We start from the raw sequence: 72,089 nt of genomic DNA, 5'->3' as shown, positions 1-72,089 counted from the left end.
CTCAGATTGTATGTGACCATCATATCCACCTAATCAATCGGTGACAGTGATGGTCTTTTCTTTTGTCTTCAATAGAGCATTAGAGCTTAAGAACCTATATACTCCACGTAATATCATCTCATCCACATCCCTATAACCTTAAAAGTTAAACTAAATAAAGGGAAAGTTTTCTTTGCTCTGTTTTTATCATATACAAATTGAGTTTATGTGACAAAATGTCACTATCAGCCATATATGCTATAACATCATACAATTAATTATGCATCCCTGTTTGATTTTGTCCATACATCTGATTATGAGTTTTATATGTATGTATATATACTAGGCGTAAAATTTACATCGTCCACCAGTCAGAATCAGAATTCCTTATCAGTATGATTTTTATGTTATATCATGAATTAATAACTACATTCTATCTAAAAAATAAATAAAAAATCCCAATTGTGTAAAACATTTTATTCTCATAAATAGGACCAATGTGATATTTATATAAGATTTCTCTTTCTCATTTGGAAGCAAGTCTTTGAGAGACTTTAATTGATTCATAATGTATGTTTTTTCTTTTAGTACTAAAACACTGGTTAAGGAATTTTTAGAAAAATGTATAGATATGTTTTTACTTTTTATTATTTATTCATTAATTATTATGATGATGATGAAAGTGTTGTTAGCATTGATCTTGTGGGATGATGGACACAGGGTGTGAGCCTAGAGCTGTGTGCAAAGGACAGAGTGGGGTTGCTGTCTGAGGTGACAAGGATCCTACGAGAGAATGGCTTAACAGTGAGTAGGGCAGGTGTGTCAACCGTAGGGGAGAAAGGGCTGAATGTGTTCTACGTGAGGGATGATGCATCAGGGAACCCTGTGGACATGAAGATCATCGAAGCACTACGCAAGGAAATTGGACAGACAGTGATGGTCAATGTGAAGAGGGTACCAGGCAGTGCCAAAGCACCACCTCAAACCCGAGGGTGGGCCAAAACAAGCTTCTTCTTTGGCAACTTGTTTGAAAGGTTCTTGACTTGATCATCATCACACTTCAGAATTAATCATGCATCTTCTCGCATTCTAGTTGAAGGACACGTCAAAGTGTATAGATAAGAATAAGGTTGTTGCGTGTCAGACTTGTGTAGGGCTTGAACTTTGTCCCTTTCTTTCAAACCAATGCTTATATAAGTTGTAACTTATATTTTGTCTTCCCTTATCCTTTTTTTTTTAAAACTCATATTTTCTGGAACTTAGTTTTAATCTCGAGTTGTATGCGTGTGTTTGAACCAACGCTCATTCCTTCAAGTGAAACTAAGGGGGTGTATTGGTTTAGGATTTCATAGGATTTTAAAAGACTTTTTTTGAGTAAAAAAGTCCATTGGTATTCAATCAGGATTTTATGTCACTTAAAAACAATCCAGTGGTATTCAATCTGGATTTTCAAGATTTTTTAAAGAGTCCATTAAAATCCACTGGTATTCGTTTGAGATTTTTTACAACTTAAAAATAATCCATTGGTATTCAAAAATATAAGGATTTTAAAGGATTGTTGTGTGAGAGGGATTTTGAAGGACTTTCTAGTGTTATCTATAAATACCAGAATCATAAAACAATCCCATCCAAACCCAACGGATTTTGAAGGATTGTTTGAAGTGATTTTTCAAGTGTTTCAATAATTTTCAAGTGAGTTTTTCATCTTTTTTTTTCTATGCTCCTGTCTTCTCTATTTTTTCTCTACTAATAATATTATACTATTATTCATTGCTCATATATAATATTGCAGTACCGCTCTCATCCCATTCTCCTATTTTGTGAAACTCTGATATGTAAATGATAGTGTCATTGAGTTGCTCTATTTTTCTGTTTGTTCTCTTTAATTGACTTGCTTTATTTTATTTTATGAAGTTGAATTTGTTCCTTTATATAAAAAAAAAATGCTTGAAATTTTAACTTTTAAGTGGTAATTTTTTTATAACAGACATCAAGAAAAGAAAAAGGTGAAAGATGAAATTGATATCATAATCTATATATATATATATATATATATATATATATATATAAGATGAATTTGTTAGGGTTTCTGTGAGTAGAATGAGATGAAAATGGATCTTAGTTGGGGGAAGAACCCTCTCAGCATAAAAACTATGAACTCTCTCATTCCTTTGAATTTGTTACTCTTATCCCTCCTTTTATGACTCAACAATTATTTTATTTTTTTTACTATGATTTTTTTTTATTTTTATATTGTGAAATTAAGATTTTTTTATATTTTTAAAAAAGAAAATTAACATAAGACATTGTAGTATCTAATTTTTTAGGGTTTAGAATTTATGCCTTTATTAGCTTATTTTTAAAAAAATAAAATATTTTTAAAATATTTGTTAGAATAATTTACATTTATAAATATCATTAAAAATTATCATATAATATATAACTAATATATATATATATATATATATATATATTCTCTATATCTAAATATTTTCTCAGTATCGAATATACTAATTTTTTTTATATAAAAAATAACTTTTGTTTCTATATTTTCTTTTTTACATTTTTGTTATAATGATTGAGATATTTGATCCATTTGGATAGCCAAGATATATTCGATCTTGTATAATTGGTGTGCTTCTAAAAATAATAATATAATTTTATTGATTTTGTCTCTTATCTATAATTATTTATATAACTGGTTTTCAACATATATTATTTTACATGGAAATAATAAAGAAAAAGGAAAAGAGAAAGAAAACTATGAAGCTTGGACCAAGGAGGATTCCGATGAATTGTTACAATTGATAGTGGATACTATAAAAAGATGATAGAATATTATGGAGAATTATTATTATTATTTATCTAGACATTATTGTTTTTTTAATTATTTTTATCTTTGACTCTTTTTAAATTTGAATGTATGAATTTTTTTTTAAATTTTATCAAATGTCAAAACTCCACAAAATCCCACAGAATCCATTAAAATCCTGATTTAAAAGTCTTGTAGAATCCATTAAAATCCTAATTTTAAATCTTGTAGAATCCTGCAAAATCTTAAAAGTCGTGAAAATCCTGCAAAGTCTTTTAAAATCCGCAGGATTTTTTTTCACTAAAAAAGTCCTTTAAAATCCTAATCCAATATAGAACCGTTTTTAAGAGTTTTTTTTGCTAAAAGTAAAATATAATTTTATTAAAAAAATTTAATAAATACTTCTAAATTTGTACATAAACAAATTCTTAATCATTTTAAGTAAAGATACTCGTGAGTTTGAATTTTAAATGGAAGAGAAAGAGAGATGTCACTGGTCAACTAAATTTTTTGATTAAAGTTAAACATTTACATAATTAGTGAGTTCTTCATATAAATATAATATAATTAAAAAATGTTGTGCATTTGATGCATTAGTTAAGAGAGTTAATTTTGTATGAAAATTGCACACTTCCTGATCTCGTACATGATGTGACTAGATATACTTCTATACACACGTAAAGTTTTTAATCTTTAAATAGTAATAAATTATATGCGTAATTATTTGTATAAACAGGTGTGCATGGGATGAATTATTAACTTGTTGATTTCTTAATCATCATCTTAAAGATGTATTTATCTTTTCGATCGGTGTATTACTCCTAAAGATATATATAGGATAGGCTAGCTTGGCACGTTGTATTCTCTACTTTCGTGGTATTTCATAATATGTTCTAAGCAATGACGTGAAACCTGTCCATTCCTATTGCACAAATTTATAGGCGTGGGGACGAGGGTTACACACTTGCACAAGTCAATTTTTCAGTTGTATATTCCTTCAATGACTGCTTAATTGATTGCTGTACCCAGTCAACACACACACAGATAGGTATTAAACAATATGCATGATCAATTGCAATTATTTGATCAGATAAGATTACCGTTATCAGCTACAAGTTGGTGTTGAAAGTAAAATTGAATTCGATTTTCTTACCCGAGAGTTAATTTTCTATAGAATTAAAAGGAAGGAGAGGAATTAGCATAAGATTACAAAAAAATTGTAGAAGAGGATTTAAATGAATTTGAAGAGATAAATTTTTAGTTGTTAACTTTAAAATATTATATGAATTATGTTTATAAATAAAATAAAAATAAATTTTAGGTATTGTTGTGAGACTAAAAAATAATTAATTTCACTCTCAAATATAACTAGATTTGCATGAAATTATTTTACATGAAAGACATTGATTACAAAAATGATATACATCCATATTCAATTATGGATTTTCTATTTTGAAATCATCGTGGATTATGGTGTTCATAATTAATTAAGATTTCAAAACAAACAAAACTCTTAATCATATGGATGACACACATTTCTATGGTTTAAACTCTCTATCTTTCAATATATAAATAGATAGAAGAATATTAACATATTCTCACCTTTTTTTTCTTAGAATATGTTAGTAATCTACACCATAATTTTGGAATAAGAAACACTCTCATTTCTTTTAATTTAATTAATTTGTATAAAGAATATTATAGTAATTTTTTCTTTTAAAAGAAAAAAAAAATATTTTCTCTCTCCTATTAACTTCATTCTTTAACTCATTTCTCTCTTCTCTCATCTCTTACCTTTGACTATGTCCCCTCTCTTTGAACAAATAAATTACTTTCTCTTAATTAATTGTCGTCATAGGACTTGCTAAGGTGACAGGCAAAGTGTTGAGGATGGACATAGTGGAAAGGTGTTCATATATATATATATATAGAGAGAGAGAGAGGGATCCACTTATAAAATATATTTATGATTATTTATCAATTTAAATTAAATAAATGACATATCAAATAATTTTCAAAATTTTGAAAACTTGTAGACTTATTCTATACATTAAAAACTTTTAATTCAATAGTTGAATTGTTTTAAATTTGATGTATAACAAAAGTTATTGAACAAAGTAAATCTACCAAAATTTACTCTTAGAATAAGTGGATCCCTCGTCTCTCTCTCTCTCACACACACACACACATACGAGGAGGGATCAAATTGCATAATAACTCTTGATAAAGTTACTTTATTCAATAATTCATAGTGTATGTTGAATTTCAACAATTCAATCATTAGATTAAATTTTTTTAATGCATAAATCAAATTTACAAATTTTTAATAAATTTAAAAATTATTTGATACTTCGTTTCATTAATTCAAACTAACATATAATCATAAAAATATTTTATATGATGATTTAAATCTATATAATAAAGTATTATATAATTTTCAAATTTCTAAAAAAATGTGTAGATTTGAACTATACATTAACCCCTTTAATTTAATGGTTGCATTGTTGAAATTTAATATATACCATAAGTTATTTAATGAAATAACTTTATCAGAAGTTATTCTTGAAGTAAATTGATCCCTTCTTTCTTTCTCTCTCTCTCTCTATATATATATATATATATATATTTGATTATATATGTAGATTTCTTTATAAATAAATAAAATTTAATAATGTATTACTAAATAATAATATTATATATTAATCTAAATTTTAATATGTTTATATTGATTTATTATATATTATAAATAATAATTCTAATTTTTTTAAAATATTTCAGGTAACATAATGGATTATGTTAAAATCGGCCATGTAACCGATTGATATACTGAAAATGAAACGAAAACGTATATGTGAGTAAAGTTAATAAAAAAAATTAAAATTTAATTGTTTAAATAATTTATTCTTACTTAAATATTTAACTATATAAAATATAATTTAAAAATATCAAATTCTTATTTCTTACCTAATTTTATTTTATTAAATAATTACAAAAATTTATTTATTTCTTATCAAATTATTTTTCATTTATTCCCTTCAATTTTTTCGATTCTTTCTGCTCTTTTAAACAAAGCATTAAAAAAGATCATAGTTCGAATCTCGTAAAATAGTAGTTGGTTTTTCAGTGAAAAATTAGTCATCAAAAAGTTGAGTATTTTATACCGACATGATTATAGAAGATAAAAGAGTTAACGTGAAGGTAGTAGACACTTCAAAATGCTATCACCAACTAATAGCAGAGATCCTTTTTCATACGTATCAAATGCCCCGCATAAGAGAACAAATTAACTATCATATTTTATTCAAACGCCAATAATTTACCAGCTCTTCTTTCTTTTTTCAGATTTGGAAGATGGATGTTGATCTTACCGGAAATAGTTAGGTTGTTGAAATTGTCTAATAAGGTTTTCTTCACTTTTTGTAATTTTATATTGGATGATATCATCTTCGTTCTTTGTACTAAGTGGGAAGGTACGTATAAAAAGAACTCTGATGATCAAGTTAGTCTTGTGATATTTTTTTTATTATGTTATGCATACCTCTTTATTAACTATCATTGACTGTTTACATCAATTCTATGATGGTTATGTTCGATGTGTGTGAGTAAACTTCCTTTTTTAAGGATTATCTTGTGCCAAGTTGATATATCGACATAATTGTAGATATTCTCTAATAGGTAGACGAGGTTAGTATATCAAATTGATGAGATTTATACTCGAGTTCACATTGGCATATAAACTTGGTAATACATCTATAGTCGAGTTCATTTACTCATATTGATAAAGATATTCGAGATAATAAGCTAATTAATGAGGATGATCTTTCTGACAATACCAGTGAGGAGAGTTTCTGAATATAACTTGTATTTTTTCTTTTTTCTTCTTGATGTTTAATTTTACATTTTGTGAGAATAATGTATGAGATTTTATTTTCTTTAAATTTGAATGGAATTCGTATTTTAAAAGTTTATACTTAGTTCTAAGTTTTATCAATTTGTGATAACTAAATTTTTATTTCATCTTTTGAACTTGCACTTGGCCAGTTTTAGATGTTTGGCTTTGAACTCGGCCAAAAAGAAATTTCATGTTTGGCTTTGAACTCAATCACGTATAGATTATGTAGTTGGCTTGGAACTCGGCCATAGATAAATTTTTAATTTGGCTTGGAACTCGGCCATAAGTAGATTTCACATTTGGCTTCAAACTCGGCCAAATGTTTAATTTTAACTTTTGTAAGCAAAATGATAATCAATAAATCTAAAATCAAATATGTCATAAAGGGAACTCTAAATTATATGAAATTGTGAATTTATATACCTTTTTTCTACTCGAAGTGTGCCTCAATAAAACCTCTTCAGTCAAAACCCTAATTTTTCACAATGGGAAAATTTGAGGAAGAAAAAGAATACATCATCTGAATTTACAAGTTTAACTGTAGAAGCATACACACACTATATACAAAGGTAATAATTAAATGGAGAAAAACAAGTAAAAAAAAAAAACAAGGTAATAATCTTGTTGTGTACCTTTAATTAAACAAGAAAAAGAAAACTGAGTATGAAAAAAAAAATACATCACCTTTAGTTTTTCTCCATTTATAATTAAATGGAGAAAAAAAAGTCTAATATGTAAAATTTGGCCTAGGCCCACTAAAGGCTCAATTACTAACTTCACCTACACATTTGTTACTTGCTACCCCATTACCAAAACTAAAAATATGAAAATCTATGACCCTTAATACAATGTCAAATGAAATAAAAGTTTCCAAGTAACATATCATAAAATCCTAAGGGTATGACTTACAAAGAAAGATAAAGGTGCCTTACAAATACAAAAGTAAAAATAAGTTTATACAAGTATCTACTAGGGATGGCAAAATGGGCCGTGGCCCGCAGGCCGGGCCCATCATTTCAGCCCGCCAACCCGCCAAGCCCGCCAACCCGCCGGGCCAAATAGCGGGCTGGCCCATCCCAACCCGCCAAGGCCGCATAGGTAATATATTGATTTAGTGATTGGCCTAGTATAAATAATAGGCTTAATATAAAATAATAAAAAATCAGGCCCAATAGAGCCTATTTGCAGCCACCAAAGAGCCAAAACCTAAACCAATTTCAGCCAACAACCAAAACGTAAATGAATTCCATTCCAGCTGCAGCCACCGAAGAGCATACCATTCCTCCTGGTACTTATGCTTATGGTAACAAGCAATGGTTCCTTTTTTTATAATTTTTTTTCCATTTTTTTTATTTAAACATAAAATATATATTTTTTTCCATTTTTTTTAAAATATTTTTTGGGTATACGAGCTGGTGTTGAGATTTCCGTTGAAACACTTTTGTTAATATTTGTAAATTCGTTTAATTCTATCAACGGTCTCAAACACGGCAAGTATACCGGCCGTTCAAGTAGTAAAAATATCGTATCCACAGGGATTAGAAGGTAAAATAAGCATTTATTGACTATTCATGACTAAAGAATAATTCCAATTTGTAGTTTGTCATGTGAATGTGAATTAAAGATCATGACTACTGGAATGAAAGCTATAAAAATATTTGTTTGAGAGTGGAAAAGGTTAGAAATGATATTGTGGTATTGTGAGGTTGTGGGGGTCAGATTTCACCAAACGTAACACTAATGTATCCTTAATCTCTTGTTACATACATTGCTTAGTCAACCCATAAGTTTACTCAAACCTAATCCCTTAGAGAAAGAGCCTAGGTGCGGATATTGAATATCAATCCCTTGAGTACCCAATATTTACACCCGCATTACGGGCTAGGGTTTAAGACTACTAATGGGTCAAGCTTTATCCCTAGATACAATCACCACTAGGCATATATTTCAGAACTAGTTTCAATGGTATTTCCCAATACTCAATGGAACCTTAAATCATGCAAAGGGTGATCAATCCAAAACAAGCATTAAGAATAGAAACAAACACAACAATGAATGAACAACATATATATATATCATAGAAAACGTAAGGATTACAATAGAATTCGTTGGTTACATCTAACCCCACAAAAATGGGTAAAACCACTCAAGACAATGAGGGCAAAACAAAATAGAGATGGAAGAGGAAATGAAGAACCGAAGGAAAGATCCGCACACGAACGATCCCAAGCCCTGGGAATCCCTTCCGCAGCTCCTGGAGGCGCCCAATGTGAGAATGGAGGTTTCTCCCCCGAAAATGGCTTCAACTACGGGTCAGGGAGATCAGATTAGGTTTTCGCGCCCGGCGTGTAAGTCTTCGCGCCCGACGCGTACTCTTCTGTGCACTTTCTGCCTCATTGTAAGCCCGGCGCAATTTCCTTTTACGCCCGGCGCGATGTCTTCCAGAGAGTTTCAAGCACTCTCTGTCTCGACCACACCCGGCGCGTGTATTCTCTCGCCCAGCGTCATGGCTTCCAGGCTCTGTTCTTACCAAGCCCAGCGCGATTCATCTTGCGCCTGGCGCAATTTCTTCTCTGCTCCTTAGGCTCTTTAGTTTCCAATCCTATGGATCTTCAATCCTCAAGTCCCTAGCTCAATACCTGCACAAAAAATGAGATGTATTAAGGTATTGTTAGCTAAATTTGGGTTAGTTATATCTGCACAAAATGAACCAAAAAGAGAACAATTATATTGCAATGGTTCAGAGGATGAGTGGAATTCGTTCAATAAGTCTCATCCAAAAAGAGGTAAAATTGAGACTTAACAGCTGGCCCGCCGGCCCGCCAACCCATCCTTAGGCGGGGCGGGCCAACATTTTCAACCCGTTTTTCATTGGCGGGCCAGCCCGGCCCGACCCGTTTTTGGCAGGCCATTGCCGGGGCGGGCTGACCCGTTTTGCCACCCCTAGTATCTACTATATACAAGGTAAAAGAACTCAAACTATACAAAGTATGTACAATAGATTCTATAAGACCAAAAAACGGAATCATACTCAATGCTCATATAAAGCATTGGTCTAAAAGGCACCTCCTCTGTAGAAGTCTCCTCTAGCCTCCTAACCATGAACTTAGTTAAAGGCTCAATGGTCTTTATGTGTGAGCTCTCTGTGGATGGTCCTCCGTCAACAATCTTAGGAAGAGGATAAAAGAATTGGAAGTAAATTAAAGAGAGATTTAAGCTTTCGAAAAAGATAATTCCAGAGAAAAAAAAATAACTCTTCAAACTCCAATAATACTCAAAAGTTATACAAAATGGGTCAAAACTACAATATATAGAATTTAGTTGGCTTATGGTGTAACCTAGACTAACCATGATTAAGTGTAATCATGGTTAGCTATCTTGTACTTAATCTAACCAACTTTAGTTAAATTTCTAGAAGTTTAGGTTAGCTTAAGTTAACTGCAGCTATCTAGCCTAATCATTACAACTACTAAATTAATAATTACTTTTAACAAGTTGTTGAGATATCACTATTAAAGCCATGTGACTTAATTTGTAGTCTGGATGGCAAGCTTGGCTTGGTTTGGATGTTCAAACCACTTGCATAAGCAAGTGGACGTCCAAACCTATGGGCCATAAAAAGATTTGGGTCATCCAAGCTTAAATAAGTCTATCATGACTTTAGCTAGTTACATCTCCCCTAAACTATTAATTACACCCTTAAAGAAAAATTGTACAAGGAAAAAAATTCCTATACTACTTGACCCAAAATATAAGGTAAAAAATAACTTATACACAATATATACAATAAAAAACTAAGCAACTGGGAGAACACATACTCTATGCTCATGAAACATATCCTCTCTAGTAGCTCCTTTAGCCTTTTGACCATAAACCTTATTAAGGGTCCAATGATCTTTAAGGATAGTCCTCCATCAGTGGTGGCCTTAGGTTCCCAGATCTTTGAAAGACTATCCAAGATCTTGAGATTACTTTGAGTTTTAGAGAACTTAGTTCCTAGATATTTTAGCCCATTGATAATAGTTTGAAATCTTCCAAACATTTCATCAATGGTTTCTTTCTCCTTCATAGAGAATAACTCATAGTGTATGAAGAGTAGCAACTCATTTGAACCTAACGTCTTTAGTGCCCTCATGAGTTACATTGATGGTTTCCCATATTTCTTTAGAAGTTTTGTAGTTGTAGAACTTGTATTCCATTCTTGACAAAAAAGCAAACCAAGATGTATCTTGCTTTGATGTTGAGTTGTATAGTTTGTTGTAGTTACCCTACGTGTAGTCACTTTATGCCTTGGTTACTACAACATCACCTCTTATGATGATCTTCCAAAGATGATATTGGGTGGACTTGATGAATATCTCCATCCCGTCCTTTCAATATGGACAATCTTCTCCATTAGAGGTTGGTGGCCTTGTAAGAGAAACTTCTTTAGGTGGGTATTGACCTTCACTACTTCCCATCTTAGGATTTTGTTTCTTTTATTCTGGTTAGATGCTCAACCTCATCAAAGGATGTGCTTTCCTTTGATACCAAACTATGAAGAAAAGAAACTAGAAACAAGATTGAATAGTGTTAATAAGAAAACCCAATTTTTTTTTTGAAATAGTGAAGTAGTTACAAAGCCTTACAAGTGTAGACAAAGAGTTAAGAGAAAAAAAACATGTAGTGTTTTTTATAATGGTTTATCTCAACCACCAAAAGTAGGTCTAGTTCTTAATCAACCTAATCAAGTTCCACTATCTCTTACAACGATACAAATATTCTTTTACAAGTCACTTTTGGCTCAACCTAAGTGTTCTTTGACTTGTCTCTTTATGCAACTATCCAAGTATTCTTTGAATACAAAGTTTCTCCAAGTTTCAATAACCAAGTATTGTTTTACAATTAAGCTTAACTCCAACAACCAAATATTATTTTATAGTCAAGCCTTTTTAGGCTTAAAACAATAATATAAAGTTAAAGTTGGAAAATCATTTTTTTGTTTTGTCTTACTATTAAGATGTGATACAACCAATTAAGTATAAAGTTGTTACAAAAAGAATGCATATAAATTTTTACAATTGTTGTTCTTTGTTTGCCATATGTGTGTATATATTCTTTTTGAATCTTCAAGCCCCTTTATATATGTGCTTCATGAAGATAATTGTTACAAATCCTTGAGCGTCTCTCATAGGTTTGTTTCGTCTATCTTCAACTTTGTTCCTTGTGCATGGAAGTGCCTGTTTATACATTAAATGTGGGCAATAAATGCACTCCACCAAATTTTCATTTCCTATCTAATTAAGGAAACTACTTATTACCTTTTTGACACCAAAAGAGAGGAGCTATTACATGTGTCGGTCAGAAACAACTTGTTTTTTAGACTTTGCTTGCTTTAAGGGATTTGCTTGTCCTTTCTTTGATGCAAAGCATGTCTATGTTCCTTTTTTATAGTTCGAGTACCAAATTTTTTTTTATTCCTTTTGATCTATTATGGAATAATATAGATAACAATGATTTGATTATCAGACTTCATAAATGATATAATTAAATATTTTTGCCTGACAAACAAAGTAATTTGTTTAAGAGACTTAATAACAAAATAATCAATTGTCTATCACTATTCATCTTATAGCGAATTGTCTAAACTATTCGTCTTATAGATGATTTGAATTTTTTTTTCTATTAAAAAATGTTTAAGTTTTTTTTATCATTAAAACTTACGTCTTAAGGAATCTAAAATCATCTTTTAACCTAATAAATTGATAGAAGGATTGCAAGAATTTTTTGCATGAAGACCATTTCGTATAAAAAAGACTAGTGGGTGATTTCTCATTTAACCAAATAGGAAATAGAAAAATATAAAATAGATAAAGGAAGTTGAACAAAAGGTCAACAACCAAATGAATGAAAATTATCTTATTTTCTAGCCATTGACGGTTGTTTTCGTCAACTTTCTTTATATTTTTCTACTTTGAAGTGTTTTTTACAACCATTTACCACCTAATTTTAGTCATTTAGTGCATTTTGCTTATCATTTATGTCATTCACCGTTTTGATACCTTGATGAGTTACGACTACCGAAAACTTCTTTGTAGTAGACTATGAATCTAATCAAGGAACATAATCCCTCCTTCAAGTTTATCACCTAAGTGAAAATCGTTTTAATATTAACCAACATAACGATCCATAGAATTTCTCACCAACAATAACAAACAAAGACATGCCACATTGTTATAAATAAAAAGCTAAAAAAAGACAACTTATTTTTAAATATTAAAAACAAATATTTTTATGTGTGTAAAAACTCAAATCTTCGACAAAAATACATGTAAATAGAGACCGATGAGACACAAAGTGAGTACTAACAAAAAAAATTATCAGCTTAAACCCCTTAAGTTAGTTTTTTTCAACAATTTCTTATTCTTATTTTTTTTTATAAATTATAAGTTACTTATTTGTAAAAGCATGTTATACAAACGTATGCAGACTAAATTCTTACTTATAAATAAAAAATCAAGCAACAAATAAATCGGTTAAACAAACTCTTAATCTATTTTCTTTTTGTGATATTTATTACTTAAATTAGATTCTTATCTAAAAAAATAATTTTATTAGAAAATAAATGAAAAAAGACAAAAATGAAACCATTGAACGCAAGACACAAAGAATTGCGTCACAGCGAGGACTTCTCTTTCCCATTGGCTTATCCTGTGGCAAGACAAACCTAGCATCTTCTGCTTTTTCGCGCGGTTTCGGTTTTTGGCAAAACGAAACTTCTACACACACCAAAATCATCATAATAATTTCCATACTCCTCATTTTACGTAACAAAACAACTTATCATTTCTGTGATGCAAGTATTTTTATTAAATAATATACTACAAACAATATTTAATTTTTTTACACTCTGATTGGACGCCATTTTGTTATGTGATAAATTATTATTTTTATAATAATTATTTGAAAATTTATATTAACATTAAATTTTAATTAGTTAATAATGTAAAAAAAAAATTATACTCTAAAATAATGTAAATAACTTATATTAACAATACGTATTCATTTATAGATTTTTAATTACTTTATAAAATATTAAATGAAAAATAAATATATTTAATGTCGTCTAAATATAAAACGCATTCAATATTTTTTATCAAAAAAATAAAAGATTGCTGAAAAAATCATATAAAAAGATTTAGTGTTATTCGTTACTATTTTTATTCTGTTCCCTTTCCGGAATTAAATTTTTAATTTAATAATAAATAAGAATACGTTTACTTGTTTTAATTTGTCTTCTTATTTTTAATTACAAAAATTATTATCTTATTTTTAATTTTCTATTTTTAAGATTTATACATTAAATAGAGAAGATCAAAAAAATTATATTTAGTGCTTTTTAGACTAAATTATACTTATAAATTTTTATCTTATTTTTATTTATTTATTTTGGTTATTAATATTTTAATTTTTTGTCAATTAATTTTTTAAAATAATAATTATTTTTAATTTTATAATAGGATTTTGAATTTTTTAATTTATTTATGACATAAAATTTATTTTATTAGATTAACTTTTATAAGTATTGTTGAACTAATTGATGTTCGAATTAAAAAAAAAATCATATCCATCATAAAAATTGAATGAAAATAAATCAAACTTGCTATTAGAAAGTTAAAAATAAAGTCTATTATTATATTATTTTATTTTTGTTGTTGTTCATAAAATTTATTTTTAATATAATTTTTATTATGCTTATAATATTATTTTTGTTGAAATATCAATTGGATTCAATAATTTTTACATAAATGTATGTAATTTTTATATTTTGAATTAATTAAAGAATAATTTAAAATTATATCATAAAATTAAAAATAATTTTTATTTTTTAAAGAATGAAAGATGAAAGATTTTAAAAATAGAATCAAACAATAATAGTTTATGAAAACTCCTCTCTTCCATTCCTTTCTAATTTTGATTTACATTAAAGGGTATCTTGCATAGAAGATAATTCTATTCAAGTCAAATATGATTATTATGGACAACAATTTAATACAACTACTTATTCAAAAGTTAAAATTCGAAATAATTAATTAAGCTAGAATAATACCTAGTAAGTTGACTAATATATTCATTTACAATTAACACTATGTTAAAAGTAGATGTTTAAAATAAATATTTTTAAAAAATAAGATACTAAATAGATCTTAAAAGTAAAATGAATAAAAATATACTTTAACTTAATTTTTATATAAAATTTTAAAAATAAATGACACTTTTTTCTTTTTACTGCAAGTATACGAGAGTTATAATCTAAATAAAAATAAAATAAAATAAAAGAATTGAAAACGGAAATTAATGGAACCGAGTCATTTTGATTTTCTTTTTCCCGGTAATTGGTGCCAAATGCAGGATAATCTTTTTCTTATTCTGAATAAGAAAATAATCTTTTTGTATTGTAAGTTTTGTGTAGGGTCCACATGATTGTCCCATCAAACTTACACGTGGCATCATACGCGTCGCTATCATGCGCCGTGCCGTTCTCTTTCCCTCTTCCTGTTTCTTCTTTAATTTTAAGCCTTCCCCTCTCTTCCTTTTGCACCTTTCAGACAAGCCAAAACCATAGTTAACACTTAACAGAGCCTTAAAGAACCAAGCTTTCTGTTCTCTATAGCTAATTTACGTGCTGGTAATGCCCGTTTCTGCACCACTCAGATATTGTTTTTTCTTCGTTTCTTTTCACTTGTTGTGTTGATCTTACACACCTGCTAGCCCTGCTGATATTAAGGGAAAAAAAAGAAGCAAAATATAAAATTTTAGTTAGAATGGGTTGTGGGTTTTTTTTTTTTTTTTTTTTTTTCATTTTGAAAAGTGGGGTTGATGCTTTTGTAATGTCATGCTTTATATTATAAAAAGATTTAGTTCTTCTATTGATCAACTTTTTTTTTATTTTATATTTTTTTATATTTTTATGATTTGAACTTCTCGGGGTCCTTTTTATATGCATGTCAAATTTGATTCAGAAGGGTTTTTTTTTTCTTTTATTTTTTGAGGGAGGTACTCTTGATCCTCATTCTGTGATGATCAAGTTTGATGCTTGTTCATGTCATTGATAACCATGTGAAGGGTATTTCTGGAATGTTCAGAATTCTTCCGATCAGATTAAAATTATTACATAGTTCCGTCACAAAAATGTTCATGATTACTGTTAATTATTATTATTATTATTATTCTCTTACTCTGGTAATAACATATTGCTTTTAATTAATTAATTTATGGTTTGTGGTTGTTATTGTTTTGCTACACCTATTTGTATACTTAAACAAGAGCTACAGCAAGGTTCTAGAACTTGTTATGCCTTATCCATGTTACTTGTGTGACGTCGCTTCCACTTTGTTTGTTTGTGAAAACAAGGGCCAAGAATATCTATCTGGCTTTGGTGGGAATGATTGGCAAGGAGAGTTTGAGAGCTGAAGTCTTGAACTTGAGCTTTGAGAAGCTGATGATGGTTGGTGGTTGTGGAGATATTTGTGTGAAAGGAGTGAACTTGAAAGCTGGGGTGATCACAGAGTGGAAGGATATTCCAGTGGAGCTTTTGATGCAGATTTTGTCACTTGTGGATGACCAAACCGTGATCATAGCTTCTGAAGTTTGTCGTGGGTGGAGAGAGGCAATTTGCTTTGGCCTTACTCGGTTATCACTGTCATGGTACATCATCTTTTTCCACCTTCCCTTTTAATGCTGTTTACCTGTTGAGGTTATGCTTGGAAGGCAGTGAAAATTGAAAGGTTTTTTTTTTTTTTTTTTTTTTGGGGTTATCTCAATTATAAAATTGTTGTATTTTTTGGTTTTCTGATTTCAAACATTTGTGCTTCAAAGTTCAAACATTGTAAACGACAAAAGCATGTTTTTACCGTTTGGTTTACAAAGCTTTGTACACGACGTAGATGATATTCTTGAAATTATTTATAAAGTTAGGAATTGGAAACATGTTTTCTCAAACCTAATATGTCGTAAACATGATCTATTTATCAAAGTGTATGATTCTTTGTTTGAATGGTTTATTATATGAACACGAGTTGATTTTGCTTTACTGCAATCTTGATTCTGCCCATAAGTTTTAAGTGACCCATCTTTAACATGTGTTTCTGGATTACTCAAGTAGAGACTGTGGGGAGGTAGCAATCCATTTTAATTTCATGTTTGTTTTATATTTCATTCAGCAAGATGGATTAATTCCTATGTATAGAAGAAGGCAAGTATAATATGCATGTCATCGAAACTGGCATATTTTTCTTAGTTTAAGAGTGGACTGGGATTTTCTTAGAGAATGTAGTGTGTGCCTATGGGATATAAGCATTTAACTTTCTAAGTCAAGTAAGCAGGTGTTGTTGCATGGATTTTGTACTGTGCAGTGGTTTAAATCACAACTAGAAGTTGCTGGTATTTGTTTTAATTGGAACTGGGATTGCTTTGCTTGATGACTTTATATACTTGTTTCACTTTTTTTCCCTCTAATCTATGCACCCGTCTCAAAACTCTAGATGAAAACAGGGGCTTGATGGCTTTGCAAAGTCTTTATTGTGGTTCAGTGACACGAACTGGTTGTAGTTATGCAGTGTTAGTAAATTTGAACTAGTAGAAGAACTATTGTGTCTGTGCTTTTTTTCTTTTTAATTTTTGGAGGGGGGGGGGGGGGGGGTTATGTTAAAAACGAGCAATAACTTTTATTATGTAATACCTTTCAGGTGTAGCAAGAACATGAATAACCTGGTCCTATCCCTTGCTCCTAAATTCACAAAATTGCAGACTTTAATCCTTCGACAAGATAAGCCTCAACTAGAGGACAATGCTGTTGAGACTATTGCAAATTTCTGTCATGACCTGCAAATCCTGGACCTCAGCAAAAGTTTCAAGCTTACTGATCGTTCATTGTATGCTGTAGCCCTTGGCTGCCGTGATCTTACAAAACTGAACATCAGTGGTTGTTCAGCCTTTAGTGACAGTGCCCTGGCTTACCTTGCCAGCTTCTGCCGAAAGCTGAAAGTTTTGAATCTCTGTGGATGTGTTAAAGCTGCATCTGATACTGCTCTACAGGTATGATTGAGACTTGTTGGTTTCTCATCTTCATAGAAGAACTAAGATGGTTGAGTATTAATCCAATAAATAAATGAAATGCAGGCTATTGGACACTATTGCAATCAGTTACAGTTTTTGAACCTTGGATGGTGTGAAAATGTCAGTGATGTTGGAGTGATGAGTTTAGCATATGGCTGCCCTGATCTTAGAACACTTGACTTATGTGGTTGTGTCCTTATAACAGGTATCATTTAAAATCTAAGTAGTTTAATTTTAAATGCCAATTGGTCGCGGTATTCATATTTTTGTTGTTTTTCTACCTGACTTGTTTAATTTCATTACTCACAACTTTCATCCCCTAGTGTTCCATATTTGAGCTAATTCTGGGGCTTAGGTGGGTGCTAATGAGAGACATGCTGATATTAAACTAATTCAGTAGTTTAATGTTTAAGTGTTAATAAAAGGGAAGGAAGCAGCAGGTGGATGACTGTATATGTTCTAGACCACCATGCGTACATGTTTAAATGCACACCATCTCTTCTAAATAATCAACGTTATGAATGCACATATTTTTTATCACCAACAAATACCTGAGTTGTGTTTCCTTATAGTAAATTGATGAGGTTGCTTAACAAGTAGAGGCAACATAATGTATTTGTACATACGAAGGAGCCTGTTGCAATACACATTGGAAACTGATAGAAGACACAAGCTAATGAACAAAAAAAAAAAATTATAATTGAGCTAGTAGAAATTGAGGCTAGATATATGGAAGACAAATAGGATAATCTAGACCATGGTCACTTAAACTTTCCCTTAATCACTTCTTGGAGAAGGGTTAGTTTGGATTAACTTTTTTAGAATCATTTTTAGGAGAAGGGTGAGTTTGGATAAAATTTTTCCATAATCACTTCTAGGAGAAAAAAAATAGAAAGCAAAATTAAAATAAACTTCTCTATAAGTTAAAACTAGCTTATGCATGAGTTAAAAACATGATTTTGGAGAAGTTGATAAGAGAGATCTTTTACAAATTAGTTTAAGAAGCAGTTTATTTCATTATTCTTTTATAATTTTTCCTCTTAGAAGTGCTTTTGAGGAAGTTTTCCCTATCAGACTCATAGTTTAAATGCTTTTATGGTCTTTAGATTAACAATTTGGACTCTTGTTTTGTTATTTCAGATGACAGTGTAATTGCCTTGGCAAACAGGTGTCCTCATCTGAGGTCCCTTGGGCTGTACTACTGCCAAAACATCACAGACAGAGCAATGTATTCTTTGGCACAAAGCAAAGTGAAGAATAGGATGTGGGGGTCTGTGAATGGTGGAAATGATGAGGATGGACTAAGGACTTTGAACATTAGCCAATGTACAGCCCTCACCCCTTCTGCAGTGCAGGCTGTGTGTGACTCATCCCCTGCTCTCCACACCTGCTCTGGAAGACACTCACTCATCATGAGTGGTTGTCTGAATCTTACTTCTGTGCATTGTGCATGTGCTGTCCAAGCACACCGTGCTATTGGCACTCTCTCCAACATTGCTCATTGAGCTTGAAGGGTTGTGTATAAAGACACTTTGATTTTGACCAAGTGCTCTTGAAGGGAGAGGTTTAGGTCTTGTAGATAAGTTTCCTGTTGAATGCTGCATCATGTCATGTTGATTGTAGAACAGCTTGAACTTGGTGCTTGAGTTTCTTTTGGTCTCCGAATTTCATGTGAAAGCTTAGAATGTTTTGGGTGTATAAATGGGGCTTATGCCTAGCTTGGCTGTGAATTTATGGTGAGACATGGACTTCTATAATGGTATGGTTTTATGCAAAGATGTGTTTTATTCTTCAATTAAACATTAGAATTTGTTATAAGGGTATTGGGATTCCTTGGGACACCGTCATTCATGAATCTGGATGATTCAATTGCTGTTAGGAAACATGATTAAGAGGAGAGGAAGAAAGGAAAAAAAAAAAAAAAAAAACCTAGAAGGTGGTTTTGCTCGATATGAGGAAAAATTGGGTTACATGAGTATAAATATGGCTTGTAAATTTTAATAATACTAAAATCTTAGATATCCAGCAGTTCTATGCAAAGCTTTGGGATAAGTAATATAAATAGTAAAACAAAATGAAATACAACGAAAGATGTCGGAAATGTGTCGGTTAAAAGGAATATAAAGACAAACAATTAAGACAAAAAAACACAAGTTTAACCAACAAGCAGATATTACAGCGTAATGCTTAATTACTCAGAAAAAATTGGCCTCCAAGTTTGTATGTTTCTCATTTTCAAATAAAATTGTGCGGGTAACGAAAATGAAGCAAAATACAATGAATTAGAGTTTGAATATTCAGGTGAAGATGTGATCTTATCACCAAAAAAGGAAGCAGGTTCAGATTATTCTAGAAAAAAAAATGGAGTATACAGAAAAGGTTTTGAATGAATGAAATTCAACTTGAAATATAGATGAAACACACATATATATAAATATATATAGAGAGAGAGTGAGTGAGTGAGTGAGAGTGAGGAAAAAGAATTGAAAGTATCTTTGGTGAAGATTTTCAACTCAATTTTGTCCAATAATATTTGGGACAGGTCATAAATCAACATAATTTTTTTTTTTTGGTGTGAATTCAACTCAGTTTAAGCTTGTTAGCACTTTGGTTTAGTTCATTAAATCAAATCACATGAATCAAGGTTCAATATTATTCTTGAATTTTATTGTTTCAAATTTTTAATTTAATAATAGATTTCAGAGAAAATAATTATTTATTTTTTTAAGACAAAAATATAAAGAAATATAATTTTAACTAAAGTTTGTATAAATTAAAACTACTTCACTTTCTATAAAATATAGAAAACTAAATTCATAATTATGAAATTTTAAAGTACTCATTTTTTTTATTATTATTATTAACTCATAATTAATTTTAAAAGTTTTTTAAAATTTAATAAGTTGAAATTCAATAAAAAAATTAATTATATAAATTATATATTTATATATCTAGTTGATTTATGAATTAAACGAGTTAAACTATACAAATTCAAGATTAACTACTTTATTTATTAAATTTAATCTTTAGTTTAAGTTTAACTCATTTAGTTATAAATAAGATTAATAAATTAATTATTGAATCAAATTTTAAATTATTTTCTAGTTGTTTCGATGCATTAATTCTCTTAAGTTACATGAATATAGATGTAACTTATACAGTTATTCATTATAATACTAAAATCTTATATTTAATACATAGAAAATAGTCAACCACGTCATTTTGTAATATTTGAATTAATCGTCATGAAACCATGAAATTCAAGTTGGAATTATGGTGAGCACAATTTTAAGGAGCTTTGAAAATGAGAGATATTTAATATCATAGCCTTCGAGGACTTTTGAAGGGGTGGAGTGATTCATCCAAGCGAATCAAGTTGTTCTTGTATAGTAAATTACTCCTTCCGTTATTTTTTATATGTCACATTTTTTTTTAAATTTTATTTTTATTTATTTATCAATTTTAAATTTTAAGACAACATTAATTATCATGTTATTAATTATACCATTATATTTCACATAATTTTTAATTAATTTACACATCACAAGTTGACAACTAATATGCATTTATTATGAAAAAAAATATGAAAGAAGATATAATAAGAAATATTAAAATCATTCTATCAAAAATAGAAAAATTTATTATGTTTCTTAATTTATGTAAAACAACCTTTAAAATGACTATTAAAAAGAAACAAAGTAGTACTATTTAGTGAGGGTTAAAAATTTTGTAAACTATCTTAATCTCATCTTAAAAAAGTCACTGTTATTTTATTATTTTAGTAAATATTTTGAGTATATAATTTCAATTTTAAAAACGGTGACTTGTGTTAATTTGATTTTTAAAATTTCATTTTATGCATCATTATTTTTTGTTTCATTTATGTCATCTATATGCAATTCAACTCCTAACTTTGTATTTTTATTCTTTTTTTGTGTAACCTAAATTTATTAACTTTAACGATGAACTTGACTTAATTCAGGAATTGAATAATTTGAATTTTGTTATAAAATTCACAGAATAAAATATTAAGTAGATTCACGTTCATTTTGACCACTGGATAGTCTTGAAATTGATCATTTTTTTTTTGTTCTTTTGAGAAAACTTAAACTTCAAGAATATTTTACAAGTTAACCAACTTTAACGAAGCAATCATCTTCTACGAAGATAATCAACCCAAAGTTAATAGCAATTGAAAATTATAGAGTACGTCATATATAAAATACCATTTCATCATAGATAAACAGTTAATCTAAATAAGTAATGTAACTCGAAGCGTGTGGTTCAGCGGTAGGAATTGATTCATACTTAAGTAAGGTTAGGAGTTTGAATTTTATCTTGTGTATGTAGTAGTGTTAAATCTTGGAGTCAGCTATCTCACCCTTTGAAGTGTCTTTAGGGACGAAGCTAAAAAAAAAAAAGAAAATCACTAAATAAGTAATAACTTTTACATTTTCTTTCTTTTGGATTATTCTATTTCATCTAAGGTAACAATGATTACTAGAATTAGTCTTAGAATTGTAGTAGGGTCCACTGTAGAGTCTTTGGTGGTCCATTTGAACAATAAATTATGATGGTTATGTTGGACACTAACCAAAAAGTGAAGAATGCTGAGGTGTTAGAAATAGATATTGATAGCAACCATGGATGGTGTATATCAATTTTGACGTGGCACCAATATTGGATTTCCATATAGCATCGTCTTTCTTGCTTTTCATTTTTCTAATTCAACATTTTTTTTATTATGTATATTTCTTAACTATCTTTTTTTTCAAACTGTAAAAATTATTAAAGTAAATTTTATTTCTTATGATATAATACACATAATATAAAATTGATTTCTTAAAAATATATTTTAAAATTAATTATTTACTTTTTCAATAAAACTTTAATGATTTTCCGGCGGAAGTATAATACTTGTCGGCAAACAGCAGTGGCGGATCCGGATCCACAAGTAGTGGCATTATGTATAATGAGTTCAAATATAAAAAAAAATAAAAGAGGCAAAATATGATTTAAAATATTTATTTATAATGAGTAAAAATTTAAAAGTATGAATTTAAATGCATAATATTAAGGAAGAAAAATATAAAAAATTCAAATATTTATAACTATCTTTTTTCTTTTTTTTTTTAAATTAGAGTGTCCTTATACACTCTCACCACTAGGAATGACAAAAGGACATGGTAGATACAAATTTCATTATCCTGTCCTCATCTCTATTCTTGTATCTTATATCTATTCTTGTACTCATATTTGATATGTATAAAATTTGTGTCAGTGTCCTTGTCCTCGTTGGATATCGAGTATATCCATATTCATCCTGTACCAGCCTATAAATTAATCATTTAACATAAATTTAAAATAATAAAATTACATTAGTGTGAAGTAAATTTTTTAAAAATAAAATAAATTTCAATAAATTTAAAGCAGGTACAACTACAGAGCATATAAGTATATAACCATCTTTGTTCTCATACTCAATTTAATAAATCAAGTATTACTCATACATGTAATTATACTTGGTCAAACCGAATATTTCCTATCAAAATCGCTATGTGTTTGTGTATTATTTATGCGTACAAATTTACTTATCATCCCTACTCACCACCACGTAGGTCTGTTATTCCCAATCATATAAGTCAATATTTTAGCATGTATATTTTACAGGTTAAATGTTTATTACATATATCTAAATTTTATACACAAATAAATATTATATTTAAATGTATAAATTAATTTAAAATTATATAAATAGATATTTTTAAACATAAATTATATTTTTGATTAATGATAAATAATTTATTGCAACAAACAATTATTTTTAATTATTAATAATTTATTTTAAAAATATTAATTTTTAATTTATAAATAAATATGATAAATAAAATATCAATTAGATAAAAAAAAAGTAAAAAGAATCCATTAGAAAAATGTTTTGATCGAATAATAACTCATTAGTTTACAAAAATGTTGTCATACCTTAATATATAATTGTTGATTAATTGATATGAGATATTGAATTGTAGTCCAATACATAGAATTATATTAAATATGTAGAGTTATTCAGACAAGATTATGTTATATATATATATATATCACCTAACGTAGAGGAGGTGACAGAATCCAAATGTAAAAATAAAATAAGGCAAAACTGATTGCAATTGCAATCATTTTAAAAATAAAAATTGAAAATGACTTGAGACTTTTATAATCATAAGAATAGTAATTAATTAATATTTTAATTTGGATATTATATAAATTATCTAATTAAATTTTTAATAAAAATATTTTAAATATATAAAATATATTATTTATTTATGTAAACTAAAACAATCATTTAATATATGTAAAATATTGTTTAATAAAAGTATTTTTAGGAATTTTCTTTATTGATAATATTTTAAAGAATTTCTATTAGTCTTATTTTTATATTTATATTTAAATTAAAATTTAATATTAAAATAAAACATCAATAGTTAAAATAAATTGTATCATAATATAAACTATTCATCTTAAATATAAAATATAATTTATGTGTTTAAAATATTTATTTTATAAATTTTAATTATAATATAATTTATGTATTAAAATTATTTATTTATTATAAATTTTATTATATAAAATGAATATTTATTATACCTTATAAGTATACCTTTTCATTTGAATTCCTGAATGCGGTTAATATGTCATCATATTTTACTTAATAAAAAATCAAAATTAACACACTATATATTACAAATTATTTTAGTACATACGTACTCGCATGGCTGAACCAATTAGTTTTAAACAAAAGTTTTCTTTTAAAATCAAATCTCCTAAGGGTATTAGTATTTACAGGAAATTGAAAAACAGAGTCTGAATTGTAGACCTGAATAAGATAAAATTACTGAATTATTCGTTATTTTAAAAAAAAATTGAACAGTTATTATCATAATAAATAAAGGATAATAATGTTTTAAAAATTGTGTTAAAAAAATGATGAATGAACATTATATATCGTTACAGATGAATCAACTAATAGTGGATCCAATTATATCTTACAATCCCTTTTTCTCTTTAAAAAAATCGTTTTGAAAAGAGAAAAAGATAGGCAATAATAGTGTAGATTACATAGTCTTTTAATCTAAATTAATTTTAGACTTAAATATGTTTTTACTCCCTCAAATTTAAGATAAATTTATTTTTATCTCTTAAATTTAAAATTATTATTTTTAGTCCCTGTAATTTTCAAAAAAATTGTTTTAGTTTCTTAGGTCATCGATAACATATTTGAAAGTAACTAATTAAGACAGTTATGCAATATCAACCAGATTTAATGTGATATTTTCACTAATAGGGACACCAATAAGTAGATTTTATGCAATAATGTTTGATAAATTTCTTAACAAAATTTGAATATAAATACTAAATTAAGATTTTTTGAAATTACAGGGACTAAAAATAACAATTTTAAATTTGAGAGACCAAAAATAAATTTACCCTAAATTCTTTCAAAAATATATAAGTTTTCTGAGTCATAAAACAGATTTAGTCCAAAGTATTTTTCTTAAACAAAGCATCCAAAACTTCATATGAAAATGGTTGAACGATAACTTTTTTTTTTTTTACTGAATTCTTTAGTGTTATTTATAAGAAGTGTCCAATCATCATTTTGAATGATATATTTTGCTTAAACCTTTTTATATACAAAATAATTTTAACTATCCTAAAAGAGAAGTTTTTTAAAATAAAATATGGAATGCTTTTAAGATATTAGTTAAGTATTTTTAGCGAGTTTTAAACATTTAAACAATGCTTTCATTAATTAAAATGCATAAAACTTTTGGCATAGTACTCTCGAGCATATACTCTTTGAAGCAAGTGAACCTTCTAGGTCTAATAAGTCCACACGTTGCACGATAAAGATGGAAAAACAAAGAAAACTTTCACTAGCTTAGAAAAGTACAATTAACTTTTTGGGATATCTCTTTGATCAATATTACTATCACCTTCTCTATCAACCAAGAATATTGAGTATTGTATGTGGAAATGTGAGGAATAGATACGTAACACCACTAGTTTTCATAAATAAAACAAAATAGGAGGTTTTAATTAATAAAAAAGCTTTAAAAGAAGTTGTATTTATTTATTTATTTATAAGAACATTTCATTTATAAATTTTATTATCACCTTATAAATTTTATGGACATTGTATCGCAAACTTCGGTTAAAACGCTTAATTTTCTCTTATGTTTTGAAGTTGTGAAGTGACATTCAACAAATATTAGCCAAGTTATCATCATGTAATTAATAAAAAAATTTATGCAAGCACATGTATAACGGAACAAAAAGAATCAACTGGTTCAAAAATATAATCATTTGAAAAACAAAAATGCTATGAATATGTATTTGGATATCAGTTCTTCAAGCATAAATTGTTTTTCTTCAATATTGTGAAGATTCCATGTATCTACACCGAAAGAGTTGATCTCTACTTTAAAAATCCTTGTGGAATTGTATATATCTCTCCTTATTGTAGACTTCCAATTTTGTACTCTTATATATATATATATATATATATATAATCAATTTTTCTTAATTCTACTCATTTATCATTCAATATTAATTTTCTTCTAAAAAATTTCTAAATCATAATAATACTTCCTTTCTCTTTTAGGGTTTCTTAAACTCAAGTAGAAAATAGTCTAGTCCAATATAATAAATTAGTGTTTGATAATAATAAATAATTTACCAATCAGATTTGAAATAATATATATATATATATATATATATATATATATATATAAGGAAAATTCAGAAAAAGACAAAGAAAGAAAAAAGAGAAGCTACCACCCTACTTTTTATCACCACTTTTTCTTCCCATAACTAATTTTATTTGAGCTCCTCTATCAGCCACCAACAAACCTCCTAAAATTCTACTTCTGCTAGATATGTAACCAAAATCTCAAGTTTGCCACCAACTACTACAAAAAAAAAAATTTAAGCTACCAAAAGCAATCAGTTCAAGACATAATTATATAAATATCATAACATTACATGAACAAATGGTTGGAAAAAAAAATTTCAAACAAAGAGAACCAAAATAATAGCTAATTATCAAGAGTGAGTAGAATTTGAGAAAAAAGTAGAAGAGACGAAACCAATGCACGATCAACTTTAGGTATCAATTACTCTCTAATTTTATTTTGTATGTTGTTATTTTGAAATAATATGCATTCAAATCAATTTTTGATCATACTCTGAAACAATTATCTCTTAGTGAAATTTTTTAACATTGAATTAGAACCTTCATTCCTAAACCTCAACTAGGAGTGGACAAAAAAAATTGAACTAATGTAAACTGAGCTGCACTATAAAAAACTGAACTATTTGTAAAAAAAAATTGAACTAAACTATTTTTAAAAAAAATTGAACTAAATTGTTTGAAAGCTAAATTGTACTAAACTAAAAAAATTAAACTAAATTATAAAAATTGAACTATTTTTTATAAACGGGTAAATATTAAATGTGTCTAACATGCTATCTCTTAATGGATTAGCTCGATAATCCAACGACCTAGATTTTGGAAAAAAAAAAAGTGATAAAAAAATCGTGTCAATTTTGTCAGACCTAATGGGTTAACCAAGTTATGTTGGGCAACTAATTTTTAGATTTAAGATCCCCTAAGTTTGTTTGACTCAATTTAATAATTTTTTTCCTTTGAAAAATTTAAATAAAATAGCAAATAAAATAAAGTTGGCAAATGTGTCCTATCTTGATAAACTAACAAGTCAAAATTGTTCAATTCAAAGTATTAAAACAGTTTAGTGCAATTTGAATTGCAATTCAGTTCAAGTATTTATAGTGCAGTTCAGCTTAGCTCAATGACACAAAAGAACAATTGATGAAAACTTTAGGAGAGACTAGATTGATGTAGTTCCTCCTTCAAGTTTCTTGGATGGATCTTTAACTTCTTGGACTCCTTCAAGCTCCTTCAATGGCTTCCTATGATTTTACAAGTCATGTCTAACACATATGGGAATGGTAGGATCTCCCTTGGTGACCCCACACTCTTGAAGAGTGATGAGTCCCTTCAAAATCTCACCACACTCAAGAGAGGATAAGAGAAAAGGAAGAAATTTCAAGGAGAGAAACAAGCTTTGAGTGAGAGAATTAGAGAAAAGTTCATCCAATTCAATAATATGCTCAAAACTATTTAGCCATTACAAGGAAAAAACCATATATAGGATTTGGTTGGCATATGGCGCAAGTTAGACTAACCATGGTCAAGTGTAACCATGGTTAACTATCTTGTACTTAAACTAGCCAACCCTAGTTAAGTATTTAGAAGCTTATGGAGTAAGTTAATTAATCCTAGTTTAGAAATAACCTAGGTTAGCTTAAGCTAACTCCAACTACCTAACCTAATCATTACAACTAACAAACTAATGATTACTTTTAACAAGTTTGTTAAGATATCACCATCAAAGCCATGTGACTTATTTAACAACTTGGATGACTAAATTGGCTAGGTTTGGACATCCAAACCACTTGCATAAGCAAGTGGATGCCCAAACTATGGACCATGAAAAAGTTTGGGTCATCCAAACCCAAATAAGTCTATGGCATTAGTCAGTTACACCTCCCCTAAAGTATTAATTACACCCTTAAAGAAAAATTATACAAGGACAAAAATTTTCATACTACTTGACCTAAAATACAAGGTCAAAAAATAAACTATACAATATATACAATAGAAGACTAAGCAATTAGGAGAACACATACTTTATGCTCATGAAGCACATCATCCTCTCTAATAGCTTCCTCTAGCCTCCTAACTATAGACCTTGTCAAAGGTCCTATGATTTTCAAGAATGGTCCTCCATCATCCTCTCCTTCTTGAGAAGAATCTAGCCTCAAATATAGTCCTTCATCATCAGTGTTAGCTACTCCTACAAAAGGCAAAAGATCACAAATATTAAATGTAGTGCTAACACCATACTCAAAGGGTAAATCTAGCCTATATGCATGATTATTTATTTTTTAGAGGACTTGGAATTGACCATCTCCTCTTGGATTTAGCTTGGACTTCCTTTGAGAAGGAAACCTTTCCTTTCTCAAGTGAAGCCAAACTCATTCCCCTTCCTCAAAGATAAGTTTCTTTCTCCTTTTGCTGTTGTAATCAACATATCTTTGAGTTTATTTTTCAATTTGGGTTTTAACCTTCTCATGATATTTTTTTAACAAAATCAACGCTAAATACTCCTTATTTATGCAATAAGGAAGTAGTATTGGAAGTATATAAAGAGGAGTAAGAGAGTTAAATTCATAAACAACCTCAAAAGGAGAAAGATTAATTGTCTTGTGAACTAACATGTTATAAGAAAACTCTATGCAAGGCAGATGTTCATCCCAAGACATTTTATTATTTTTAATGATTATCCTCTACAGAGTGAAAAAAGATCTATTCACTTCTTCTGTTTGTCATTAGTCTGTGGGTCACAAGTAGTATACAAAAAAAGTTTAGTTCCAAGTCTTTCCCAAAAAAATCTCTATAAATAACTTAGGAACATAACATCCCTGTTTAACACTATTATTTTGGGTATGCCATGCAATTTAACAACTTCCTTAAAGAAAAGTCTTGAGTTATGTCTAGCATCATCTATTTTGTGGCATGGTATAAAATGAATCATCTTGCTAAATCGGTCCACGTACTACCACAAAGATAGAATCATAATCTCTTTGGGTTCTTGGGAGACCAAGCAAAAAATCCATACTAATGTCAACCCAATGGGTACTACCTATATGAAGAGGTGTGTAGAGTATATGGGGCATTATTTTAGACTTTGCTTGTAAACAAGCTATACATCTAGAAAAAAACCTTTGGACATCTATTTTCATGTGTGGCCAATAAAATCTATATTTTAGAAAAGTTAGAGTTTTATCAACTCCAAAATCCATGAAACCCCTCTCATGAATTTTTTTTACAAGAAACTTTCTTATGGATCCTTGGGGTATGCTAAGTTTTCCCATTTTAAAAAGGTTCCCCTTCAAAACATAGAACTTGTTGGAGAAAAAATATACATTACAAGGGGGTTTAATAGTGTATATCAAAAACTCGCACTTTTTGAAATGAACTAAAGTAGTAAAAGCTTTGACAGACAAAGTGTTGGAATGCAACAAATGAAAGAGCACAAATCTTTTATACTAGTTCGTCTCAAATACAGAGACAACGTCCAATTCTCAATCCAGTCAGATTGAGTTCCACTATCTTTCAAAAGATTCAAGTATTCTTTAAACAAGCCATTCCTGACTCAAACCTAAGTAGTCTTTGACTTGCCTTTTCTAGCAACTACTTAAGTATTCTTTCAACAAGCCTCTCCAAGCTCAATCACCAAATATTCTTTTCAACCAAGCCTTTTCAGGCTCAAACACTAAGTATTCTTTCAACAAGCCTCTCCTAGCTTAACCCTTACAAATAGAAATTTGAAGAGAGTTACAAAGATAGCTTCATCTTTTCCAGACGTGACGCTATGCAATTTAAGCATAAATAAACTATACAAGACATAATTTATCTACAAGGTATGCATTTCGTTTCTTTTTTGTAATTTCCCTTGCTCTCTTATGTTGTATATCTATGTCATTTTCTTATATCTTGATAGAGAACCCCTAATATAGTAGTTTGGAAGAAAATGATCGTTGAGAAATCTTCTCAAGATGCTTTGTTTGTCTTCTCTTCGAGATCACAAAGAGAGAGTAAATTAACCGTTATTGCAAGCATTTAATGCTTTGCATGAAGAAGTCCATCTCTTATCTGATCTTGGCAACTACTTATCATCATCTTGTTAGGTAAGGTGAAAAGAAGTGGCTAAATCAGAGTAGTGCGACGTGTTTAGAGTTCTTGTCTACTTTTCTGAGATTTCCAGGATTTTTCTTTCTTTCTGATGCAAGGATTTGACTTTCCATTTTTAGCAGTTTTCGGTGTCTTCAAGGAAGCTTTTTATTTGATATGTTAAGGAATAAAGTATTCAATGCTCTTAAAAGATAATCTGACTTTATAATGAGAAATAAATTTAGTAGTGATTCAGATTGTGTGCTTCATTTGATTTAGACACCCAATTTCGTCCGAGGTACCCAAACCAAGGACAAAGGTCTACTAGAGTGAGACAAACAGGGCCCAACGTGTTGGGTAACATTTTTGTTCTGATAATATCTCTTGTTATAGACCAAATTTTGACGATCTGACCATTGAAGTTAAAGATCAATGTATTACAAAAATATCATCAAAATCTCAGCATGATCCAACGGTTAACAAATTCTCTAAAAATCTCGCATTACAGTTGGAAAGAGCATAACGTACGACCCCTTAAGGCCCAATAAAACACCTAAACGGATCAAGATAGCCTCGGAAGGCCTAGAAAATAGAGAAAACCTAATCTGGGGTGCGAAATGGCCATTCTGATCATCGGAACGGGCCGTTCCCAATCTAAAGGGTTGCCAAAATGTGCCCCGCATGCATTTGAGCGAAGGTTCTAAATTCTTCTCTTTTTATTCATTGTTTTATTTATTTTATTTTATTATTTTGTTTATTACTTTATTTATTATTTTATTTATTGTTTTATTTATTATTTTCTTTTATCATTTTATTCATTGTTTTTCTTATATGCAATAAATAAATAAATAGCCATGTAAATAATAAGTATCTTCGTCCTGTAAATAGTTAATAAAAGGAGTAAACATTTAAATTATTATTTATTATTATGCTAAATTTTTCATAGAGTACCAAATTAGGGCGTTGTAGAGTGTCCGACACTTTCCCTGCACGTAACCGACCTCCGAACCTAATTTTATCTATAAAGGCCATTATTGCAATTTTAAAAACCTTTTATTTTTTCGATGTTTTGAGTAAAACATCGATGACGATTCCTTAGAATTCTTTTTCATTGATTAGAGATTAGTCTGGTTTTCAGGCATTTCCTAATCGATGAGATTTTCTAAATAGAAGTTTAAACCATCTATGGGAAAGATCAAAATTTTTTGGATTCCGACAGTCCTTCGTCGAACGAAATATGATGCTTGTTTTATCTGAAATTTTTTTGTTTGTTATCATTATAACTTATATCCTCTTGAGGGATCCAAGATCATCTTTTGATTTTACAGAATCCATCAAAAGGCTTCTTAAGGCTTTGAGCATAAGTGGATTGAAAATCTTTATCATGCTTATACAATTCTTTAATGTTATCAAATCCAAGAATTTGAGATCCAAGGATAATAAATAATGTGTCTTTTAGAAAGAACATCAACTATGACATTATTTGTTTTCTTCTTATATTTGATAACATAGGAGAGTTATTCTAAATATTCAGTCCACTTAGCATGCCTTTCGTTTAACTTACTTTACTCTCTCAAATACTTAAATGACTCATGATCTATATGAATAATAAACTCTTTAGTCGCTAAGTAATGTTCTCATCTTTGGATGGCTCTAATAAGAGTATATAGTTCTTTATCATAGGTGAGATAGTTCAAGGTGAGATCACTTAATTTTTCACTAAAGTATGCAATTTGAAAAAAAATAAATTCGATAAACTCACTATTACAAATTTATTTTAATTTATCCACAATTTCTGTAATACAAAAATCACTACTAAATCTATTGCATAAAACTCTATATACTATTACAAGTATTTTTATTAATAAAAATATTATATAAAATCTATTTAATATTATACAGCTATTTAATTTATCAAATATTTTACATGTAATCTTAAGGAGCTAAAATAAGTTTTTTTTTAAAAAAAATTACAGTAATTAAAATAATAATTTTAAATTTAATTAATAAAAATAAATTTACTCTAAATTTAAAAAGCTAAAAACATCACACAAGCACACACAATTTAGTTAATATATAATCATTATTAGACACTCAAATGAGTTATATAGATTTTATTATTGTTTACTGTTAGAGTCAATATATTCAATATACTGTGATGGAATTGATAGTACATATAATTTAGTTTATAATCATTTTGGACACTTATATAATTTTATTGTTTACTGCTAGAGTCAATAAATTCATTATACCGTGATGGAATTGATAGTTTGCTAAAAGCACTTCTGAGTTCTGATGATACTATAAATTTCCAATTTTTAAAACATACAAAAGGAGGGGGAAAACAGTGGAATTGACAGAAATGTTAACTCTTGAACAGTGTTATGCCACATGTAACTTGAAGAGACCGGAAATGACAACAAGCAACAAAATATGGTTATTCACGGCTTGCATCGTCATCTTCTCCCAAAACTACATTCAGAGGGTATCTGAAAAGTCCTTTAGTATATCATCTCACCAACAAAATACTGGAAGGAATGAATTTTTGTTTCATAGTCCACACGTATATACGAATCATTTGCTTTTGTAAACTATCTCTTCATCATCCACATCAAATGCTGGATTGCAGAGGCATTTGAAGAGCCTACCGAGACCCTGCAGAAGCATAAATGAGTACATATTTTGGTAATCAGAGTATCATGTACACGTGGTGGTATAAATATTATAAAATTTGAAGACAGGTCCAATGCAAATGCATGTGATTAGTTCTAAAATATTTCTATACATGCCTGTGTGAAAAAGGGAGTTCGATAAGAAATTGCTCTAGGCGATTCATCATCTGAAGAATCAGAACTGCTTCCATCATCATCTGAATCAGCAGCAATCTTCTTCTTCAATGTTTCTCCATTTGGATACTTGTCCTGAAGTAAGCAACATCACATTATGTCAGCAAACTTGATGTTAGCTTGTGTTACTCTCTTGTGGGATAGGAATTTGGCCTTATAAGATGCAAATTGCAAATGAAGACTAAAGATGTCTTGTTTTTCATAGGTTGATACTTACACACAATTACACTGTTTTAAATGCAAGGTACATAATTGACTTCAATTTTCCACTATATCTAAATATACTGAAGCAGAACTTGAGTTAGTATGGAAGGAGTTTAACTCACACTCCCTACTCAATCAATCAAGTGGACCCCTTAATTAGCTTAAATAATATGTTTGATTTCTCTAAAAAAAAATCCTGTTTTGATTTCTGAAACATCCTTTTGCTTTTATTTTTTAGTATTGTTGTTTCAATTCCTATAAAATTGTAAATTTTCAATATACGTTTCTCTTGTTTTTGGTTAGAAAAAAGTTTAGATTACGACAAAGCATTAATTTATGTAAGACCAAAATTAATTACTAACCTCCTTGAGAATTTTTAGTAGGATAATAGATCTTCTACTCCATGCTTGACACAAATCCACGTAAAAACATACAAAAATACAAGAGAAGTTGGATTCGATCTCAAGTTTTATATTTTATTTCCTCTTATATTATAATTCATTTTTATTTTAGTCACTCTTATTTCAGAAGATCTTCATTTAGTCCCATTATAATTTTACATGGAACATCTTTCGATTAACACTTACATGACCAAAATAGAACAGTCATATACAACAGTAACAAAACTGTAATTTAAACTAAAAGTTATTGTAAATAAAAATCCACAGCCTATATTTCTAGAAAGTTGAAAGTTAGAATACTTTATGCTAAAGTAACTGAAAATTCACACCTGAAATATTTTGCCAAGAATTTTAAGAGCGGTAGCCCGAACTCTTAGTTCCTCTTTCTTAACGTTATTTTCCTTTAGCACCTGCAACAATAGATTTATGAGCAAGAATATCTTAGCCTTTTATTTCCTTTGTTCTGGTCGTAGGCGATAAAAAAGACCTTGTTCTTACAAGTCACAAGAGAAATCATATCTAAAATTCATTATATACAACTCGTCTCATATTACATTAGGTTTTATTGTCTCAGGCTTTCTAGCTAGCAAACTATTCCACATTTCACTATGTAGAAATAGCAGTTATTTTTTCATACCAAGAGACATCATTCATGATATCTGGAAAAACGACAACGAATGCAATAACCTGTTTCCAGTTCAACTATGGAACTACAAATATCATATTACACGGAAATACAAACAGGATTTCATATAATTAAAACGAGTTAAGAACTCACCATTTGACACACATGTACGAGGGTTACTTCTATGTCTACTACATTTAACTTCCACAAGGAATTCATCAATGTATCCTTATTGAGGCGAAGGTGAGAGTCAACATCATTTTCATGGGCACTACTACCATCCATTTTAAATTGCTTGCGGATGTCTTCTTGAAGCTGAAGCAACTGATACGCACCTAAATTGCATGTGCTCGATCAAATTAAACTTCATTTGGAACGAATAACTAAAGAAAATGCAAGAGTTTTAAGGGAGGGCATGCTAATATAATTGTCTCTCATGTCATTTACCTTTAGCAGCAGTGAATTGTGATTTCCAGAAATGCCCTTTATTGCGTACCCATTCAGTCAGAAATGGCACTCCAAGATAAATGGCTTTCTTCCCCAGTTCTTGTGCTGCCTGTCTTGAATATATGTATCCGATGGTATGCAACATATCAACTCCAAATGCTGCATTCAGAGACAGTGGAGACTAATTGATTATATTATTGATACAATATCATGCTACAAACAACTCCAAATGCTTTAGTTATTACTAATTTACTAAGCGATACAGATACTGCCATTTGAGATTCGGTGGCAAAATGTTTGTCAATTCGTTTAAAATTTCAATCAGAGAAGTGTTGGGAATTCCATGGGGCATCTACTCTGTACAATGAAACTAATATTGATAGCATTGAATGGCGATGATCAATGGCACCATGTGTTTAGTGCCTAGCAAAGTATTACAAATAAAGGCAGGTCAAAGTTCGCTAACCAGCACGAGAAAGCCGTCTTGCTTCAGATTCTGCGCGTTGGAAAAATCCCTTTTTGTCACCACGGACATATTGGCTGAGATAATCTCTCAAAATTCTTGCCAACTTTTCTTCCCTTTCTCTTTGGACAGCCTATATTGAAACACAGAAAACTTAAGGTAAATTTTGAAAAATAAAAAATTACCCCCTCCCCCACCCTTTCTAGATTCTATCTACAGTTTAGTATGTCATCTTTTCTCTTGCATTATAACTTCTCTGAAGTGAAATGGATATTAAAAAACTGTGTATACTCAAGAGAAATATTGAACAAAAGAGGCAGAAGCAGTATAATGAGAAGTAGGGCATTGTACAGATATTTCAATACAAAGAAAGAATAATCACAGTCGTAGAATTGAAATCACTTTTTACAACAAATAGAATAGTAATACTGCTACAGAAGATTTAGCTCAACTAAATAATATAATAGCTTAACTAGTCAACCATACCAAACTAAGAAAATAAATTACTCTTCAAAACAGATGAAATTAATATTCACCACTTAAGCATTCTAGTTCTAGGTGAATAAAATTGAGATTTTTTAATTTTGATCAACGAAACAAAAAGTCTCAACTGATGATAATTTTCGTTTCACATAAACAAAGTTACACTATTTGAAACGAGCAGGCAATGTGTGGTTAGAATTTTTTTTTAGCATCAAAATGAACCTAACAGTGAAAATATGATTACACCCCAAAGGCCAAATCCATAACCTAAACATTTTTTTTTTCTCTTAGCAAAATTACATGGACAGAGTAAAAGTAATAAATGAAAAATTAAAACATTCTTGCCTTTAACTTTTCATTCAGTTTATCAGGATCCTCAGTTTCATCAGCTAGCCCGGAAGAAGCCATTGATGCCACAGCTAAATGCCCTATGTAGTCCTCAAACAGTTCACTCCCAAAGAGCAGAGCGAAGACAGCCATGGGGTCAAGCATAGTTTCCCTGTCAAGGAATCCATTAATCTATGAAAACATAATTTTTTTTATATAGCAATTTAAGAACTTATTTAGGTCAACTTTTTCAATTATACTTAAAAAGCTTATTAAAATAACTTCTAAACTAAGTGCTCATGAAATAAATTCTCCTATGATAAATGCACCCACAAAACGGGTAATATACAGATCATCTCTTGATTTTTATTCATTGGACCGTTGTCTTTTTTTTTTTTTTTCCCCTCTCTTTCCGATTAATTTTTGAGGAATTTGCACTTTCTTAACCAGATTGAACTCTAAGCAAATTTACACTCTCGTAACATGTTGATGCATGTGTTTCTAATCAATCAAGTAGAAGTGTGACTCAAATATCTATTATTATTTGTACGATACTTAGTTATAGTACTATTTCTCAATTAGTATTATGTATATTATAAGGTAAAATTCTAATTCTAATCGTGTAAAAGCACCAACAATACTACATGTACTGTTCTTAAGTGTTGTCCTTATTGTTCCTAGTCATGCCTACTACGACTTTTTTCTTTTTTTTCCTAGCAAACTGATCAAAACAATCAACCCAGATTGTTAGCGAATACAGCAAAGTCCCCCCATCGAATGATAATTAAGCTGAAAATTATCATGACATGTACCTAGATACAGAATGCTTCCCATTTTGATTGTACGCATTCCTCTGCACGGGATCGCTCAAAACCTGGTAAGCTTCACCCAATATCTGCCAACATCACAAATCACAGCATACAAAAATATCATACATAACAATATCCAAACATTAAAGAACCTTGAGCCGCTAATAGTAATAAAAGTAAGTCTAGTTTTCATCAACCTCAAGACAATCGATTAGAAATTACTCCATAAAATTTTTACATAGTTAAAATAATCATTACTATACGAGTTTAATAGCACTCTCGGTAAATATATTATATATTACTCAATACATTCAGAAATCACGATTCCTATAATTTTTATATAATAATTATAAAAGTGAACAAACTTAATTGGAGTGTAGTGGAGTTACCTGGAACTTGTGTGCAGCGTGAGGATCGTTTGGGTTTTTATCGGGATGAACTTGCATTGCCTGTAGCAGAAATAAAGAAAGTGAAAAATGAAAGGAACATTGAATTGAATTGAATTGAATTGAATAGAATAGAAGAAGAACCTTGTAGTAATAGGCCTTGCGAATTTGGTCTTGGGAGGCAGAGGGAGTGATCCCGAGGATATCGTAGAACTCGGTTTCCTTCACCATTGGGCGTGGGAATGGCGAAAGGTGAGAGCGAAGAGAAAGAAGAAGGGAAGGAAGAGGGGTCACGAGGGAGTGTGGGCTTTACACTTCTCAACCGCAATATTGTATTTCTCGGGAACTGCTTTTTCGCGGGAGGAAACAGTTTTTTAAGCTCTCTTCTGTCCCTCCCTCTCTCTTCATCATTTTTCTCGTTTCAAAATTCCTTCAGGGATTGCCTTTAGGAGCTGTCTGTGGGCCTTTCACTAGTGAACCTTAGTTGGGCAAGTAAACACCCATTTTCATTTCCCAATTTACCAAAAAAAAAAAATACAGAGAGGATTGAAATTAAGTGCCCCTACTTTTAACTATCCCAACCTCTCCTCTCCTCACGAAACTATTAGACTAACTTAAAATTAAGTTAAATTATATTTTGTTTGACTTCTTCATTTTAAAATAGAAATATTTATAATTTTTATTTTTAAAAATATAAAATTTGGTCTTATTATCAATTATATATATATTAATTATTAAATTTTGATATTATTTAATAATGTATTATCATTTAAATAATATGATATTTAACGACGTGATATATTAAAAAAATTAAAATTCTATTTATTATAATGAATGTTTATTTTATTAATGAATATTATTTAATTTTTAGTATTTTTTATTTTTAAATACTAAAATACTTAATGTATCATTTATGTAAGAATGTTTGTTAAAACTTAACGATTAATGGATGTTAATTTAATAAAAAATTAAAATTTTATATTTTTAAAATTAGAATTAAATATTTTTATTTTAAAATATAAGGACTAAAATTAAAACTATAATTTAATCTTAAAGTTATTAAATAGATTTCTGAGTTTATTAAATAATTTTTAAAATTTAACGCTGAGTGTATGAACGTGTTTTTTGTTTTGTTTTGTTTTGTTAATATAGTTATGAATTTAAACTTAAAAAAATGTATTTATAATTTTTCATTTGTTAGTTGTTGATTTGGAGTTGAGGATGGTGGTGAGAGCAGAGTGAGTGAGGAAGAGAGAGTGATGCTTTTTCTCTGTTCCGCCTTTGTTGGGCTTGAAGGATGGGAGAGTGTTCTTTGTAAAAGTACTTTTTGGGAAAATGGAAAACTTTTTATTTTCTTTTATTTTTGTTTCCAGCTGAAAGGTGCATCATCATTTCATGAATTGGTGTCAGGGACCCCTCTCGACAGAACCTGAAAGCAAAGGAAAAGTAAAATTAGAAATTCCAAAAATCGTAATGAAAGAAGTTTATGGTAATAATAAAAAGAAAAAGGTCCTACCGGGAGTCGAACCCAGGTCGCTGGATTCAAAGTCCAGAGTGCTAACCACTACACCATAGAACCAATTGTTAATAATTCATTCAATATTCTACTTTAATTCATATCATGTATTTTCAAGAAGGATGCACCCAATACGCATAGCTGAATTTATTATTTATTATTTCGTCAAAATTCCAAATGACTTATTTTGATTTTATTTTTATTTTTGTGAATACATAATGACTCATTGTTGGCACTTGGCACTGTTCACAAGACATTTTCTCAACAAGCCACCATCATTGTTTATTTTTTTTATTTCATCAAAATTCGTACCATAAATTTCAATATTTCAGAATCAGAGACCAAAATTATACATAATCCAAACTAAAAGAAGTATAACTTAATTTTTATATATCAATCGAATTTTAAAAAATTATGAATCACTAATAAAATCATTGTATTCTAAACAAATTAAAGAATATAGGCTTATTAATTAAGATGCTTTTTTACTAACATGGTTAAAAAAATGCCTTTGTACTGAAGCACTTTCTATGAAAGTCTTCAACATTTTTAAAGAAAATTCTTGTGATTTGTTCTCAACTAAATGTCCATGAAAGCTAAAAAGTGGATCATATGAATCGAGACACTTGATTTATGACACGTGCAGGGGACAGACCATGTACACATGATTTCGTTGGGCATTGCCCATGCTGTTGTGTAATAAACAGGGATGGCATTTTTCCGAGTAAAACCATATGATTTCTGGAGTGTTGCAAATATAAACATACACCTCAAAATTCCTGTTTTCAGAGACAATTCAAACCTTATCAGCATCATGAAATGACAATAATGTGACACGGCTTCTGCTTCTGTGTATGAGTTGGATGTTGAAAATTGAATCAAGTAAAAATCACAAATTAATTAAAAAATGAAAATCGGTAAGAAAAAATTACAAATTAGTGATTTCATTTCATTTTTAAATATTTAAAATCACATAATTTCATTCAATTTTATGATTGAAATGTAAAATCGTTCGGAGCCAAACCAAATTGCACTTATTTGTAAAAAAAAATTTCAAATACATAATACATGTATATGAAACTAACATATAATATAAAACATGTTTTATAAAATTATAAGTCACTAAAAAAAATGATTTTCTTTAGATATATATTACAATAATTGAAAAATATTTTATAAAATTAAAAATTATTAAACTAAATTTTAGATTGAAAAATTATAAATTATCTATGATTTTTAAAATCATTTTTTTAAATGATAAACTATGTATATAAGAAAAAAATATTTAATATACTAACTAAAATTATATTAAAATAATTAAAGTGATGTTTTTATTAAAATAATAAAATAAATCAATGTTAAATATATTAAATAATCAAAATATTTTAATACTTGTATATATATATTTTTTATTTTAACGTTTGATCTTACACATAAAATATAATATTACACTTTCTTATTTCTAAATAATAAATTTTAAAAATTGCAAAACTAAATCACAGAAAAATAGTTTAATTTAAATCAAATTTTATAAATTATTTAAATCAAATCATACTTAATTTTCTTATTCAATTTAGATGACTTTTAAGACCAAAACCAAACAACACTTAATTCCCTTGTTTAATTTAAATGACTTTTAAGATCAAAACCAAACTACACCGCAAACACCCCTAATTAAGAGAGTAAGAGCCATGATGCCACGTTTTTTTCTATTGGTTAAAAACTTCTTTTCGTCTCTTACATTATTTAATATTTTCAATTTAGTCCCACTTTAATTTTTGGTCTCAATTTGGTCCCCAATAATTTAAATCGTTCCAATTTGGAACTTCCGTCTAAATGATTTAGACGGAGTTAACTGGTGGCCAGGTGGATGTCAGGTGGATGCCACATAGATGCCACGTAGGTGGATCCAAAAATACTTGAATACACCTGGAACCAGAACGACCCGTTCTGAAACCAGAACGGCCCGTTTTGGTTATATTAATGGTGTGTAAAATTTTCACCTGGAACGGGCCGTTCCAGGTCCAAAATTAATACATCAACAGTGTAACCAGAACGGGCCGTTCTAGTTTGAGAACGGACCGTTCTGGTTTCAGAACGGGTTGTTCTGGTCCAGAATTTCGTGCCACAAAAACCAAAATACAAAGCATTTTTTTTAGGAAAAATACAAAGCATTTCAAACACTAGATTTAGTCATATTGTTAATGAGGATTAATAACTTCAATCGCTAAACATTTGGACTATACAGTATATTATTAAGGATGATGCAGTGTATCACTAAGGACAATGGTAACAAGTTTTATTTCATTGTTAGTCAAATTGAAGTGAACCACTTACTACCAAATTGACACTATACAGTCAAGGATAAAACGAAACAGTGTTTTTCCTTAAAGTCATTGACGATGTACCCCAACAATAACAACCTGTTCTTGAGGAGGTACCCCTAAACCCTGAATTTTATTTTCAATTCTTGAAATACATTGCGGCATTTTAGTCAGGATTTTGAATTGGATAAATTCAAATCAAAGAAATATTTTGGAAGGTCTTATCTTATTTAATTTTTTTTTAGTTTTATTCATAAATGAATATTAATTTATTGTATATTTTTATTTATTATATATTTATTAATATAGATATAATAAAAAAAATAATAAAAAAAGCATGGCGTTCTGGAACGGCCGTTCTGAATTCAGAACGACCTGTTCTCAATTCAGAATGACCCGTTCTAAAACCAGAACGGCCCATTCTAAAACTAGAACGACCCGTTCTAATATCAGAATGGCCCGTTCTGGTTTCAGAACGGGCTGTTCTGGTTTCAGATTTTTTCAAAAATTTTGGTGTCTACGTGCGCATCCACGTAGATGCCACGAGGCCAACAGTTAACTTCGTCTAAATCATTTGGACGGAAGTCCCAAATCGGAACAATTTAAGTTATTGGGGACCAAATTGAGACAAAAAATTAAAGTGAGACTAAATTAAAAATATTAAATAATGTAAGGGACCTTTTAACCTTTTTTATTTGTTTCATCTTCTAAATTTCTAGCTGTTTTCTACTTATTATCGTGACCACTTTGTTAGTTTAATCGCCAAATACAGTAGACCATGGCTATCAATAATTTACTGATTTGCCAATTGTGTTAGGCCCATTTCCCAGTATGACTCACCAGACCCATTAAGTGTGCAGGAGGAAGTTATTACTTATGGAAGACCCCAAAGGATCCATAACAAACCACCTCACCTAGACGACTACGTGACTGAATGAATTAGTGGCTGCATATTATTCAATGGGCAATTCGGTTATTGTATGCAGGACAGGGTTAACAAACTTTTATTCCTTTTTCTTTTGTCGCATTGTACGTAAGGTGCATATATAGCACCATGAATTAAGCACAAAGGGTAATGATAATTTTTACGTAACTGTCACATCTTTCTTTCTGATATCCCTTTTTCTGATTTTCTTCTCTTTCTTTCTGAAAACCCCCTTTCATTGGTGCTCTCGTTGTCCCCACATCATGTCAGACCCCTCTGACGCCATTTCCAAACTTGACAAAAAAATTGAACAAATCCTCCTTGCCCAGGCTAATTTTTCCAACACTTTACATGACATTGCTTCCCGCACGTCCCTTTTGGAATCCAAACCATCTCCCCCACCACCATTTGCAAACCACACCTCTCCTCGACCCATAAAATTTGACTTACCCTCCTTCAACGGGGATGATGCTCTGGGCTGGATCTTCAAAATTATCCAGTTCTTCGAGTTTCATCAAACCCCTCCGGAGCAACGCACTCAAATCTCTTCCTTCTATCTTGAAGGACCAGCACTGGCATGGTACCAATGGATGCACAACAATGGTCTCCTCACCTTTTGGGACGCCTTCCTTCGTGCCTTAGAGCTCCGTTTTGCCCCCTCCAAGTTCGAAGACCCCATTGTTGCACTCTGTAAGTTGTCTCAGACCCAATTACTTCAAGATTACATCATTGAGTTCGAATCCATTGCCAATCGCATCTCCGGCTACCCAGCTAGTTTCTACCTTAGTTGCTTCATTTCTGGGTTGAAACCACATCTCCGTCGGGAGGTTACAGCTCTACAACCCACCGACATGCCTCAGGCGGTGGCTTTTGCCAAGCTTCATGACGATAAGTCCCGTATTGTCACACCTCCATTTTCCAGATTCTCCAAACCATCCCTGCCACTAACCGCATCCACCCCACCCAAACCGCTTCCCCCCTCCTTCCTACCCCCTCCACCAAAATACCCATCAAACGACTCATTGAGGCCGAAATGCAGGATCGTAGGGACAAGAACCTTTGTTACAACTACGATGAAAGGTACACCAGGGACCACCGTTGCAAATCACAATTTCTCTTACTCGTTGTCCCTACGGCTGACGACATCTCTGATAGTCTTCCAGAGCAGGAATCCCAACCCCCTGATGACCCTTCACTTGAAGCGGGTCTGATCAGTCTCCACTCTCTTTCGGGTCAATGGACTCCACAGACTTTTCGGATCACCGGGTCACTTAAAGGGTACGAGGTCCATATTATGGTGGATAGCGGGGCAACACACAATTTCATTCAATCCAAAGTGGCCCACTTCCTTAACCTTCCCCTCGAGCCCACTTCGAGTCCACTAAAGGTCATGGTAGGTAATGGAGACTTCCTACCGTGTACAACTTATTGTCCTCAAGCCCAAATTACTCTTGCATCTCTGAAATTTCCCATTGATCTATACCCCTTAGACCTCTCTGGTACAGATATTGTGTTAGGAGTGCAATGGCTTACACAAATAAGCCCATTTATTATGGACTACAATGGGCCCTTTATGCGGTTCATGTGGGAAGGCAACATGGTCGAACTAAAGGGAGAACATAGCTCCAGCCCCATCCCAATCACTGCCCACCAGTTACGACGCTTACATCATACAAACCGTGTTGAAGCTCTTTTCCAACTAATACTAGAGCCTTTTTCACCAACACTACCCTTACCCCCTCAAACTCAACAGCCACAAACAAATTCCACCATTCCTTCCATTGCCCCCCCATTCCAATCATTACTCACAAAATATTCCACCTTATTCACCACCCCTACATCCCTTCCACCCTCGCGAAGCACAGACCATTCCATTCCCCTACTGCCCAATACCCCTCCCATTTCAGTTCGACCATACTGCTATCCTCATTTCCAAAAACAGGAAATCGAGACACAAGTTGCAAAGATGCTTGAATCTGGGTTTATCACTCCCAATACCAGTCCATTCTCATCTCCGATGCTCTTAGTCAAAAAGAAGGACGGCACATGGCGATTTTGCGTGGACTATCGTGCTCTAAACGCCGCCACTGTCAAGGACAAATTCCCCATCCCAACCGTTGATGAATTGTTGGACGAACTCGGTCATGCTTCATGGTTTTCCAAGCTTGATCTCTTCTCAGGATTTCATCAGATATTGATGGTGCCTTCGGATTCAAAGAAAACAACGTTCAGAACCCATAACGGCCATTTCGAGTTCAAGGTTATGCCCTTTGGGTTGTGTAATGCTCCATCCACATTCCAAGCTACCATGAACGACCTGTTCCGGCCACATTTACGACGTTTCATCATTGTTTTTTTTGATGACATACTCGTCTACAGTCCCACATTGGAGTCTCATCTCAGCCACCTAGAAACAACTTTCCAACTTCTGCTTGCAAACTGTTTTCACCTCAACGGCTCCAAATGTTCAATTGGCCAGCAATCCATTCATTATTTGGGTCACATTGTATCTCATAAAGGAGTGCAACCTGACCCTTCTAAAACTCAAGAAGTGCTCGAATGGCCAACTCCAACCTCACTCAAATCCCTTCGAGGCTTCCTGGGGCTTACAGGTTTTTATAGACGCTTCGTGGCAGGTTATGCGTCTATCGCTTCTGCTTTAACTGATTTATTAAAGAAAGATAATTTTCATTGGTCTGATTCTGCTTCTGTTGCATTTACCTCTCTCAAAACTGCTTTAACCAAGGCTCCAGCTCTAGCTTTGCCTCGTTTTGATTGTGTATTCACAGTGTAGACAGATGCATCAGCCACGGGCATGGGAGCCGTGCTTTCACAAAACGGACACCCCATTGCTTTTTTCAGTAAACAGTTCTGCCCCAAATTACAACACTCCTCTTCTTATATCAAAGAATTATGCGCCATCACAAGTGCTGTGAAAAAGTGGAGGCAGTACCTGTTGGGTAATCACTTTATCATACTTACCGACCAACAATCCATAAGGGAGTTAACATCACAAACGGTTCTCACCCCTGCTCAACAGCCTTATCTGATCAAGCTTCTAGGCTTTGATTTTGACATTCATTACAGGCCAGGCAGAACTAACATTGTTGCTGATGCTCTTTCCAGGGTCGAATCACCACCAGCGACCCCTATTGACACTACATTATCACATTCGGCTCTCTTCATCTTATCCATTCCCCATATGGATTTCATTGAGGATCTAAAGTCCTCCCTTGCTTCCAACAGTGACTTCCAGGACGTCAAGAACAAGTTTGCTAGCACCCCCTCCTCATTTCCGGACTATTCACTTCATCAGGATCTACTTCTCTTCAAAGGCAAGATTTGGCTTCCCCGTTCCTGTTCCATGATCCCTTTACTTTTGCAGGAATTTCACTCCACCCCACTAGCTGGCCACCCCGGTGTGAGTCGCACTTTGAGCAAGTTGCAGGCCAATTTCTATTGGGCTAACATGCGGAAGGATGTCCACACTTTTGTCTCTCAATGCACTACATGTCAGCAGACAAAGACACCAACTCGATGCCCTCCAGGGCTACTGCAACCTATCCCACCACCAGAGCGCTGCTGGAAAGATTTGTCACTGGATTTTATACTAGGACTTCCCCCATACCAGGGGCATACTACTATACTCGTGGTAGTGGATAGATTTTCCAAAGGGGCCCATTTTGGCATGATGCCACGTTCTTTCTCTGCTCTGAAAGTTGCTGAACTTTTTATTAACATGGTGTGCAAACTTCATGGTTTTCCTCGCAGCTTAATTTCGGATCGGGATCCTATATTTTTGAGTCAATTCTGGCGCGAATTATTTCGTCTAAGCGGCACTAAGTTGCGTATGTCTACCGCCTATCATCCTCAAACGAATGGCCAAACAGAGGTGGCTAACAAAATCCTACAACAATACTTGAGGAGCTTTGTGCATCATCGCCCTTCCTTGTGGGGCAAGTTGCTGCCGTGGGCTGAATGGTGTTTCAACACCACTGTGAACAGCTCTACGGGCCTCACACCATTTGAAGCAATGTTTGGTCACCCCCCTCCTAACATTCCACAGAATTTGATAGGGGACTCACCTAATGTTGCAGCCCATTCCGAGGTTACTACTAGGGATGCGATTCTGCGTAAGTTGCACTCTAATCTCCACAAGGCACAAGAGGCCATGAAGAGATGGGCAGATACTCGTCGCCGCGATCTTCATTTTGCTATTGGTGACTTGGTTTATGTTCGCCTCCGCCCTCGTCGCCAAGCCTCAGTCACTGGTCCCTACCTTGGTAAGCTGCAGAAGAGGTACTTTGGTCCTTTCAAAGTCTTGGAGAAGGTTGGCAATGTTGCCTACAAGCTTGACCTGCCACCAAATGCACGCATTCATAATGTCTTCCACATCAGTCTACTTCGCCCTCATTTGGGTCCTCCACCATCACCTCAGCCCCTTAGCTTACCTCTAGACGTAGAGGACAACCAACCCATACTGGAACCTGCAGCCATTTTGAACTGGAAGCTTTCGAATGATCCTGATGACCCTCAGCAACTTGTCTTGATTCAGTGGCAGGGGTTTCCCCTAGAAGAGACCAGTTAGGAGCCGTGGTCTCAAATTAAAGCTCAATTCTACCTTGAGGACAAGGTGACTCTCGAACCAGGAGGAGGTGTTAGGCCCATTTCCCAGTATGACCCACCAGACCCATTAAGTGTGCAGGAGGAAGTTATTACTTATGGAAGACCCCAAAGGATCCGTAACAAACCACCTCACCTAGACGACTACGTGACTGAATGAATTAGTGGCTGCATATTATTCAATGGGCAATTCGGTTATTGTATACAGGACAGGGTTAACAAACTTTTATTCCTTTTTCTTTTGTCGCATTGTACGTAAGGTGCATATATAGCACCATGAATTAAGCACAAAGGGTAATGAGAATTTTTACGTAACTGTCACATCTTTCTTTTTGATATCCCTTTTTATGATTTTCTTCTCTTTCTTTCTGAAAACCCCCTTTCAAATTGCCATATCTGCGAATTGGGTGGCAGATTTAAAAGAATCTATGATGTTCCATACTACTTTTATGATGTGGTTTGGCAGTACTACAAACAATGGTAGCATGATAATTGTTAGGCTTCTGTAGAGAATTTCTTTCCCCCTATTATGTGAATCACTGAATCACACGTGTTGAAACATCAAAAGCATAAATGTAGACAACCGCTTTTTCATATGCAACGGCAAATATGAACTAGGAATCTCCAGCTGATTACTTGCTCAAACCAAATAAAATGGAGATCTTTATACGTTAAGCAATTCTAAAGGATAATAATTTAAACTAGATATACAGGCTGTAATAAAAACATTTTTTTTCTGGTACATGTAATTAAATTTAGTTGCTCTTGAAATCCAGATCATAACGAGAAGTGGAAAGTTAAAGCCCCAATTAAACATGTAAATCACTATGAGTATGAGCAGCAGCCACTACTTGATGCATCAGACTGTGGGGCTTTCTGCTTGAAGATGTTCTTTTTCACACCAGACGAGCCCTCAGCCAAGAGACTTGGTGTCTCCAAAATCTGCAGATAAACAGGGAACCCAAACTTGAATCATTTCTTCCATTTTCTGAGGGTGTCGAATTGTAATTGATGCAAATAATATAAACAAACACCCACAATTCTTTTGAAATTTGAAATAAGTGAAAAGGTAAATCTTTCAATGTATGTCAATTAGATCCAGTAATGGTTGGAAACTCATAGGATTAGAAGATGTTTCGGTATTTAAGAAGCCTGCACCAAATTACATTGTTACATTACAATTTACCATTTGAAGCTTATATCTAGGATAGCCCATCACCAAAGGTTGAAGGTACTTTAAAAGTAAACTGAGCTTCTGTTCTGGCTACATTGGTATTGCCTATATGCTATTGCAGTGCTAATGTTCTCAATATTGTGAGGTAGTTGTCACTTGTCAGAGTTGTTTTCTATTTTATTTTCCATTGTTTCTTTTGGTTCAAGTTACCTCAGAAAGCTATATCAGACTTTCCTAAGGGCCAGGATTTCTTTTAAATGGGGGATTCTAATTCTATCTCGTATACCAGGTTTAATGGCTGCAAAATATGAGTAACTTTTCCGTTTATAATAATAACAGTTAGAATCTCTATATTGGTTGTGTTCAAATTACTTCAACCATTCTTCTATTATAACATCTCGAGTGCCAGGGTTATATCCCACGGCTTGTATCATAACAAAAGGCTTATTCTATTTATCCTATCATAATTTCTTGAAAAAATTATTTTATAAAAAGACATCATCATGAAAGTACAAAACATAGCAAAAATAACCATTTCAATTAGTTAAGTGCCCCCTCTCCCTTTTTCCTTCTTCTGAGGAGTTGGGAAGAGTTGCATTGTATGTGTACCTTCATCACAAGCTCATCAAAACACTGGCCAACATTGACTCTGGTTTTTGCACTGCATTCAGTAAACAAACATCCATATTCCCTTGCAAAGTCTATCCCTTCCTTTTTGCTGACAACCCTTTCACTTTCCTGAAATTTGAGAGATTATTAGGGTGAGGCTTACTTTGATTCATGTCTACTTTAAATATGACAGCTAACGAGCAGAATTTGCAAAAACTATACCCATGCAAAATTTCTTACAGAATTAGTGAATCAAGACACCCTCACAATTTGTTCGGATGAGGAATTATACACAAATTCATTAATGACATACCTTATCAACCTTGTTTCCAACTAGCATCTTGATGCAATCTTGATTTGTTGAGTATAGGTCAATTTCTTTAGCCCATATATCAGATAGGTTTGTGAAGGTGTCCCGCCGTGTCACATCATATACTGCATCATTAACCCAGATTCATTGAATAGATTTATAATATAGAACAGCAACAAGAATGTGATTGCTGCAGCTAAAACAATTTAAACAAACACATTAAATTTGGAAGCAAAACAGGTCACTGCTATAAACTATAGTTTTTCACCCAACCAAACTTATGATCTGTAAATCAAGACAATAATACTAAGTAATTATTCAACAAATGTGATATGATAACATCAATAAATCCACTTGTCAATACTCAGTCATCAAATGTTCAATATTTTCAAATTGAAGGAAATTTCCTAGAAGTTAAGGCTCAACCCAAAAGACATTTAAACCATTGCCATCACCACTGTTCACTGCCATGATATTATAGCTAATATGTCTATTCTAATGCTGGTAATGTCAATGGGCATGCTAATTCTCTTCTTCTTAACAACAGTTTAGTTTAGCTACTAGAACTCCAGATTGTCAAAGATCGGGCCCCATCCACAACTAGACCCTTGTCCAATTTTTTGGGTTGCCTTTGAATTGCTCCTAATACATAGGAGTGTACAACGAATGATTTGGATGAATTTGAATTGATTATAATAGATGGATAAAAATGAACTCTTAATCCATTTATGATCCATAAAATAATTGTTAAAGAATTCAATCCATCTATTGCCCCTTAAATAAAAACCGTCCAACCCTATCCTTTATTCCATTAGTTATTTTTATGTAAGGAGGATATCCAATCAATCCATTTAAAAGTACATTATACTTTCAAATTTTATTTATTTTTTTCCTATCAAAATTTTTCTCACTAAATTTCCACTCTTTAACATTCTTTTCTCTATAATATTTTCTGATAGAAAGAAATCTTGATAATATGCCATGTGCATTGTCCATGCTTCAAGCCCAAAGAGTTCTTGCATGAAAGCTAAAGGGATGTGTTAGATATTGTTTTGGTACACCCAAAAGTCCCACATTGCTTAGAGTCGAGGTCAAGGGTAATTTATTAACATCTTCCTCTCTTAACCTACTAAAACGTCTTTTCAAGGACAAAACTATGACGATCTAATGAATACTAAAGTGAATAATATCTCAGATACAGCGACTCTAACGATGTCAATGGACATACGATTGGAACATTAGAATTAGAAGGAGGGCCCAAGGGACTCTTGCCCCTTATTCTCAAATAGGGGGCTTATTCTACTGAGTCCAAAAGTTTCACATCGCTTAGGAATCAAGGTCAAAGCTAATTTATAAATACCCTCCTCCCTTAACCCACCAAAATGCCTTTTCAAGGAAAAAATCATGATGGTCCAACAGTCCCAAAACAGACTATACCATGGATGCAGTAACCATAATGATGTCAATGGAACGGACTTACGATTGGGATAGATATAAAACCATTCATCTGCCTTGACCCAACAGTATGCATTTAGAATAGATGGTTCATGATGTAGTTATTGCAATAGATTCGTCCATTTGTTATATAAAAAAAAAGGTTGTATGTTCCGGTACATGCCAAAAATTCTCACATTACATAGGAGTCAAGCCTAAGCATAATTTATAAATAATCTTCTCTGTTAACCCTCCAAAGCGCCTTTCGGTCTGAATAGATATAAAACCATTCATCTGCCTTTTCCCAACAGTATGCATTTAGAATAGATGGTTCATGACATAGCTATTGCAATAAAACGGTGTTTCATGCACAGGAATAAAAGTTAGCACTTAATCACACCATACACATGCAAGAGGTCATCATAAGGAAAACAATGACATCATACATGTCATCATAATAATCCATTTTCATCACGAGTTTGCTATAATTTTACAACATAGATTCAAAAGGGATAAAATAGACACGGTATGAACTACACACACAACCATGTTGCATGATTTACATCTCAACAACTTACCAAAAGTTAAACAAATAACAAAACAAGTGTACATCAAATTTGCGGGATAGCATAGCAAACAAAAAATATTGCTAAGTAGTGGAGAAAATCATGGAACATACCCATAATTATTCCTTGAGCTCCTCTATAGTATGAACTAGTAAGTGTTCTAAACCTTTCCTGTCCAGCTGCACAACGAAAAATACAATGTATTTTTTAGCATTCCAATTAACATATTCCAATGAAGAATTGCCTAGGCTTCTCTAAGGCCTAAGTTATACAAATTTGTAACAAAGAAAGGAGAATTCCGTGTCAAAAGCTTCTTATCTGTTTATAAGAAAATATAAGCCATATACTGCACATAATTACTAAAGCGTTACATTATATGTTCTCTTAAATATACATCGAACATTTTCAATATGCTGAAATTTCAACAAAGTATATATGAAATATAATTATATAATATACTATTTTATTAATTACACTGATGAAAAAGAAGGTACATTCCAGTACGCTGATTTTAAATAATATTGCAAAACTTTCCAAATTTTTCTTTAACAGAAGTGTTGAGCCTTTGAATCTCGATATCCAGATCCATGTGTAATCCTAATATGTGTTAATGAAATAACATTGAACTATTCAACAATAAATTTCAAAGATTTCAATTGGTATGGTGAGCATTGCAATTAAAGCTCAAAACAGTTAAGTCCATCAGAGCTCCAAAGCTGCACACTTACTCTGCAGCATGAATTTGTAGCAATGGAAAATGTTCTTGGCTTTAAATAATGTACAATTTTGAACATATAAAACAGAAGCAAACAATACAGAGTTAAAGGGATTTGAACTTTAAGAAATTATGATTAACAAATTGCACATTACCTGTGTCCCAAATAGCAAGTTTTAACTTTTTCCCTCCAATCGTAACATATTTAACTTTGAAATCCACACCTGCATTATGATTATAAGAATCAATGAATATGACTGAGTAAAAGCATATCTTTCTAATAAATAATTGAGCTCCAAAATAATGTAATGAACAATAAATAACATTGACATCACCTTTTATAATGGGTTACCATGACTACATGATGGTGAAACTAAATAATCTCTGTACTAGCCAAACGCTAGATGTTTCTTATAAACAAAATAAAATATTAAAAACAATATAATGCTGCTTCATACAACAATCAAACCAGTATTGTCCAATCCTGATTTTAAGTTTGGACCACTAGAACACATTATTAGATCCAGTAAATAAACAAGTCACAAGTGTAAGAAGCCTGATCTGACTGGCCATAACTTGTCACTTGTCAGCAAACTCAGACACTCGGTACTGATTTGTGTATTCACAGCCAAAATAGGTAGCGGCTTACGTAAATGAGGAGTTAGTCGTGAATTACTAAAACTCAGTTTGTTAAATATTCGATCATGCTTGTTTATTTAACCAAACAAATAATCTTAAGCTATGTTTAGATTCACTTATACTAATGAGTCAAGCTCAAGTATTATAGGTTTGAGTTTTGACATTAAAAAATAAAAACCTTTATGAGAAATTGTGTATGTGTGTGCGCTGGCACATTTTAATTTTAAAAAAGGAAGTGTTGTTATATTTAGCAAATTGTAATTCTATTAATAAAAATATTATTACCAAACTTTCATTTTCTTCCCTACTTACTTTTACTTCATTTTCTACATGAAAATATCTATCAAATACTAAATTAATCAACTTAGAAATATTTTAAGAAATTTAAAAGAGGAATGAAAATAATCAAGCATTGAACAAGCTAAACAAACCAAGCCCAAGTTTCATGTTTTTAAACTAGTCACTGCCAAGTTTCAAATTTTGACTAGTTTTAAATTAACGAGTTAATTAATGTATGCAGCATACATTTTTGCAAGTCAAGCTTGAACTTTCAAGTGCTCAGTTTGGATTGGCTCATTTACAACTTTAATATTGATGACTTCTACCAAGGCCAGTAACATGAACCACAATACAAAGAAACTACATTAAGTTCATAAGAACACATGTTTAAGAAAAATATATGATCATCAAGATCCTCATGAGCAATTCAAATGTAAGATGTTAATTAAACAAGAGAAACCCAGCGCCAAAGGTATCAAAAAACATCATCAACCAACCACATCTCATCCCATCAACCACATCACTTTCAAAAGATTAACGCGGGGACCGAAAGACATAGGTTGTAACACTATCAGTTCACAAATTCACTGAACAACGATTCAAACCTTCAACTACAATTTTGATTACTTAAAAATTCTTCGAACATTCAATGTTACAAAATAGATAATAAAAGAAACAACCATCCAGAAAGATTGACAAGTGAGACAACATAGATTACTACAAAAATCTCAACGCCAAAATAAAAAAAAAAAGTTGCATTCTTTAGACAGAAAAAGACTTAAATTCATTTTGATCCTATAATTTCACAAATGTGTAATTTAGGTCCCTATAATTTTTTTATTACAAATTTGATCCTCGGTTCACTATGAACATATTATTCAAAATTTAAAAAAAAAAAAAAAAAAAAGTTGACGTAAAACATAAATGACATTTCCGACAATTAATCAGCTATGTTGGCTTTTATGTATGAAAAGATATTAGTAATTTTTTTAAACTGAAAAGTTAGATTTTTTTTTTATTTGGATTAAAATTTATAATCTATTAAAACAATGTTATTCTTAATTTTTAATAAGATTATTTTCTTATGTGATTAAGAATCTGTAAAACAATGTTCCTCACGTACTACGTGAACTCAACTCACCTTCTGAGTTAATATTTTCTTTTTAATTTTAGATAATACGTTAATCATGAACTAATATGACTTAACTTTAAAAACTGAGACCAAATTTACAACAATAAAAATATTTACTCACTCAAATTTAAAATCAACCTTTTTTAATTTTAAAATTTTTATTTTAATCCTTATATCCAAATTTGATTAGAGATTCTATCAAATATTTTTATATAAAATTTTCTTACTAGTGTTTTATAAGTAAAATCATCCTATTAAACTAGTATCACATAATTATCTCACTTTATATATCACCAATCATTTGAAAAATTAAAACAAGATTTTTAAAAATTTTAAAACTAAAAATAAAAATTTAGAATTTAAAAAATAAAAAAAATCATAAATTAGATGATAAAAATATATTTAAGCGCTAAAAAAAATAGAACTAAAATTGCATATTTAAATAAAGTCATGTTTGATTAGACTAAGTCACGTTTTGGACAGATTAGTCCTTGGTGGAAGGTTTGGTACATGGACCGAAATAAAAATTGCACAAGCTACAACCATTAAAAATGGATTTAGCCAAAGAAAATTTTGTGGTTACTAACCGATGGTGGGAGAAAGATCCTCGAATGTATCGGAGGTGAAGCTCAAAAGCAGGGTGCTTTTGCCGACGCCAGAATCCCCAATCAAGAGAAGCTTGAACAAGTAATCGAATTCGGGTTGAGTGGACGAGGAGGAGGAAGCATCCATTGAGAAATTCACTAAACTTAGATTGGATCTAATAGGTGATTTCGTTTGATTGTGGTGGAAATTCTAGAGTTGGATTCAATGGAAAGTGGAAGAAGAAGAAGGAAAAGAAAATATGTTGAAGCGGAAGAGGACTTATAGAAGGTTGCGGACAGTGAAAGGAAACTGGTTTAAAGTTTGTCGCGTGCTTGCAGCGGTGATTGATTCGGTTGTCGGTGTTTTCGCACCCACCTTTTGCGTTTCCTTCTTCTTAGATCAAATTATACTATACGTTTTGTATGATAAAAAATTAAATAAATAATATTAAAAACTTAACAATAATACTACTTCATATGTTATTATTATTATTTTTAAATATATGTGAATCAAAAGTAAAACTGAGAAAAAGGTTACATTAATTAATAATGTGGTACAGTGGTAGGGGTTGATTCGCGCTTAAACAAAGTTAAGAGTTCGAATCTTGTGTGCAGCCGCATTAAATCTTGGAGGTGCCTCTAACGTAATGAGGAGATTAGTCACTACTATAGACGGTGATACTCCATAGACGAACCAAAAGAAAAAGGTTACATTTTTTTTTTACTACCATTAACTTGATTTGTTTTTCATCAGTTTTTTAATTCTATAATTTTTAAATTTTCCTGATCAATGACTTGACTTAACCGATTCATTAACTTTCCAATTAAATTGAGTTTCCGTTCTAATTTTATATCTTTATTTTTTTATCCTATTATTTTTTCAAAACAAAAATTTAAAGTACTATGACTTAACATTTTTTATAAATAAACTAGTTCAAAGACGTGTGTGATGCACAAGAATATAAATATATTAATAAATATAAATTTATTTTTAAGTATATAAATTAATTTTTGAATTTGACAATAAGTTATAGTAAATAAAAATAATTTAATAACACAAGAATACCATCAAATGAAACAAACTATGAATATATCAATAGAGAATAATTATAACATTAATCTAATATTTTGATAATTTCAAATATGATCTCAAATTATTCAATTAATAAAAATTCAATAATTTGATTAAATAGTTTACAATCATAAATTCAATAAAATATACCTTAAAAATCTTTAGAATTGTAATAATAAAATACGTATTTTTACTTAATAGAATAATTTACATTATCCTCTCTCACGCTTATGTTTTTTTCATCATTTGTTATCTTTTTCATCTTCTGTCACTTTTGATCTCACCCACAAATAAAAAATCTTCTTCCATTGTTCATTTAAATTTAAGTAATAAGTTAGTATCAAATTTTTTTTTAAGTAATAAGTCAATAACATCCCATTATGCATAGGCAACACAACGAACAACACCTTCCTATAAAGTTCCTTCAAAATGAATGACATCTCATATGTTTTTTTGAACTTTAATGTGCACTCAAATAATATATGATAAAATAGAAATAAAAATCTAAAATAATAGAGGTAGTATTAGTGAAAATGAAGAGAGGTTATAGGAAGGTAACAATGGTTTGTTTATGGTTGAAAAATATATATAGTTTGATTGGAAAGAGAAAAAGGTGAAGAGGCATTTAGGAGTTGAAGATGCAACCTACATTTCACTTTCTCATTTTTGTGTAATTGAGTGTTTTATCGGGAACATAGACAAATACAAAATATGAATAGATATGACTTAAATGCATATTGGAAAAAAGAATATTAATAGGCACACGTTAAATGTATATTTTAAATTCAAATAATAACTATAATTGACAAGGTAACAAATTTTGAAAACGTTTTGGAAGACATTTTTTTTATAAAAATATTTTGCTTATTAACATTAAAACTCTAAAGCTTGAAGAATTCAAAATCGTCTTTTAACTTAACAATTTCTCTCTTTTGATGGTGACGAACACGTTTTTGTATTTTTGAAATGCCCATTTTTCTTTATTTAAGAAAATATTTTTGCTTTGGTTAGACAAAAAGATTTTTGTCTTTTTGAGATGCTTTCATTTTTTCAATAGGTATTTTTCTTGAAAAGAATTCTAGCCTTTTAACCTTGAAAAATCTTTTTAATTTTTCCTAAGACATCTTTCTTAAAAAAGAGCAAAAGCAATTTGGATATTTTAAATAGAGTGATATAAGGCACACATCCAAGACGTTGTAAGATCATTCAAGTTGATTGATTTTTATGAATACACTCTTTTAAAGACATAAATCGTCTCGCATTTACTTAATTATATCATCATTTAAAGTAGCATTTGAGATAGACTAAGAAATTATACCTATGCAACTAGAATGATATTTAATAAATCCTTAAAGCATGTCAAATTAAGTGTGCATACAGATTGTATGAGTTACAGTCTTAACATTTTAAACCTAAATCAGAACATACAAGAAAATTTGTATAGATATGGTATAGCATACTTGTTTTATTTCTTTCTTATCATGCATATTAGAGCATATTGGGGTGTGTCAGAACATATTTTTCTACCTTAGGTGTTAACGCATATATAATCAGACCATATATGCCTACCTTAGATGCTATATGCAATGCATAGGTGAATTGCAGGCTTGGAGACAGTGTCTTGTGTGTAAAACTTCATACAATGATGAATTGTCCATGGTTTGTATAGCTCACCAAGCACAAAAGGAAGGTTGTGAGAACTGTCTTCTGTGCTCAATTCAATAGTAGCTCTCAAGTTCAAAAGATTTTACATTTCATTCTATTTTTGCTTGACAATCCTCATGGTAAGACCATCCCACTATAAGGAGGGCAGTCCAAGTTGATCTCTCTTTGAGCAAGTTGCATCTCAGTAGTAGGGTGAATAAAAATGTTGTGTTCACTACTAAGATGTATCCCCTTATACTTTTGAAAGTTGAAGAAGGAGTGTTTATTGGAGTCGTAGATGGGAGGAGTCCAATCATCATCGATTGACATATCCTCCTTTAGGTGTTGCATCTCCCGTGCTTCTTAAGAGTTTGTGCTACCATCATTAGACTCAAACAAAACAAAGGGTGGCACTATAGAGACAAAGTCCTAGGTCCTTTTGTTATAGTTCCACCATGGAATTGTTAATGTTGAGAGGTTTAACATTGAGAATCACCTCCATTAACATTGTGGCATAAAAAATTGCATGCACAAGTTCCACTAAGATTGGAAACTATGGTATAATAGGGATGCCAAATGGACCAAGCAAGTTCAAGCTTTTGGCTTAGCATTAGCCTCACCAACTTGAGCAGGACCTTTAGATTGAGGCTCCCCCTTAGAAACAACTTGGGATGCCTCCTGATCTAGTGCCTAGGGCTCCTCCTAAGCCTGAAGCATAGGTGCCTCTTGCACTTAACCTTCATCAATCTTGTGCTTTGCCTAAGGCAGAGTGGCAATCTTTAGGAGAGATAGACTAAGTACAACTTCTAATTATAAGCCTCTGAAGCAGTCAAAGTAGGGCCTATGAGGGCTTATTGCTTGGCTTCCTCAACAGACTAAAGCTTAGATGTTTCACAACTTGATCTTCCTCCGAGGTCTTTGAGGCTTGGGTTGGCCTCATGCTATGCATTAGGCATCACTTACGAGTAAGTGAAGGTTGTATGGAAGTTTGTTAAGGTGGCTATGGTTGAGGTTGAGGTTGAGATTTAGATTTAGATTTTGGTTGGGATGGTTATGTAGATGAAGAGACCAATGGTTGTTTAGATGGTGGAGGAAGTTGAGAAATGATTTATAGGCTAGAGGTGGAGGATTTGCGAGTAAAATGGTGGATGAATGGCTTATCATCTGAATTAGATGGAGTTTCGTAAATATTGATTTTGGGGGATTTGGAGACAAAGCCTTTGGGTTGTGGTTTGATAGGTGAGGGTAGGGTTTTGGACTAGCAAGCTTGCTAGGAACACAAAGCAGGTTTCTTGGTAGGGGGCTCCTCCTCCATTGGCTCTTCCTTGATGGTTAAAGGGGTGACTCTTCACCAAAGGAAAAAGATAGACTATACCCATTTTTCCCAAGGTGGTCATTGATACCTCTCTTCTTTTAGGGTCAATAGAGAGAGATGAAGTGCCGATTCTTACGTGTTAGATGACTTTTGTAAAGAACATCCCATAAGATACAAGATATTAAAAGAAAAAAAAAGTGATATAAAAATACATACAAGTATCCCTCAAAATCAAAAGTTATGATAATAAGTAAAATGTTGTATAAAAATTTATGTAAAGTATAAATAACCTCTCTTTGAGACCTCAATTAGAGAATTTAAAAAGAAAACTCTACCACAATTATTTGACATAAATATGAAATGTATACAATTTGAATAATCATCAATAATTGATAGTAACTTCTTTAACTTCCTCTTTTTCAATACTGGAAACCTTATCAACTAGTCACCTGGTCATCTCTTTTAAGTTCCATCGAGTAACTTTGCTTTTCGAAGCCTTTATATGAGTATGGCAAAAAATTGTATATAACAACTCTGTACAATTTTAATAAAATTGTAGTTCTATTTCATCCTTCATATTTATTCTTGTTCTTATCTCTTCACTTCATATTTTTTTTTTCAAAGACGGATTCAGGTCCCTAACTCCCTATCAAAGGAGACATATTTTTTAGTAATATATTTATTATAATTATAAAATACATGATGTTATTTATCTGACTCATGAATATCATTATTTTTACATCATAAAAGAATATAAATTATGTATTGTTTTTAATTAATCTTTCAAGAAAATAATATATTTAGTATAATAAATATATTTAATTATAAATAATTAAAATCATATATTTAATATAATAAATATATTTTATTATATAAAAAAAAATGAGTAGTCCTTAGGGAGGGGGCCAACACCATACTTGCCCCTTAATTCCGTCCCTGCAGTCTTTACGTTTCTATTTCGGCAAAGTAAATACAACATATTAAAATCTAGCATGCTAATTCGGATAACAATTAATGAAGAACAAAATATCGAGTTCATACTATATGTGATAGTTAGTATAAAAATCGAATTTTACATTGAAAAACAAGTCATTGGTGCATATTTAAACTGAAAACTATAATTGTTGCTATTTTTTTTTAAAGGATAATTTTTGCTAGTTCAACTAAAAGGAATTCAGTAAACGAACTTCACCTAAAACATCTTTATACATGTGACCTATGAAATTTCATTTTCTCTATGCTACCCTGCTAATTAATGGGTCATTAATTAACACATGATTCTATTTTTCTTATACCTCCTATTCTTTACCAAACTTAATTCGTTGATTGATGCTGCTTACCAGAACATTCACATGCACAAACTCAAAAACTGATAAGAACAAAACTCATCTCATACATCAATTAGTACCTTTACAAAAGAAGCCACATGACATGGCAGTCCTATTTTTAAGCAGTAAATTAAATACACAATCAATAAATCATATAGATAGTACTCAGAATATTCACTTCATACCTGCCTTAATTTCACACGCAAATGATATTTCTCATGAAATCAAGAAATTAACCATAGCAGGTACAACAACATCATCAATCTAGACACGTGATAATTTAATTCAGGGTAAAACTTATATACAGTCTGATAGATATTGTTAATGTTGTTCCTGATTAAAATTGGAGTTCTACACACATAAAAATATACTTAATAAACGATTTTGTTAAACATCAATATATATTATTGAAATAAAACTCCAACTTTAAATAGAAAATAACATAAACAATACCTATGTACTGTACATAATTTTTGTGGCTTAATTTAAAATATGCTTCAAACTTGGTATTGCTCTAGCTGAACATCCTTGGATTTCAAAGGCACATACTCTCCTCGATACACTTCAAGGTGATCTGCCAAAGCCGATTTGTCAATGTTCTCATGGTGATAGGACTTGCAAACAAAGTAGAGCACAGTTTGAAGAAGAAGCCCAAATAGGAACAAACAAGACAAGAGCAACAAACAAAGGATCCCATATGCTGTTCTGTCCACAGAACCCACACTCCACCCATCCACCACCGTGGCCTTAAACAAAACCCTTATCAAAACAAAAGAAACCACAAGAGTCAAAAATATGAACACGGTCAAAACCATCTTCCCCTTTATCAACTCCTTGCCCTTCACCATGGCCCTAATCCCCCATGAGTCCTCCAACACGGTCACAACACTTGCTAGTTGCCACACCATAGTGAGGTACACAAACCCAATGAAGTATAACACCCCTATCAACACCAAAACCCATAACCCACCTCTATTTACCCCAATTGTAATTGCCCATATGAATACAACAATCATGGTCACAAAATTGTAGGCAAAAAAAGCAGCAAAGGCACATAAAAAGGTCAACATGAGCCTCTTCCACACCTTGGGGACAACACTCATGACCCTCTTGAATGTAACATCTTTTGATGTGTAAATTGAAGCTATGGTGTAGACCACTGCTGAGGTAGAGAGGAGGGAGAATATGAGAAACAAAGTAAAGTAAGCGATTTTGAAGAGCACAAGGGTGATCCATTCAGAAGAGACCATGTCGGAGAGCTTGTTGTATTGGGGTGTGTTTGGATTTGTTTCATCCATCACTATTGAGTTGTAGAGAATCTTTCTGAATAGGAGGTTGGAGACCTCTATGTGGATAAGGAAGATGAAGGAGAGAGGGAGGATTAGAGTTAAGGTGATTTGGGAGAAGATTCTCCTCCATGAGAGTATGATCTTGGAGGATTCTTTGTACACACCAAAGAACCCAAGAAATTGCATCTCTTCTTGTTCTCTATCCATGGTGGCTTGGGAAAATGGTTGAGATTGTTGGGTGTGGATGAGCAACGAGATTGGGATCCCAAGAGGATGAATGTGTTAAAGGTTTATAGCAAATCCAAGAATGGGTTTGGATTTGTATGCTCCAAATTACCCTTACTTTTCAAAGGAATTGCATTTGTTGAAAGGTCAACGACTACTTTTCTTTTTTTCTTGGCTAATAAATAATGACCGATATGTATCTTGTCATTTCTCTTTCAAATGTAACATTAAAAGGATTACCGAAAATGCTCAACTCGTAGCTGAATTATCGTCATTACTCTTACTTTTAGAGGTAAGATTAAAAGAACTACAAAAATTATCGACTAGTATGTAATAGTAATTAACAGAATCATCATTATGTCTCTTCATAGCTAAAATAATGTCTTTACTTATACTTTAGAGAAAGAAATGGGTAGATTAATTGATTGAATAAAGAAGATGATTGATTATTTCATAATCTAGTTATTTAACTTGCGTGTTTCGCTGATTTACTTTTATTTATTCATGTTAATTTTAACTTTCGTTTTGAGAGAGTTGTATATTTGTTTTAGTTTTTTTTTTTCTTTCAATTTTCTCACTAACATAAAAAAAAATTGTCAAAAATATTAGTGTTGATCTCTATTTGTAGGCTATTGCTTTTAATTATTTATTTAAGTTCGTATTGCGTCATATGTACGTGAACTTGCAGGACCAGAGAAGGTATTTGATAGAATTAATTTCCTTTCTTAACTAAAATTAAATGTGCCATGTTTTTTTCTGACTCTAATTTAAGTTCGAGTTAGGTAGTAATATGACTTTAGAGTTTGGAGTCGCGAGCAAATCCGTTGCATAAGAAAACAAGAGAATGCTACTTTGTAATGTGTTTCTTTTTCAGCAAAAAGAAGAAGAAGAAAAAGATGTAATAGATTAAAAAAAAAAAAAGTATATACTAGTTAAACGTGTGTGTCATTTTTGTTATTTATAAAAATTATATTAGTGACAACAAAATTTAAATTTAAGTTATTTGTGTATACTACAACTCTTTATCTCTAGGCCAACCTTTGTGATTTGTGTGTTTCATAAGATTTCTCCCCCCAAAAAAAGTGAAAAATGGCAACTGCGTAGTTTTTGGTGGAGATGGATGGCGTTTGGGGAAAAAGCAAATACAATGGTTGACGAAGACCAACCCAACAAGTCTTCACTCTTGACGTCGTGGCAAAGAATTTGAATGTATAAATAATTATTAAATAAATAAAATTTAAGGGTCCAAGTCAATTTTTTTGGCCACGTCTATACGTCGACACGGTTTCTATTTTTTCTTCTCGGAAATTTCTCAATGTAAGACTAAACTCTCAATTTGTATGAAGTTTGTACCCTCTCGTTAAAATTATAATTAAGTAAGGATTTTGTATTTCAAAATGGTATTTGGCATACCGGAATTAATTAAAATATTGAACTTCTCAAAATACGCCTGAGTTTAATATAAAATCAATTATATAGACTTCTAAAAATCACGAAATGCATTTCGGGTTCATTAAGTGATTACCCTCCCAATATAATCGATTATATGAACGATTGTGAAAAATTACATTACCATTAAAGATATTTAATAGAGGTTATCAATATTGGAATTTGATTGTGTTTATTAATTGATTACATATATTACATAATTTTTTTTTTTTGGTAAAGGATGAAAACTAAAAACAGCATACCACTCAAGACATAGAGTCTCTCCCTAACTGTAACAGTACAAACTCTGGAGGACTCCTCCAAAAAATATTGGAACCTATGTTCTGTCCACCCCAATTAGCCAGCGTATGTGCTACTGAATTAATCTCTCGAGGGATATGACTCACATAAACAACCGAGTCCCTAGCTAGAATGCGCTTAATACGACGAATCACATCATAGTGTTTATGCAAGTAATCCCTATCCGTTGGTCGCTCTTGAAACAGCGTAACAGCTCCCAGGCAATCACATTCGCACGTCACCTTCTGAAACCCACCTTCCCAACAAAGCGTTAAACCATCCTCCAAGGCCAATAACTCGGCACGTAACGCATCACCACGTAAAGCTCCACGCGAGAAACCCCCCCGCCACATGCCTGCCCAATCTCGAATTGCACCGCCCATCCCCATAGCATAAGATCCAGTCAACCAACTCCCGTCCGTGTTTAGTTTAACCCACGGATGCTCCGGAGGCTTCTAAAAGGCTGACTCCTCCCCTAAGCGCCTCTTCACGTTATACACATTGTTCTCCACCAGAGACAGTGTCACCTTCCAACGGACCGCCGAAATCGTCCAAAGCTCATCGGTAAACAGCATGTTATTTCTAAGCCGCCAAACCCACCATAAAGTGATGGAGAGCCTAATAGCATCCTTATGCAAAATAATCCCTTTCAGCCACTTGAAACAATCCATTACCGAGAAAGCCCACCCCACACTGATCCCACCAGACACCAGCACCTCCCGCGAAGACGGGCAATCACGAAGAGCATGTAAAATGGTTTCGTGAGGGCAAGAGCAACGCGAGCATGCACCAGAGTCGGCCAACCTCCTATCCGCCCGAATCTGATTCGTTGGAAGAGCTGAATGAAGGCATTGCCACAGAAAAAACTTAACCTTCTCAGGAATCTTCAACTTCCAGATCTTCCTCCACACGTCATCCCCCGCCGTGGACAACCCCAATGTTAGAAAACGATACCCAGACGCCGCTGTGTAACAGCCCGAGCTATCCCCCCTCCAAGCGAAGTGATCCAGCCCCAAAGGGGAATTGACGACACTCAGCTGTTGGACCGACTGTAACAGTTCCTCCGGGAGAGCAGTATACAAAGTAGTGAAGTTCCAAGCACCACTAACCCAGTAATCTGCAACTGTTCTGTTGGTGTCCGCAATATGAACGAATGGGACTTTCCCACACCAAAGCCCAGTACCTGACCAGTCCTTGTACCAAAGGGATGAGGCACCCGACCCCAGCTGAGGCATGAATCCCTCACGGAGATAAGAAAGGGCCTTGGTGAGACTTGACCAGGTCGGAGAAGCACCCCGCTTATTTTGAGCACACAGGATCGAGTCTCCCTGTAGGTATAGCTGGCTGAGGAGATGGACCCAAGGCTTCTCTGGAGTCGTAAGCAGATCCCAAACTAACTTCCCCAAGAGTGAAACATTCACCCTGCGCGCTTCCCTAACACCAAGACCACCGAACTCTGTGGGTTGAGTCACAACATCCCAACTCACCGGAAACCAGAACCGTGTGTTGTCAGAATTTGCCCAGAGCATACGTCGACAAGCTTGATCAATTCTAGTACACACTGCTTGAGGTAGCCACAGTGTTTGCATGCTATAAACTGGAATAGAGGAGATGGTGGACTTCACCAGACACAACTTCCCTGCCTTATTAAGAAGCTTGGATTTCCAAGCCGCAAGTCTACCCTGAATCTTATCCATCACATCATAAAAATCGGCGCACCTTGGCTGACCATGCGTCATGGGAACCCCCAAATACTTCCCTATTCGAGCCGTGTGGCCAATCCCAAGCCAACCCCCCAGTATGTCAATTCTCCTCTGTGGAACCCTTCTCGAGCTCACAAACTTAGATTTAGACAAATTGACCCTCAGTCCTGATGATCGCGAAAACGCCTCCAAAATTGATGCCACCAAGCGAGCTTGATCATCTGAAGCTTGACAGAACAGTAAAATATCATCAGCAAAGAAAATGTGTGAGAGCGGGAACCCCCCAGGGGAGAGCTTAATCGGTTTCCACCGACCCTCCTGGAGCAACTCAGAGATCCTAAGGGCTAGTCGCTCCATGCAAAAAACAAACAGATACGGGGATAGAGGGTCTCCCTGCCGAAGGCCACGGGACGGAACAAAGGACGGTAACTTGCTTCCATTCCAGAGTAGTGATATGGACGAATTCTTCAATCCCCACATGATGAGTTGGATTGTGACTGACGGAAACCCGAACTGCGCACCAGCGTAGACTCCAAAAAATCCCACCTGACCCTGTCATATGCCTTTTCCAGGTCAATTTTTAAAGCCAAAGAGCCCACACGTGAGCCCTCCTTCCGTACGAAGTGGAAGGCTTCTTGAGCAATAATACTGTGATCACGCGTCCCCCTCCCGGGAATAAAACTGCCCTGGAAAGGACCAATGATGCCTGGTAAGAAGGGTCTAAGACGAGCCACAAGCACTTTAGAAATAACCTTCCAAGCAACGTTGCATAAGCTGATTGGACGAAATTCTTTGAGGCTCACCGGGTGGTCCACCTTCGGAATTAACACCATCTGTGTCTCCAAGAGTGAACTGTCTGAGAACCCCAAACGAAAGGCATCTTTCACTGTGCGCCATAGTTCATCTCCCACAATAGGCCAATACTTCTTGAAAAAGAACGGTTGAAACCCATCCGGCCATGGTGCCTTGAACGATTTCATGCTCATCACCACCCGGCGAACCTCATCCTTTGTGACTGGGGCCGTTAAGGCGGATTGGGCTTCAACCCCCAGGCCAGGTGGAACCCCATCTTGCATGTCTAGAAACCCTTGGTCGTTATTAACCGAGAAAAGCTCCTTGTAGAACCTGACTACCTCAGTTTTCATTACCACAGGGTCCGTGTGCCAAGACCCATCAGGCAGAAACAAGCCCTGAATTTTGTTCCTCCGTCTTCGCGCAAGAGTTTGGGCATGGAAGAAGGAAGTATTACGGTCCCCAAACCTCACCCACTTCTCTCTAGATTTCTGAAACCATAAATATTCCTCCTGAAGACAAGTTTCATCCAACTCTGCTTGTATGGCCTTTTCTAAGCGTGACAGGCTTTCAGAATCCCCTCTCTCAAGTTGTAGCTGTACCCCTTTAAGACGTCGTTGGAGCGCCTTCTTCCTTGTAAAGATGTTCCCAAACACATCCGTATTGAACTTGATGGCATCAACCCGAACAACTTGTAGCCCATTAGCAAGGGTCGGCGTACTACGGTACCACGCCTCCCTAACAACTCGCTCAAAATCTTTATGAGTGGCCCATGCAGCTTGGAACCGAAAGGGTCGATCCTGAGCCTTGTCCCTTGAGCCTTCACGCAGCAGTAAAAGAGGGCAGTGGTTAGAGTAGACCCTGCACAGATTCTCCACATACGCTTCTGGAAACATTGCTTGCCACGCAACATTACACACCGCACGGTCTAAACGCTTTGCCAGCACAACCCCACGTTGATTACGATACCAAGTAAAGCAAAGGCCCTTAGCCCCCATGTCAAGCAGATTACAATCATTCAAAACCTCCATGAATTGGGATGCCCTTGCCATCGAGAAGCGACCACCCCGACACTCCGTTGACGTCATAATTTCATTGAAGTCCCCAAGCACTAACCATGGTAGCGTTATCCGTCCCCCCAACTCTCGTAGATGATCCCAAACCCGTTGTCTGAGTTCCACTCGAGGATTAGCATAAACGGCAGTACACACCCAGCTCTTTCTTCATTCCACAACCGTAAACGATATGGCCTGAGAGTGAGAGGCAAATTCAGATAGATTAGCAGAGCAAGACATCGCCATCAGAACCCAAATACCCCCAGAATGCCCCGTAGCCTCGATACTAAAACACAACTTATAGTCCATCTTATTCCAAAAGCTTGCCACCGAAGAAAACTGACAATGGGTTTCCAAAACAATAAAAATAGCCGGGTGATGGAGCCTTACTAACTCCGAAACCCTCCTTTTACCTTTGGCATTAACAGGCCCTCGAATGTTCCAACTTAAAATATTAAAATATGTATTCATTAAAACGGTAAGACACGACAGATACTCAAGCCATCATGGCCTTCTCTTCCAATGGCTGGTCATATTGCATAATATCCTCCATCCCTGGTAACTCCTGCCCACCATCCTCGTTAGCATGGCATGCGTCAATCGTGAAACCTGATTGGGGCACACTTGTTATCATATCCTGGTGCAATTCCCCCATCAACTCCTCGTGCACACGTGGGTCACCGAGAGAAGGATGGGTGTATGGGCTTCGGGTCTTATTTTTTTCCACGACGGAGTCCGTGTTCGCGCCAGCTGGAATGGCCCGTGATTGTTCACGAAACTCCTCCCCTCTGATACGTTTCTTTCGTTCACTATTGGCGCCCTTAATTTGAGGATTCCTATTCGGTGTGTGGTCCCCATCACCATGTATGGAACCAGCTGCATGGCCATGTTCTCGTGGAGGTACAGTCACCGCACGTGGGGTTTTAAAACTCGCACGTGGTACGTCAAGTTGCACACCCTTCGTGGGGTAATCTTGCATATTCCGATCCCGCTCCTTAATCTCCGTAATCCCATTATGAGATGCAGATCGTCCCTTGCTAAACGGTTTGCCAATATTATGTTTCCGATTTCGCCGTTTCACAATCAGCCAATCTCCATGCGGATCTGGCGCGATATCGCCCCTAACCTGCGAAGCTGATTCCTCTCCCATTGAAGCCGCCGAAACTGCACTATGTGGTGGCTCCCCCGACTGCTGCTTCGTAACCTCCTGCTCACCGACGCCGTGTGATGTTAGCTCAGGCCTAGTTGCATGCGGACAGTTCCGTAGGACATGTCCATAACAACCGCACGACGAACACAACAAATGCAATCCCTCGTACTCCACATTATACCAAACACCATTGAGAAAAAACCTCCCCACGACTGGTTCATTTAAATTTATCTCGACACAGACCCGTGCAAACCGTCCCCTCGTCATGTTCAAGGTATTAAGATCCACCTTGACTGGTTTCCCTATGGCCGAAGCAATTGTTAGGAGGACACTCTCATCATAGAACATAACCCCGAGACCTGGGAACCTGATCCAGACGAGAGTACTATCGACCTTCGTTGCTGAAGCTACGAACTTCGGGGACCATGGTCTAACAATCAGATAGTGATCAAAGAGCATCCAAGGGCCCCCGTGCATGACCCGTTCTCTGTCCGCCTCCAAATCAAACTTCACCATAAAGTAGCCATTTGACACGTCCAGCAACTCGAGACCTCCTTGAACCTTCCACAACGCAGGTAGTCTGTCCCGCAAGGTTAAGAACCCCACATCTCTCCCTAGCAACTTTATCACAAGACATTGTTCCCATGGTTCACACAACTGTTTCAATGTGGGTGCCGCGATACTAAATTTGGGTAGCAAACGATCCCCACCCTCAAACTCTAACGTCATAGCCCCCTCCTTGATAAGATCGCGAACAGTCGCCCGCTTAGCCGGGGCACCCAGTACCTTCTCCTTGAAAGTCACCGTCTGACTCATCCTGGAGCCCCCAACGCCCCCATCCGGCGGTTCCGATGGTGGCTGGCTCCCCTCAGGCATGCCCCAAATCCTCTCCATTCTCCCGTTTAGATTCACATATATTACATAATTGATTATTTTCAGTTCACAAAATTCATTGTATAATCATAGGTGTCAATAAAATGAGAGAATAATGATAAATTTTTATTCACCATAAATCTTCTTTATTCAATGGGTATAAAAAATAATATTGGACTATCTTCAAAATCAACAATTGTCCTCATAATTAAGTTAATATAAAAAATTTTAGTATTTTTTTTCTCACTTACACACTTTATGAGAAATTTTTTAAAAGGTCATTTATTCCTAATAAATTACTTTAAGTCAAACACGTTTAATTATGAAGTTTTTAAGTGATGAACTATTGAAAAATAAATATATCTTGTTAATATAAATAATACAAATTATTTCATTTAAATCATCCTCAATTATATAATCTCACACTTATACAAATTTTTAGATTCCTCTCATTCAAGTGTACGATATATTTGGTTTCATATAATACTTGCTTGTTTCCTTTGTGATATTGTTTTATGTTATAGGGAGTAACTTTCACAAAATTTTGCATAAACTATGTTTTCAATGTGATATTCTTCTCATATTATTTGTAGGGGGAAACTTTTAAACTCACTTCCCACAATAGTGAATTCTTTGGGTAACTCCACACTAGCTAGTAAGTTGTTATTTATTTATTTTTTTAAATTATTTGAAATTGCTCTATTATAACAAAGACTAATACTCACTATTTTTTTACTTTCATTAGGAGGGTGCGAATCACCTTTAGTGGTGGTGAATTTGGTCGTCTAAATACATGGTAGAGGCCGGTATATTCTCTTCTAATCGTGACCCATTTTAATTGATTTAAGTGTATAGGAAAATGTTATATAACTATTTTTCTTGAGCATTTAAAGAACTATTAAGAACTTTACAATACAAACATTAAATGCTTTCATTTTGTGTTTGCAGGTATACACTACCCAATGTTAAATATAGGCTATGACTTGAGAAAAACCTTAATATGTGCCAAGATGCAGAGAAGGTAATGGTTGAAAGTACAAAAATTGACTTACAAGAGTTGTTTTATTACAATTTAAATGTCATTTTATCCATGTTATAATAGGTCTTAAGTGGTAGAAAAAGGCTTTTAATTTCTTCCTTTTAATATTGCATTTTCCTCCTTTTGTTGCTACGATGGAAATTTTATGATAAATCCAATTATTCATTTCAACATTTAAAGAAGCATGAAGAAAGTCATTTGATAAAAAAAAATTGTGTTATCTTTATTCCTTGTTAACTTAGAGATTAATGTATATAATAAAAAAAGATAGTGATTTTTTAATGCTACTAGTATAGCCACTGGAAATACTTATTAACTTTTACTAGCCATAAAAAAAGATTTTACCAACATTCGTCATAATGGCTAGTAAAACTTTTACCGACTTTGGATACATTGACCATAAATTAATTGTTGATAAACATCCTAGTGTGTATTTATATTGTCATTAAAAGGTAAATTAATTACCTCTAAAAATAACTTTTCCTTGCCTTGTCTCATTGCCATCCATAACTCCAATTAACGTGTCTTTGCCTTTGCTCCATTCATATTGTAATTATTGCTTATTTGCTTGTCTTGCTTGATTAAGCATTTGAGTAATATCTTCTTGAAGTTTCTTGGTTAGCCATAGTGCAATTTTTGTGATTTTTAACAATTTTAATATAAAAATAAAAATAGTCAAATAATACAAGCGAAACATTCTTTATGTTAATGATGTATTTACTATTCGTAGTTGAGAAATCATTTTCTCTTTGACCGATTTAACTCTATTTTTTATTTTTTGTTTTTTTTTTCTATTGAGAAATCGATTCCTCCTTAAACAATTTATATTCTATTATTTTTTATAATGGTTTATAATGGAAATATTTATTAAAAACATTAACGTTCTTAATAAAATTCGTAAATAACTATGAGAAGCAAGGTATTCAATGGGAGAAGAAAAATTTGGATCGATCATTTCATTTTTAATGTTGTGATTGATGGGAAGATGTTTTATCGCTTGATTTAGATAATACTTATGATTTGCATGATGCATATGAATTGCATAATCTTGTTCTACGTAATGGTGCAAAGTCTATGAGATTTGTAAATGATGTGCATCATTTGAAATTGCTTGATCATGACGAGACTTCTCTTACATGTAATGTTGTTTGTGAAGGGATTAAGCATGACGAAATACATAGGCATGAACAATGTGTGCTTGAAGATATGATATTTTGTGTGTCTAAGAATACATCACATATATTAGAATTTTTCAATTTTGTAATTTTTGGTTTTTGTAATTGGACATGTATTGGACAAATTTTAGTTCCCTAGAGTGGACCTTGGAGGATGCATCACTAGGACTTTAGTTTGGATTGAGTCTTATTAATTTATAGGTCAAACATATAAATAACTGAATGTTGACTTTTGTAAATAAAACATTCAATTTTGGTAATGAAAGTGCTTTTGTCTTATAGAGTGTTATTCTTTCTTAGGTTCTTGAGAAGAACCTAAGATTCCTATCAAAAGAATTTTATGTCTTTATGATGAATTTTTCCCAATTTATCAATCCTTAGGGATTGTGACTTTGTTTTTCACATTCTTTGTCTAATTCAAGTTTTATTTTATTTTTCCCCAAATTTCTTTTATTTTTTTTTCGTGAAATTGTTGTCAATGGATCCATTATGAATCCCATTGTTCATCAAAGGCTAAAGAGGGAGGGGGAAGCTTTTAGGTTGTGATTGTTGGAACCAAATACATGGAAGTCTTTTATCTCCTAAGATTTTGATGATAACAATTAACATTAAAAATTTATATTAAGAGTCTTGATAAAGTGAAGTTTTTGATAGCTTAACTCAAAAGAAAAATAAGGCGTTTAGTCAATGTTTTTATCAAAGACCATTTAGTATTTTTCTACGTTGTTTTGGAGCTAAGTGTTGCTTCTAATTGACATGCCTTATATGCTGATACATGAATATATATTTATATGACATTAAGTACCAATAACAAATACATATTCTTTAAGAAAAGAATGGTGTTAGTTATTTGTCTTATGGAGGACATGCCATAACTTTACCTGTTTTGGGTAAAGACAAAAGGAATATTATATTTTCTTATCCTTTCTTAGTATTTAGTGCACAAAAGACAAGTTATACCTTTGCAAGCACGCAAAAAATAGACTCTATAAGTCATTTTGTCCACTTGAAGTTGTCATCCTCAATGTCTTTTTTTGAAGTTTTTATAAAGAGATCCTTTTATATCGATCTGGATTAAGTTGTTCTGTTGACATTATTCTATGACTTTTTAAGTCTTATTTTACCCGGTTGAATTTTGCATAAGCATGTGACTTGTGTCTATTTTGGTAGTCTAGCATTGGTGTTATTCAATGCTTTAGTACTTTACTAATTGTAAATGAATTGCCTACTAATTCAAACTTGTAGGTTTTGTTTGGGAAGAACCCAAAACTTTAACACTATCTTGT

General features: G+C 32.5%; 6 protein-coding genes and 1 non-coding gene across 16 annotated transcripts in view; 3 read left to right on the top strand and 4 right to left on the bottom strand.

Moving 5' to 3' along the window:
* LOC109816005 (ACT domain-containing protein ACR3) overlaps positions 1–1,200 on the top strand; it is a 10,780-nt gene extending 9,580 nt beyond the window's left edge. For 9 of the 10 annotated variants that reach the window (XM_020380877.3, XM_029275147.2, XM_020380852.3 and 6 more), the window contains one exon: positions 700–1,200. In XM_020380877.3, coding sequence (XP_020236466.1) covers positions 700–1,026 — 327 coding nt within the window. In that variant the 3' untranslated portion in view covers positions 1,027–1,200. The remainder of the gene's footprint in view (positions 1–699) is intronic. The other variant, XM_083063259.1, reaches the window with a different exon arrangement.
* Positions 1,201–15,217: 14,017 nt separating this feature from the next.
* LOC109815750 (F-box protein SKP2A) lies at positions 15,218–19,556 on the top strand. The gene is made up of 5 exons (XM_020380550.3): positions 15,218–15,351; positions 16,077–16,370; positions 17,411–17,759; positions 17,844–17,985; positions 18,921–19,556. Exons 2-5 carry the CDS (start codon positions 16,108–16,110, stop codon positions 19,283–19,285), a joined length of 1,119 nt encoding a protein of 372 aa, XP_020236139.1. The 5' UTR covers positions 15,218–15,351; positions 16,077–16,107; the 3' UTR covers positions 19,286–19,556.
* A 13,272-nt stretch (positions 19,557–32,828) lies between these two features.
* On the bottom strand, positions 32,829–38,054 carry LOC109793998 (DNAJ heat shock N-terminal domain-containing protein). Its single transcript, XM_020353476.3, has 10 exons — positions 37,730–38,054; positions 37,589–37,648; positions 37,203–37,285; positions 36,409–36,562; positions 35,584–35,713; positions 35,118–35,276; positions 34,824–35,005; positions 34,375–34,455; positions 33,384–33,515; positions 32,829–33,249 (listed from the first exon to the last, which is right to left on the bottom strand). Exons 1-10 carry the CDS (start codon positions 37,814–37,816, stop codon positions 33,169–33,171), a joined length of 1,149 nt encoding a protein of 382 aa, XP_020209065.1. The 5' UTR covers positions 37,817–38,054; the 3' UTR covers positions 32,829–33,168.
* Positions 38,055–39,092: 1,038 nt separating this feature from the next.
* TRNAQ-UUG (transfer RNA glutamine (anticodon UUG)) lies at positions 39,093–39,164 on the bottom strand. The gene has a single exon. It is a non-coding gene; the product is annotated as a tRNA-Gln (tRNA).
* Positions 39,165–42,613: 3,449 nt separating this feature from the next.
* Positions 42,614–45,144, top strand: LOC109810500 (uncharacterized). The gene is made up of 2 exons (XM_083064135.1): positions 42,614–43,213; positions 43,273–45,144. The coding sequence occupies exons 1-2, from the start codon at positions 42,614–42,616 to the stop codon at positions 45,142–45,144; spliced, it is 2,472 nt and encodes an 823-aa protein (XP_082920261.1).
* A 2,395-nt stretch (positions 45,145–47,539) lies between these two features.
* On the bottom strand, positions 47,540–54,826 carry LOC109795275 (ras-related protein RABC1). The gene is made up of 6 exons (XM_020354730.3): positions 54,419–54,826; positions 51,937–52,005; positions 51,180–51,245; positions 49,070–49,191; positions 48,757–48,885; positions 47,540–47,915 (listed from the first exon to the last, which is right to left on the bottom strand). Exons 1-6 carry the CDS (start codon positions 54,561–54,563, stop codon positions 47,799–47,801), a joined length of 648 nt encoding a protein of 215 aa, XP_020210319.1. The 5' UTR covers positions 54,564–54,826; the 3' UTR covers positions 47,540–47,798.
* Positions 54,827–59,816: 4,990 nt separating this feature from the next.
* On the bottom strand, positions 59,817–61,345 carry LOC109795520 (uncharacterized). Its single transcript, XM_020355055.3, has one exon. The coding sequence runs from the start codon at positions 61,268–61,270 to the stop codon at positions 60,272–60,274; it is 999 nt and encodes a 332-aa protein (XP_020210644.1). The 5' UTR covers positions 61,271–61,345; the 3' UTR covers positions 59,817–60,271.
* Positions 61,346–72,089: the final 10,744 nt, after the last annotated feature.

Source organism: Cajanus cajan, chromosome 9, assembly GCF_000230855.2.
Source record: "Cajanus cajan strain Asha chromosome 9, NIPB_CcT2T_4, whole genome shotgun sequence".
NCBI lineage: Eukaryota > Viridiplantae > Streptophyta > Magnoliopsida > Fabales > Fabaceae > Cajanus > Cajanus cajan.
Note: the sequence above shows the minus strand (reverse complement) of the source record. Positions and strands in the feature narration are given on the sequence as shown.

Bases quoted from the DNA above. Each gene is read 5' to 3' on its own strand.
- LOC109815750 (XM_020380550.3), top strand. From the start codon at position 16,108: ATGATTGGCAAGGAGAGTTTGAGAGCTGAAGTCTTGAACTTGAGCTTT. The intron at 16,371-17,410 runs GTACATCATCTT...AATACCTTTCAG, and splicing joins ACTCGGTTATCACTGTCATG to GTGTAGCAAGAACATGAATA. The intron at 17,986-18,920 runs GTATCATTTAAA...TTGTTATTTCAG, and splicing joins TGGTTGTGTCCTTATAACAG to ATGACAGTGTAATTGCCTTG.
- LOC109793998 (XM_020353476.3), bottom strand. From the start codon at position 37,816: ATGGTGAAGGAAACCGAGTTCTACGATATCCTCGGGATCACTCCCTCT. The intron at 36,563-37,202 runs GTACATGTCATG...ATTCCTTGACAG, and splicing joins GGGAAGCATTCTGTATCTAG to GGAAACTATGCTTGACCCCA. The intron at 33,516-34,374 runs GTGTGAATTTTC...TGCTTACTTCAG, and splicing joins TTCTTGGCAAAATATTTCAG to GACAAGTATCCAAATGGAGA.
- LOC109810500 (XM_083064135.1), top strand. From the start codon at position 42,614: ATGTCAGACCCCTCTGACGCCATTTCCAAACTTGACAAAAAAATTGAA. The intron at 43,214-43,272 runs GTGGCTTTTGCC...TCCATTTTCCAG, and splicing joins CCACCGACATGCCTCAGGCG to ATTCTCCAAACCATCCCTGC.
- LOC109795275 (XM_020354730.3), bottom strand. From the start codon at position 54,563: ATGGATGCTTCCTCCTCCTCGTCCACTCAACCCGAATTCGATTACTTG. The intron at 51,246-51,936 runs GTAATGTGCAAT...TTCGTTGTGCAG, and splicing joins ACTTGCTATTTGGGACACAG to CTGGACAGGAAAGGTTTAGA. The intron at 47,916-48,756 runs GTACACATACAA...GTTTATCTGCAG, and splicing joins TTGATGAGCTTGTGATGAAG to ATTTTGGAGACACCAAGTCT.
- LOC109795520 (XM_020355055.3), bottom strand. From the start codon at position 61,270: ATGGATAGAGAACAAGAAGAGATGCAATTTCTTGGGTTCTTTGGTGTG.